At 42.9% G+C, this 72,089-nt stretch overlaps 2 protein-coding genes across 7 annotated transcripts; both read right to left on the reverse strand.

Annotated features, from left to right (window-relative positions):
* Positions 1-32,452: 32,452 nt before the first annotated feature.
* Positions 32,453-42,894, reverse strand: LOC144607011 (cold-inducible RNA-binding protein-like). 5 transcript variants are annotated; one of them, XR_013549046.1, is made up of 8 exons: positions 42,625-42,893; positions 41,820-41,926; positions 39,591-39,732; positions 39,206-39,284; positions 39,036-39,082; positions 35,756-35,837; positions 34,142-34,355; positions 32,453-32,865 (listed from the first exon to the last, which is right to left on the reverse strand). XR_013549046.1 is itself a non-coding variant. In XM_078423547.1 (6 exons), exons 1-5 carry the CDS (start codon positions 42,722-42,724, stop codon positions 39,037-39,039), a joined length of 474 nt encoding a protein of 157 aa, XP_078279673.1. In that variant the 5' UTR covers positions 42,725-42,890; the 3' UTR covers positions 37,275-38,188; position 39,036. The 5 variants fall into 5 exon arrangements, 2 of the variants coding, with proteins under 2 accessions (XP_078279673.1, XP_078279672.1); XR_013549045.1 differs by having other exon boundaries at positions 39,036-39,085; XR_013549047.1 differs by lacking the exon at positions 39,036-39,082 and having other exon boundaries at positions 42,625-42,894.
* A 6,806-nt stretch (positions 42,895-49,700) lies between these two features.
* LOC144607380 (cold-inducible RNA-binding protein-like) lies at positions 49,701-65,541 on the reverse strand. 2 transcript variants are annotated; one of them, XR_013549097.1, is made up of 8 exons: positions 65,384-65,541; positions 61,302-61,409; positions 59,715-59,818; positions 59,257-59,389; positions 58,209-58,254; positions 58,060-58,139; positions 53,221-53,290; positions 49,701-50,188 (listed from the first exon to the last, which is right to left on the reverse strand). XR_013549097.1 is itself a non-coding variant. In XM_078424185.1 (7 exons), exons 2-7 carry the CDS (start codon positions 61,399-61,401, stop codon positions 56,038-56,040), a joined length of 477 nt encoding a protein of 158 aa, XP_078280311.1. In that variant the 5' UTR covers positions 61,402-61,409; positions 65,384-65,541; the 3' UTR covers positions 54,424-56,037. The 2 variants fall into 2 exon arrangements, 1 of the variants encoding a protein (XP_078280311.1); XM_078424185.1 differs by lacking the exons at positions 49,701-50,188; positions 53,221-53,290 and adding an exon at positions 54,424-56,051.
* Positions 65,542-72,089: the final 6,548 nt, after the last annotated feature.

Here is a 72,089-nt window from a genome sequence, read left to right on the forward strand (position 1 = left end):
CGGTAGAGTTGCTGCTTTACAGCGAATGCAGCGCCGGAGACTCAGGTTCGATCCTGACTACGGGTGCTGCACTGTAAGGAGTTTGTACGTTCTCCCCGTGACCTGCGTGGGTTTTCTCCGAGATCTTCGGTTTCCTCCCACACTCCAAAGACGTACAGGTATGTAGGTTAATTGGCTGGGTAAATGTAAAAATTGTCCCTAGTGGGGTGTAGGATAGTGTTAATGTACGGGGATCGCTGGGCGGCACGGACTTGGAGGGCCGAAAAGGCCTGATTCCGGCTGTATATATATGATATGATATGATATGATATGATACATGATCCTCTATATCTCTCGTTTCCCTTATCCCTAACTGGTCTGAAGAAGGGTCTCGACACAAAATGTCACCCATTCCTTCTCTCCAGAGATGCTACCTGTCCCGCTGAGTTACTCCAGCTTTTTGTGTCTATCTTCGGTTTAAACCAGCATCTGCAGTTCCTTCCTACACATTCCCAATGAAGTCAAGCATGCATGCCAAATGCCTTCTTCACCACACTGTCCACCTGACTTAGCACTTTTAGGGAACCATGCACCCGCACTCCCAGATCTTTCTGTTCCTTAACAGAGAAAGTCCAGCATATGCAATGGGGTAGGTTGGAAAATCGGGACAACACCCTAGCTTATCGGAGGAGCACAGAGATCCAGTAACAGCGGCAAATAAGCTGTTTCTGAGACTGGTTCTCCTACGCCTTCCACCTCCGCCATCTTGGGTGAGAGAGAATCGTCACATGAATCTCTTGAAGTAATGAAAAGCAAGTGAAAAGATGAAACATTAAATTCAGCCCAGATATAATGATTTAGAAATCAACCTTATTGCCTGACACAGCTTTGGCAACGACCGCAGAAGAGCAGTGATTCAGACTCTGTCAAAGACTTTGAGAAGTGAGGAAAAAAAAGTTGGAACATGGTAGTTCCAGGTTTGTGATTTGGTACATTACAAGCCTTTTGAAGGTTTCGACCAGAATAAACCTTTCGTTCATTCCTGTGAAATGCTGCAATTTCTTTTTAACAAGTTCTCGGCCAAAAATTGAATTCGGCTTCACAGCTGTTAATTTTCACCTGAATTTACTTCTTACCCTTCAAATGTCATATGGATGATGATATATTAGTTGCACTGAGAACCGAATCCAGACTCAACACAAAATGGCTGGAAATTCTACTGTCAACAGAAGAAATCCATGCCGACAAGCATATGTTTCAGTAAATAATGAGCCTTATCCAGGACTGTTTTTATCCTCTGCATTGTAGCTTTTCAAACTGGGATCCTGTGCCGACTGGACTCATAATCAGATTGCACTAAAGCTTGCAAGTGCAACCCACCAGATTCAGGAACAGCTTCTTCCCCACTGTCAACATTCTACTGAGCAGTCATCCCATAAGCTGGGGTGTAGTCCCAATCTTCCAACCTACCTCATTGTGAACTTTGACTTTTTCTTTGTAACTGTATTTCTATGACGCCGTAAGACTATATTCTGCACTATATTTTTCTCTTTGCATGACTTGTGGTACCTGTGTATGGCTTGATTGTACTCATGTAGAGTATGACTTGATTTGTCTGGATAGCACACAAACAAAAACTCTTCACTGCATCTTGGAACACGTGACAACAATAAACAAATTCTAATACCAAACGTTTGTCCATTTGTCACCAGCTTCCTCTTTACCTTCATCTTTGTTAACTTATTTATACATTACGTACTGAATAGAGATAATTTCTACTATTTTTTTTGTTTAATAGCTTGAACAAAAATCACCTGATACTACTATATCTCATAATGTGAACTTGTAAATGGTTAAGCAAGTGACACTTTAATGCAAGGTTAATTGTTTATGCAAAGTGTGAAAACACACTCCTCCAGATTCGCAGACAGATTCTTCCCAGCTGTTGTAGGAAGGCACTGCAGATGCTGGTTTCAACCGAAGATAGACACAAAATGCTGGAGTAACTCAGCGGGACAGGCAGCATCTCTGAATAGAAGGAATGGGTGACATTTCGGGTCGAGACCCTTCCCAGCTGTTATCAGGCAACTGAATCATCCTACCACAACCAGAGAGCAGCGCTGAACTACTGTCTACCTCTTTGTTGACCCTTGGACTATCCTTGATCGGACTTTGCTGGCTTGACCTTGCACTAAACGGTATTCCCTTATCATGTACCTATACTCTGTAAATGGCTCAATTGTAATCATGTATTGTCTTTCTGCCGACTGGAAATCACGCAACAAAAGCTTTTAACTGGATCTTGGTACACGTGACAATGAACTGAACTGAAAGTATTAACAAATTTATTATGCTTCAAGCGGACAATGGCAAAACCCAGATCATGGAATGAAAGAATGATTAATTGGATTGCAAATGCAATATTCTCCTCTGCGTGCTTTCAGAGTCATTTTGCTGAGGTGCCTGAGTAAAGGATTCAGCATGTAGGAAGGAATTGCAGATGTTGGTTTATAGACAATAGACAATAGGTGCAGGAGGAGGCCATTCAGCCCTTCGAGCCAGCACCGCCATTCAATGTGATCATGGCTGATCATTCTCAATCAGTACCCCGTTCCTGCCTTCTCCCCATACCCTCTGACTCCGCTATCCTTAAGAGCTCTATCTAGCTCTCTCTTGAATGCATTCAGAGAATTGGCCTCCTTGATAGACACAAAATGCTGGAGTAACTCAGTGGATCAGGCAGCATCTCTGAGGAAAAGGAATAGGTGATGATTCAGGTCGAGACCCTTCTTCAGAGTGAGATTCAGGGGAGAGGGAAACTAGAGGTATGAAAAGGTACTGAACAAATCAGAGCCGGCAGCAATGATCCAAGATCCCACAATGGTCCATTGTTGGCTATGGAAGAGGTGACAACAAAGAGGTACGAACAGTGAAACTAGTAGGGTGTCTAGGGTGGGGGAGGGACAAAGAGAGAGAGAGAGAGAGGGAATGCAAGGGTTACTTGAAATTAATGCAGGAACAGCAGCTCATATTTCACTTGGGTAGGTTACAACAGTACCCCTTGTATTTCCTTGTGGCAAAATTTACTTGTAGATGTAAGTTTTCATTAAACACTGTTCATTGTCTTGTGTAGTTAAATCTTTAATTGGTTCATGAAAAGACCACTAAATCATTGATTTATTTACATGTTTAACTTTATCAGTCTCCTGGTGGTAACTTGGATCCACTTATAACTTAGATAATTTATAATATTTAGGTTCCTTAGTTTAAACTTCAATCAGTACATATAATTGGATCAAATCGTACTCAGCGCAGTACTGTGGCTGCATAAGATATCACTCTCCTGCTAAAATGGATGTTAAATGCACACTGCAATATTCACCAAGGTGAATTTATAAGGTCTTAAGGTCATAAGTGATAGAAGCAGAATTAGGCCATTCAGTCCATCAAGTCTACTCCGCCATTCAATCATGGCCGATCTATCTCTCTCCACTAACCCCATTCTCCCGCCTTCTCCCCATAACCCCTGACACCCATACTAATCAAGAAATTACCTATATCTGCCTTAAAAATATCCATTGACTCGGCCTCCTCAGCCTTCCGTGACAAAGAATTCCACAGATTCACCACCCTCTGACTAAAGAAATTCTGCCTCATTTTCTGAAGAGTAGAATTTAACACAACTGTCCTCAGAAATTGTATTAGTCCAGTGACTTAAACATGCTGGTAGTCTCTGTAACAAAAATACATGTTCTCCAATGAGCCTATTTTGGATTCACACAAATTTAAGAGGGAAATCCTGCATCAATATTGAACTGCTGTATCGCAATGTGTTTTTACTTGTCTGATAGTGTAGACACCATATAGAGACTTGCATTTCATAAGGATCTATTTCCTTTTACCACAATTCAATATGTGGGTTGTATCAAATGTCTGTTTTCAGTAACACAAGTGATCTGTGCTTCCAATTTACCTACCACAGTTTCACATTCTAAAAAGAGAGGTTAATCCTTTTGATATGGGGAACTGTTCTAAAACATAAACACACAAAGCTCCAGTGTATTTTTTTTTTTGTTACGTTGAACAAAGGACACAAGGCACATGCCTGTTTATAGTCGCTCAGAGCCTTGGCACATGGTCTAACCATCGTCAACCATGTGTGCTTCTACAAGAAGAAACATTCCTCAATTCTTACACAAAATAGCGGGGTTGCCAAAAGTAACTGAGGCAAGGAACGGGTCTGCTAGCCCTCAGTTCATAAACTTAGACTTCAAACCAATCTGTGAAATGCATAATCACAGCAACATGCATTTGGTTTTAGAATTATTCAACAGCTCAAACAATTAAAAATAAAAGCTATTCCTTGACTCCATTTACCCGACACGAGCTTTTGGTGAGTTTCTGGGTGGTCAGAATGTTTGGTTGCGTTCTCCTGCAGCATGGAAATAAAACGTAACGATTCCAACATAACTTTGAAGATCATTGCAAATAAACAGTGTACATCTTGAGACCCTGCCAACTGCCTTGTAGGCCATTATAATCAAACCAATTCATAGTCAAACAGTAACTTGTTTATCGCGAATCAATTGCTTATCTGAAAACCATCGTCAAAACAATAAAGTATTTTTTGGCCGACAGAATAAATTGCAGACAAAATGTGTAGGAAGGAACTGCAGATGCTGGTTTACACCGAAGATAGACACAAAATGCTGGAGTAACTCAGTGGGACAGGCGGCATCTCTGGATAGAAGGAATGGGTGATGTTTCGGGTCGAAACCTTTCTTCAGACTGATGATACACAGACAGACTCAGTCTGAAGAAGGGTCTCAACCCGAAACGTCACCCATTCCTTCTATCCAGAGATGCTGCCTGTCCCACTGAGTTACTCTGGCATTTTGTGAATAAACTGCAGATGCTGGGATCTTGATCAAAACACAAAATGCTGGAGAAACTCAGCGGGTCAGGCAGCATTTGTGAAGAGAAATGGACACGACGTTTCAGGTCGGGCCCCTTCATCAGGTTAATGGAACTGATTGCCCCTCCATCAGACTGAAGAAGGGTCCGACCCAAAACATTTTCATCCATTTCCTTCACAGATGCTGCCTGACCGGCTGAGTTCCCCCAACATTTTTGTGTTTTCAAAATATTTTTGTGTCGAGCGTACAATTGATCACTGATCATACATAGTAAACTCTAATATTTAGATTGGAATACGTTAGAGTTTCTAATTTCCTGATGCACAGCCTCGCATCCAGTAATACTTTCCACCAGTGGGAGAGTCTGAGAGCAGAGCGCACAACCACAGAATTAAAGGACGTACCTTTAAAATGGAGATGAGGAGGCATTTCCTTAGCCAGAGGGTGGTGAAACTGTGGAATCCATTGGCACAGATGACGGTGGAGGCCAAATCATTAGGTATTCTTAAAGAAAAGATTGATAGGTTGTTGATTAGTAAGGGTGTCAAAGGTTATGGGAGAAGGCAGGAGAATTGGGTTGAGTGGGTAAACTAGAATGACTGAATGGTGGAGCAGACTCGATGGGCCCAATGGACTCATTCTGCTCCCATGTCTCATCCAAACCTGTGAGTTTTCCACCCGTCACGTCTGGCTATAATTTCTCTTTCTGCAAGAGACTGAGAGGACTTGCTACTGCGACACCCTTTGTGCATCTGTTATGGGCACTGGGCTATGTCTGCATCTGCAAGAGGGTCTTGGGACTGTGCGGGGACTCTCCAAGCACAGAGCCATTTGCAAAGGCTTGCATTCACTGGAGTTTAGAAGGATAGACAATAGACGATAGACAATAGGTGCAGGAGGAGGCCATTCAGCCCTTCGAGCCAGCACCACCATTCAATGTGATCATGGCTGATCATTCTCAATCAGTACCCCGTTCCTGCCCTCTTCCCATAACCCCTGACTCCGCTATCCTTAAGAGCTCTATCCAGCTCTCTCTTGAATGCATTCAGAGAATTGGCCTCCACTGCCTTCTGAGGCAGAGAATTCCACAGAGAGGATGAAAGGGGATCTTATAGAGATCTATAAAATTATAAAAGGACTGGACAAGCAGTAAAAAATGTTCCCAATGTTGGGGGAGTCCAGAACCAGGGGCCACAGTCTTATGATAAAGGTGAGGCCATTTAAAACTGAGGTGAGAAGGAACTTTTTCACCCAGAGTTGTGAATTTGTGGAATTCTCTGCCACAGAGGGCAGTGGAAGCCAAATCACTGGATGAATTTAAGAGAGAGTTAGATAGAGCTCGGGGCTAGTGGAATCACGGGATATGGGGAGAAGTTGGGCACAGGCTACTGATTGTGGATGATCAGCCATGATCACAATGAATGGCAGTGCTGGCTCGAAGGGCTGAATGGCCTCCTCCTACACCTATTTTCTATGTTTCTATGCTTCTAAACCTCTCCCCAGTATCATGCGTTGTTACTGCAAGGATTGCTTGGTCAGATTAGGCGGGAGCAAAATGTTTCTATAAAGCTCTGCTCAAAGAGGCAGAGAAGCTTAACCATTGTCTTAACCTTTGTCTTAACCTTTGTCTTAACCTTTGATTCAATACTATCTCCCTCCAATGTTAGGTTACTGACCATTAGATCACCCCGCTTGCATTCCACAGACTATACAAAGTACAGATAGCAGGCAGACTTTGCCTTCACTTCAGTTTATGTCTCGTACTTTGCTAAAATTCCTCCGGAAAATATTTCTTTCAGAATTTGTCTCCTCCGGTGTGAGCAAACCTCTAGGCCTTTCCCGGAGTTAGTATTTCCACAGGTATGCAGCGCACACACAGAGAATTAGCAGACTGTCATCACACCCAAATGCCTCTTCATTAATATGTTTAGTTAGCGTAACCGGATTATTCAGTTATGTGGAGAATGTATTGAAGTCAAGAGTGTTTCATTGTCATATGTAGCGACAACAGAACATTTGAAATGATTACTTGCTGGGCAGCTTATCAGGCCCATAAACGCAATAATCACCCAGATAAATATATAATAACAAAAATAATATAAATTAATAACCTTATTACCAGATGACCATAATAGGGCAAAATATGAAGTCTGTCGTGCCACCAATCGGATGTGGTGGCGCTGCCCAAGCCTGCGGTCCATTTGTCTTTTCCTTCTTGTTTTGTTTTTAATGTTAGATTTTTTTCAAGATTTTTTAGATTTAGAGATGCAGCACAGAAACAGGCCCTTCGGCCCACCGGGTCCGTGCCGCCCAGCGATTCCCGCACACTAACACTATCCTACACCCACTAGGGACAATTTTTACATTTGCCCAGCCAATTAACCTACAAACCTGTACGTCTTTGGAGTGTGGGAGGAAACGGGGAGATCTCGGAGAAAACCCACGCAGGTCACGGGGAGAACGTACAAACTCCGTACAGTGCAGCACCCATAGTCAGGATCGGACCCGAGTCTCCGGCGCTGCATTCGCTGTAAGGCAGCAACTCAACCGCTGCGCCACCGTGCCACAGATATATGTTATAGTTTACTTTTAGTTGTGTATTATGTTGGGGGGGGGGGGGGGGGGGTGGGGGAAACTTTTTTTAATATCCTTCTTCAACGGAGATGCGACCTTTTTCCGGGTCGCATCTCCGTTCGTGCTGCAGCCTAGCAACAGGGAGCTGGTGGCCTCCAGACTCACCATCGCGGAGCTGGCTGGCTTCGGAGGCTTTGGCCGCGGGCCCTGTGGAGAGCGGCGTCGGGAGCTCGCGGGTCCCTGGTTGGCGACCGAGTTTCGGGGGCTCCAGCGGCAGTGTCTTCGTCCGCCCAGAATCGTGGGCCTTGGGTCGGCCCGTTCGGGGGACTTTTCGTTGTCCGGCGCGGCTTGGAATCGGCCGCGGGATCTTCCATCGCTCGGCGGGGTCTTCAGGGTCGGGAGCCTCGATCACCTCGACGCAACAGTTTTGACTGCCCGACCACGGGTGAAGAAGCAAGAAGGAGATAAGACTTTCTTTTTTACCTGCCATCACAGTGTGAGGGGTGCCTGGAGGAGAGTCACTGGGATGGATGTTTGTGTTGAATTATGTAGTTGTGTGTTTTTGTTGCTTTTTTAGTATTGTGACTGCATGGTAACTAAATTTCGTTCAAACTTGTTTTGAATGACAAATAAATTCAATTCAATTCAATGACACAGTCTATAGAAGATCATAGTTGCTGAGGTTAGTGTTGTCCAGTGTTCAAGAGCCTGATGGTTGCTGAGAAGAAGTTGGCCTTGAACCTGGAGGCCAGGGTTTTTAAGCACCTCTACCTTCTTCCCAATGGTAGTAGTGAAATAAAAACATGGCTAGGGTGGTGTGGGTTTTTGATGATATTAGCTGCCTTTTTTGGACAATGCCTCCAACAGATCCCTTTGATATTGGGAGGTCAGTACCTTGGATGGACCGTGCAGTGTTTGCCTGACACAATTGGCAACGAGTACTGTTGGAGAGGCATCCATCATATCCCAGCTAGGGTGAAATCACTTACCGCTGCTTATGGCTCAAACTTGAAACTTTTTTAGTTTAGTTTAGTTTATAGATATAGCACACAAACAGGCCCTTCAGCCCACCGAGTCCGCACCAACCAGTGATCCCCGCACACTTACACTATCCACACACACTAGGGGACAATTTACAATTATACCACATCAATTAACCTACAAATCTGTACGTCTTTGGAGTGTGGGAGGAAACCGGAGATCCTGGAGAAAACCCACGCAGGTCACGGGGAGAACGTACAAACTCCGTGCAGAGAGCACCCGTAGTCAGATTTGAACCCGGGTCTCTGGCGCTGTGAGGTAGCAACTCTACTGCTGTGCCACCATGCCACCCAATGATCCTTCTTGAATATAATGCACCCAAATGCCCATTTATCATTGTTTTGCTGATTTCCACTATCCCAGAAATTATTCGGCAATCATTAACACATAATCACCAACTTCAAAATCCCGATTTACAAAGGAGATAGAAATGATGGCCTGGTGGAGATACAGCAAAATACAAAGTGCTGCAGAAACTCAGCGGATCAGGCAGCATCTGTGGAGAGAATGGACAGATGACTTTGCGGGTCTGGAGTTTGATGGAGTAAGGGGGAGAGATAGCTGGAAAAGAGAGGGGCAATACCTGGGAAGTGATAGGTGGATACAGGTGAGGGAGGTGTGATTGGGAGATGGGTGACAAAGTGAAAAGGAGACAAGAGGGAGTCTTGGGGAGGAATGAAACGTAAAGCTGGAGGGTGGGATATGGGTGGAGGGGATAAGGGGAATGGGAAAGGGGGGCAAAAGGAAATTACCAGGCTGTAAAAGGCCCATGATAATGCTGCCTGCTTTACTGAGGCAGCAGGAAGCATCGATGAAGTCAATGGTAAACATAGAAAATAAGTGCAGGAGTAGACCATTCATCCCTTGAAGCCAGCACCGCCATTCAATATAATCATGGCTGATCATCCAAAATCAGTACCCTGTTCCTGCCTTCTCTGCATATCCCTTGATTCCGTTAGCCTGAAGATGCGGCCTGACCTGATGGTAAGAAGACAGGTCTATGTGATGGACTGGGCTACATCCACAACTCTCTGCCCTTTTTTCACGGAAATAAGATGAAATTTCATTATTCTCCTCTCACATTTTGCAGATCAATGGTACGGATGATCAGGGCATTAGGCTAAAGCGGCTAACTTTGGAGAATGCATTGCTGAGCAGTTAAGTCATGTATAAACAATATAAATGCTGCAATCACCATAGGAATTGGAGTAAGTGACAGCAACTGTGGTCGAGGATGTGGTTGAGGAATTGGAAGTCACCAGGCTTGCTTTTATCGTTGGTGGTTTGGATAAGCTTTGAGTAGATTCTAAACCAGATCCACCACAGAATTGGAATCATTACTGGCTCATCTTGGCTTCAGACCAGTGTGAACATTAGATGCAAGCAAAAGATCCCTTTAGGCAAGGGGAAAGGATTTTACATTTGCTACCCTACAATCTTCAGCAAAGAACATTTCAGTCTTTGCTTTGGATATTTATGTTAATAGATGAGTATCACTGGAACTCTGTTGTCCTAAGTATGATGGGTTCTTTTGTACTAACAGAATATACACTCCAGCCCTCTAACAATTAAAATTTGTCATGAGTAAGAATGTGGGAGGAAACCGGAGCGCTCGGTGAAAACCCATGTTGTCACAGGGAGAAAGTGCAAACTTTGTACAGACAGCACCAGAGGTCAGGATCGAACCTGGGTCTCTGGCGCTGTGAGGCAGCATCTCTAAAGCCACGCCACTGAGCCATCCTGAGACCTTTTGAGATATTGTGAGACCATTTTATCCCACTTTGTAGATACTACTGTAATACATCGGGACAGGCAGCATCTCTGGAGAGAAGGAATGGGTGATGTTTCGAGTCTGAAGAAGAGTCTCGACCCAAAATGTCACCCATTCCCTCTATCGAGAGATGCTGCCTATCCCGCTGAGTTACTCTAACATTTTGTGTCTATCTTCGGTTTAAGCCAGGATTTGCAGCTCCCTACACTACTGTAATACATAACAGGGGGAAAACAAATCTTCATTACTGACAGTTGCATCACATCCTTCTCCATCTATGTGGTTCCAGCAGACATTCCAGAAAAGACATAATTTCGGTCTTGCTTTTAAGATGCAATCAAGCTGCCTGTTTTTACTGAGGAATATCTGATAGTAATCAACATTTAACAATCTTTCCTTGTTTTTACAACCCAGATCACACAACCAGATCATTTTCAGATGTTGGAATGCCCTCACACTACACGGACACTAAAATCCTCAGGAAAACTGATGGAAATCAGAAACGTTACAAGAAGCATGTCCTGGTATGCCACGATTTATCCTTAAATGTGATCATCACAGGCTAATGTTCTAATCGGACATTTTGTTGCCAGTGAGTGATCTCCACAAATCTCTGTGCTTCACATATACAATTAAAAGCGGGATTATGGCGAGAATTGGCGATCTAGATACAAATGAATAGGAATGATCGAAGAACCAAAAAAAAGGCATTCTGAACTAGTTCTGAAAACTGAGAACTAGCATAAAATCGTGTTAATGGAAGGCCTCAGGAGAACAGAGTAAAAGTGCCAGTAAATATAAGCTTTCCAAAACAAAAGATAAAGTATTGGACAAAAATGATTTGTTCTTCAGCCTGGCTCACCATTTTATCTCCCTCACCTCCATTATCTGCTCAAAGGGTCTTGACCCAAAACATCACCCATTCCTTCTCTCCAGAGATGCTGCCTGTCCCGCTGAGTTACTCCAGCATTTAATGTCTATCCCTTATCTGCTCGTTGCATTTCCTTCTAGTATATTTGGAATGTGATCCTATTGTACTGCAGAGTTGTGTGTGGTGTCTCTGTTTCTCAAACAATGTAAACCTTTATATAGATTTTTTAAAAGCTTGAGTAACTCAGCGGGTCAGGCAGCATCTCTGGAGAAAAGGAAAAGGGGCATTTCGGGTCTAAATCCTTTTTCAGACTGAGAATCAGGGGAAAGAAAAATGAGAGATATCGACGGTCATATGGATATAGAACAAAGGAATGAAAGATATGTAAAAAAAGAATGTAGCAATCTCTGTGTGCTGTTGCAGAGGAGATTCTATTTTACCCATGGATAGTATAATTTGTTTAGATTAGTTTAAGAAAATAGCTGCAGATGCTGGTACAAATCGAAGGTGTTTATTCACAAAATGCTGGAGTAACTCAGCAGGTCAGGCAGCATCTCGGGAGAGAAGGAATGGGTGACATTTCGGGTCGAGACCCTTCTTCAGACTGATGTCAGGGGGGCTGGACAAAGGAAGGATATAGGTGGAGACAGGAAGATAGAGGGAGATCTGGGAAGGAGGAGGGGAAGAGAGGGACAGAGGAACTATCTAAAGTTGGAGAAGTCGATGTTCATACCACTGGGCTGCAGACTGCCCAGGCGAAATATGAGGTGCTGTTCCTCCAATTTCCGGTGGGCCTCACTATGGCACTGGAGGAGGCCCATGACAGAAAGGCCAGACTGGGAATGGGAGTGGGAGTTGAAGTGCTCGGCCACCGGGAGATCAGTTTGGTCAATGCGGACCGAGCGCAGGTGTTGAGCGAAGCAATCGCCGAGCCTGCGCTTGTTTAGATTAGTTGTACAGCACGGAAATAGGCCACGCCAACCAGCGATCCCCGCGCACTTACACTATCCTACACACAATAGGAACAATTTACAATTATGCCAAGCCAATTAGCTTACGTCTTTGGGAGTGTGGGAAGGAAACCGGTGATCCCGGAGAAAACCCACGGAGGTCATGGGGAGAACGTACAAACCCCGCACAGACAAGCACCCGTGGTCAGGATCGAACCCGGGTCTCTGGCGCGATAAGGCGGCAACTCTACCGCTGTGCCACCACGTCACCCCTCAATTTGACTGGATAGCAGGCAGAACAAGCTTTTCACTGTATCTCTGTACATTAAAAAACTATCGAAGGTAGACAAAAAACTGCTGGAGTAATTCAGCGGATCGGGCAGCATCTCTGGAGAGGAATGGGTGACATTTCGGGTCTAGACCCTTCTTCAGACCCTACTTCAAACTATCAATAAGCCTGTACCATTCTCCACCTCTTTCAACGTATTCACATCTACAGCCCCACCCCCCCCCCCCCCCCCCTCTGTCACCCTGAGAGAATGAATGAGTAGAATGATGTCAAGATTGAAGATCAAAGGGGAGGATTTGTTTGTGCCCTGTGGGCCACCCATCGTCTCTTGCAGATCACAGATCAGAAGTGCATTGCTTGTGATTCAATTGATTGTCAAAAAGTACTTCAAAAAACCGGAAAAGCATTTTTACCCTCATTTGCAACATGCAGAACCATTTACACCAGTCACCACACAAAAAAAAAGTCTGCCTGAAGATAAGTAACTCACTATGTTGGTAATGGATGGAAACTATTTCCCATTCTTCCAAATAAGAAGGTTAAGGAATTGATCTGAAATGTGATATGTTCACTGCACAATTGGCTTCGTGGTGTTAGGATTTCTAGTCCTGGGTAACTCCTGCAAATCAGTAGTCAAGTCAAGAGTCTTTTATTATCATATGTCCCAGACAGAACAATAACATTTTTACTTGCAGCAGCACAACAGAATATGTAAACATACAGTATGCTCTGTAAACAATGCAATAGACAAGAAAAATGTTCTGTATATGTGCGCGTTATAGTGCAAAAAGACAGAACCAAAGTCCCCAACTCGATGAAATTCAGAGCTTATTTGGAGGTTGTAGTGTTTAATATCCTGATAGCTGTGTAGAAGAAGTTGTTCCTGAAACTGGATGTCACAGTTTTCAGGCTCCTATATCTTCTTCCCGATGGCAGGAGTGAAATGAGTGTGTGGCCAGGGTGGTGTGGGTCTCTGATGATGCTGGCTGCCTTTTTGAGGCAGTGACTCCAGTAGATCCCTTTGATGGTGGGGAGGTCTGAATCCGTGATGGACTGGGCAGTGTTCAGCACTTATAGTGAGAAACTATCACTAACTAATACTTTCGATGATACATGTTGAGAGTTTTAACCAATGGCCATTAGTCCAGAAATCCTTGTTGACTGATTGGAGCATATGAGTTTTTAATATCTTTTAATGATACCAGTTTACTCACTTTTCCAATAAAGGGTCTAAGAATTGCATATCTCTGCAGGCAAAGACTGAAATTTTCCAAGACGTGGAAGTTGCAGGATGGCAACTCTGTGTGCTGTTCCAGAAGATTGTACTCCAGTCTGAAGAAAGGTCCCCATCTGAAAAGCAGAAACAAGGAACTTCAGATTCTGATCCATACCAAAGGTAGACACAAAGTGCTGGAGTAACTCAGCGGGTCAGGCGGCAGTGCTGGAGAAAAAGGATGGGTGACGTTTCGGGTCGGGTGCCTGAAGAAGGGTCCCGACCTGAAACGTCACCCATCCTTTTTCTCCAGAAGGAGAAAAGCTTAACACGCACAGTTACTCCAGCACTTTGTGTCTATCTCCCGACCTGTAACGCCAACTATCCAGCCCTTCCGCAGATGCTGCCTGACGAGTTACTCCAGCACTTTGCGTTTTGCTTAAGACTCCGTCATGTGCACTTCCTTGTATCCCTATTGTATTCGTGTATAATGTGATTGACGGAATCGCATGCAGAAGCAGCATTTTTCTTTGAGCACATGACAATAAAGAAAAACCACTGAATTCAAACAACTTAAAGTGATTAAGTCAACAGCAGACCTCAACCAATACTCAAGTCCCACAAAACACCCACTGAAGCTACGATGGGAATCTACAGACAATTTTCACTATTTGTTTGTTTTGTTTTATTAAGGCAAATTTACTTTCTTCATAAATCAAGTTCTAAATGATGAGAAAAAACTTGGCAATTGTCATTCAAATTTTTTCGGGTGGGGGGGAGGGAGGGGAAATGATTTCAACGAAGGGTTGAGCCAGTATAGACACCGTATATATTGGTGGGAGTAAGAAATTCTACGTTATGTGATTTAAAACAATACGGCAATTAAAAAGAAATGATAGACGAAACAAAAATCATTCTTACATAGATTCGTAGAACCATACAGCATGGGAACAGGCCCATCGGCCCAACTTATCCATGCCGATCAAATGCTCCATCTAAGCAACTCCCAGTTGCTCATGTTTGGTCGGAAATAGCGGGGGACCGGGGGTCTAATGAGATGGAGGAACTGAGGGAAATCCAGGTTAGTCGGGAAGTGGTGTTAGGTAAATTAAATGGATTAAAGGCAGATAAATCCCCAGGGCCAGATAGGCTGCATCCCAGAGTGCTTAAGGAAGTAGCCTCAGAAATAGTGGATGCATTAGTGATAATTTTTCAAAACTCTTTAGATTCTGGAGTAGTTCCTGAGGACTGGAGGGTAGCTAATGTAACCCCACTTTTTAAAAAGGGAGGGAGAGAGAAAACGGGGAATTATAGACCAGTTAGGCTAACATCGGTAGTGGGGAAAATGCTAGAGTCAGTTATTAAAGATGTGATAGCATCACATTTGGAAAGTGGTGAAATCATCAGACAAAGTCAGCATGGATTTACCAAAGGCAAATCTTATAGAATTTTTCGAGGATGTAGAGTGGATAAGGGAGAACCAGTCGATGTGTTATATCTGGACTTTCAGAAGGCCTTCGACAAGGTCCCACATAGGAGATTGGGGTACAAACTTAAAGCACACGGTATTGAGGGTTCAGTGTTGAGGTGGATAGAAAATTGGTTGGCGGACAGGAAGCAAAGAGTGGGAATAAACGGGTCCTTTTCGGAATGGCAGGCAGTGACTAGTGGGGTACCGCAAGGCTCAGTGCTGGGACCCCAGTTATTTACAGTGTATATTAATGATTTGGATTAGGGAATTGAATGCAACATCTCTAAGTTTGCAGATGACACGAAGCTGGGTGGCAATGTTAGCTGCGAGGAGGATGCTAGGAGGCTGCAGAATGACTTGGATAGATTAGGCGAGTGGGCAAATGCATGGCAGATGCAATATAATGTGGATAAATGTGAGGTTATCCACTTTGGCGGCAAGAACAGGAAAGCAGAGTATTACCTGAATGGTGACCGATTGGGAGAAGGGAAGATGCAACGTGACCTGGGTGTCATGGTGCACCAGTCATTGAAAGCAAGCATGCAGGTGCAGCAGGCAGTGAAGAAAGCGAATGGTATGTTGGCATTCATAGCGAGGGGATTTGAGTATAGGAGCAGGGAGGTTCTGCTGCAGTTGTACAGGGCATTGGTGAGACCACACCTGGAGTATTGCGTAAAGTTTTGGTCTCCTAACCTGAGGAAAGACGTTCTTGCCTTAGAGGGAGTACAGAGAAGGTTCACCAGATTGATCCCTGGGATGGCAGGACTTTCATATGAGGAAAGACTGGATAGACTGGGCTTGTACTCGCTGGAATTTAGAAGACTGAGGGGAGATCTTATAGAAACATATAAAATTCTTAAGGGGTTGGAGAGGCTAGATGCGGGAAGATTGTTCCCGATGTTGAGGGAGTCCAGAACCAGGGGTCACAGCTTAAGGATAAGGGGGAAGTCTTTTAGGACCGAGATGAGAAAACATTTCTTCACACAGAGAGTGGTGAGTCTGTGGAATTCTCTGCCACAGAAGGTAGTTGAGGCCAGTTCATTGGCTATATTTAAGAGGGAGTTAGATGTGGCCCTTTTTGCTAAAGGGATCAGTGGGTATGGAGAGAAGGCAGGTACAGGTTACTGAGCTGGATGATCAGCCATGATCATATTGAATGGCGGTGCAGACTCGAAGGGCCGAATGGCCTACTCCTGCACCTATTTTCTATGTTTCTATGTCTATGTTTCTATGGTCCATATCCCTCTCAACCTTTCCTAGTTATGTAACTGTTCTAATGTCCTTACAAATTTTTAAGGAAGTCCAAAACGCCTATCAGTACACAGGCTGGGTTGGCTGTGGCTAACAGAGATGCAAGATTAAAGAATTAAATATAAAGATTGTTGGACTAGCACATCATAGAAAGACATCATTCAGGCGCAGAGAAAGAAATATGAGATCGCACAGAGTTAATTAGTTTAGTTTAGAGACACAACAAGGAAAAAGGTCCTTCGACCCATCAAGACCACACCGACCATCCATCACCCATTTGTACTCGTCCTATGTATCCCACTTTCGCATCTAGTCCCGACACACCAGGAGCATGTTTTTTACAGAGGTATTGCAAAATGCTGGAGTAACTCAGCAGGTCAGGCAGCATCTTGGAGAGAAGGAATGGGTGATGTTTCGGGTCGAGATCCTTCTTCAGTCTGAAGAGAGGTCTCAACCCGAAACGTGATCAGTCTGAAGAAGGGTCTCGACCCGAAACATCACCCATTCCTTCTCTCCAAGATGCTGCCTGACCTGCTGAGTTACTCCAGCATTTTGTGATACCTTCCATTTGTACCAGCATCTGCAGTTATTTTTCTACACATGTTTTTTTACAGAGGTCAATTAACCTACAAACCGCCACGTCTCTGGGGCGTTGGAGGAAACCAGAGCAACAGTGTCACAGGGAGGGCAAACTCCACACAGACAGCACCCGAGGTCAGGATGAAACCTGTATCTCTGGCGACATAAGGCAACAAAGCCTTACTAATTCTTCCGACACCTTAAATACAACAAAAAATGTGGTTTTCGTCTGGTTAAAGGCAATTTTGGCACAAGCTCAAGGATGATACATTAACAAATAATCTAGATCAAAGAGACACTCTGTGGCAATTTTGTAGTGGTGACGCACAAAACGTATTCATTAACTGATAAGCAATCTTTTCAGCCCCATGCTCCCACCTGCCTTCTCTGGATGAATGTGTTGGCAGCCACAACCAGATACTCTTAATCAGTTAAACCATAGATGAGAAGCATTCAGACACCAACACCCTTTCCTGAAGCATTTTTAACTTTCCGGTATTTCTGTTTAATCACTGACCTTGGTGGGCTCTGATGGAACAGCAGGTCAGGCGATGGAATCTGTCGCAGGGTGTGGGAGCTTCCTGTGGCTTTCATCCTCGATAGTTGTATTAGAAAGTAGGTGCAGGAGTAGGCCTTTCGGCCCTTCGAGCCGGAACCGCCATTCAATATGATCATGGCTGATCATCCAGAATCAGTACCCTGTTCCTGCTTTTTCCCCATATTCCTTGATTCCGTTAGCCCGTAGAGCTATATTTAACTCTCTCTTGAATACATCCAGTGAATTGGCCTCCACTGTCTTCTGCGGCAGAGAAATCCACTGATTCACAACTATCTGGGTGAAAAAGTTTTTCCTCAGCTGTACAAAAAGCTGTATTCCAAGGGCATCAGTCACTGTATATACATAAGGAAGCTTATTTTTCAGCAGTCTATTCTGTGTAAAATTGGAGGAACAGCACCTCATATTTGGCTTGGGCAGCTTGCAACCCAGTGGTTTGAATATTGATTTCTTTAACTTCAAGTAACCCTTGCGTTCCCTCTCCCTCCATCCCTTCTCCACCCTAGTTCTGACTAGTTTCACTGTCCTCCTGATTAACTTTACTGATTGTATGCCTCTTTGCCACCTTTCCCTCAGCTAACACTGAACCATTCTACACTTCCTTGATCATCATCTGCTTTGATCTGTCATTTTCACATTTTACCCTTCCATATCTTTAGTCTCCCTCTCCCCTGACTCTCAGTCTGAAGAAGGGCCTTGACCCAAAACGTCACCCATTCCTTCTCTCCAGGGATGCTGCCTGTCCCGCCGAGCTACTACAGCATTTTGTGTCTATATTCTGTGTTAAAGTTCTGTGTGAATGATCAGCGTCTTTTCTCCCTTATCGTGTTCAGTCTTTAGTCCATTAGTTACAACTTCATAGTTTATTGGTTTTGTTAATTGTGATATGTTCAGTTTTTAGTTGTCTGCGAATGTTTTAATGCTTTGCTCTGATGCCGTATAACCATTGTGCTTGAATAAAGGTTTGAAAATGCTACTGGACTCGGCAAATCATTGAGAATTCAGTGATCCTACACAGGGCACGGCCAGACCTACTCTGACCTACCGCATGCTCGCACAATACGCAGAGCAGCCTCTCCATTTGTTGCTATTCATTTACAAATGAATCCCGTAAATGGTGCAGCTGCCTGGAGCAATTCCCTGCATTCCAGCACTGGACAGCACTTCGATAATACATCACTGGTTGCAAAAAGCTGGAGTAACTCAGCGGGTCAGGCAGCATCTCTGGAGAAAAGGAATAGACGATGTTTTGGGTCGCATCTCTGTCTGGAGAAGGGTCTCGGCCCGAAACATCACCTATTCCTTTTCTCCAGAGATGCTCCTTGACCCATTGAGTTACTCCAGCTTTTTGAGTCTATCTTCGGTTTAAACCAGCATCTGTTCCTTCCTGCACATTGGTTGCAAAGCTCTGGGTCGTGATATAAAAACATGAGGAATAGAAGCAGGCATAGGCAAGTTGGCTCCTGGTGATTGCTTTGCAATTTAATAAGATCATGGGTGAAATTTTACCTCAGCACCACTTATATCCACTAATTTCCTTTCCCTTGATTCTATTAATTGCCAAAATTCAACTATTCTCTTTTTGATGTGGACTCTTATACAGTACATCAGCCAGACCAAATGTAGACTGGGCGATCGTTTTGCTGAACACTTTCACTCAGTCCACCTGAACCTACCTGAGCTCCCGGTTGCTAAACCCGGTTAGTTCTCCTTCCCATTCCCACACTGACCTTTCTGTCCTACGTCTCCTCCATTGTCAGCGTGAGGCTAATCGCAAATTGGAGGAACAGCATCTCATATTTCGCTTGGGCAGTGGTATGAATTTGAATTCTCTAACTTCAAGTAACCCCGGCATTCCCTCTCTCTCTATCCCTACCCCACCCAAGTCGCACCAGCTTCTCATTTTCAGCCAACAAACAGCTAACAATGTCCTGTTTCCTTTATCATCGTTACTTTTTTGTATATCTTTCATCCATTGTTCTTTATCTCTCTACATTATCATCTACTGTATATCTCGTGTTTCCCTTTTCCCTAACTAGTCTGAAGAAGGGTCTTGACCTGAAATGTCACCCATTCCTTCTCTCCAGAGATGCTGCCTGACCTGCTGAGTTACTCCAGCATTTTGTGTCTGTCCTTTTTTTAAAGCTGTAGCCACACAATGGAGCTACATTGAAATACGCTAAAAGAAGTCAATGTTAGAATCACTCTGCCATTGACGGCATGATCACGGAATGTTTAGGCTTAGAGGATGGCACAATCAGCAATAACTTTTTTTGAGCAAAGTAGTGGAAAGGAACTCGGAATTACAATGTAAACAGAAAAAAGGGTGAACATGTGGAAGTTAAGTTTGCAGTACTAGCAGTTGTTGCCAGGACTAGACGGTGTGAGCTGTAGGCAGTGGTTGAGTAGGCTGGGACTCTATTCCTTGGAGCACAGGAGGAGGATTTTATGGAGGTATATTATAGGGACATACGGATTGGCGGGGGGGGTCTCGAACCCTCGGTTGGGCTAACGGGTCACGTGGTGCGGGAGCGCGAGGTATAGGTGTGTCTGGCGCCAAACTGGAGGGATGAGATTAGATTATATTAGCTAGTTAAGTAGTGTGTGTCCAAAGTAAGTGCGTTGCGTCTTGTCACGGTTTTTACCAAGAATAAAGTCTTTTGATAACATCGCTCGATTTGGACTCACTACATTGGTGACCCCGAACGTAAGATCTGAAGCGAACACGCAGAATGTCACAGGTGGGATCGAGCGCGGGCGAGGTTCACCTACCGCCGTTCTGGGCCCATCAGCCGCACCTGTGATTTGTGCAGGCGGAATCCCAGTTCCATCTTAAGAAGGTGGAGAAAGACCAGGAGAAGTTCCACCACCTGGTGAGCTGTCTGCAGGTGGAGGTGGCTGCGCGGGTCAGTCAATACCTGACCAGTCCACCCCAAATGGAGCAGTACGTGGGGCTCAAGAGGCTCCTACTGAGGACTTTCGGCTGGAGCCAGAACCAGCGGGCTCTGAAGCTCCTCCATTTACCAGAGCTGGTGCAGCGGCTACCATCGGAGTTGATGACCGAGATGCTGACCTTGGTGGGCGACCATCAGCCGTGTATGGTTTTTGAAGCGGCTTTTCGGGAGAAACTACTCTGGGACGTCAGGCTAGTGTTGGCCGACGTCTCGCTTGAAGATCCGGTAGCTTTCGCCGAGAAAGCCGATGCGCTCGTCAGGGAGCGGCACACCCGAGACGACTCGGTTAATCGGGTCTCGAGGCCCAGCGGCAGTCGGTGGAGCGGCCGAGAGAGCGACGCATCGGCCGCTATTTCGCAGTCAGCCCGCCAAGAAGGGGCTGCGGAACATGTTTATTGGTCGCGGGCTCAAGCAACACGGCCGAATAGGCGTGGCTGGTGTTTCTTCCATCGGCGGTGGGGCAGTGAGGCCCGAAGCTGCAGAGCCTCGTGCGCGTTTCCGGGAAATGCCTGGGCCGCCTCTATGCGACGGACCAAGGTATTGGGATCATTTTTCTGGTGGATACGGGAGCGGTTGTGAGTATTGTGCCCCCCTACGACTGTGAAGTTCAAGCGGGGGGGAAGGGGCTGCCCCTCTTTGCAGTGAACGGTAGCCCCATCCGCACTTACGGTAAAAGGGCTATGTCCCTGTCCTTCGAGTCCAGGACCTACCGTTGGGATTTCATCGTGGCGGATGTGGGCCAGGCCATTTTGGGTGCGGATTTTCTATGGGCGTTTTCGTTGGTCGTAGACGTCCGCGGGAGGGGCCTGCAGCCCTCGGCTGGCGTACGGCCCCGAGGTGCGGGGCCTGCGGCCCCTCCAAGCGCCGCCCCGCCCAGTTTAGTGATCCAGGCCATCACCACGGCCCCCGGTCAGTTCGATGCGGTCCTAGCGGACTTCCCGCAGCTCCTCGTTCAGCGGTTCGATGCACCTTCCGAGAAGCATGGGGTGGTGCATTTCATTCCGACCGAGGGGCCGCCGGTTTTTGCCCGGGCACGGCGCCTCCCACCCGAAAAGCTGGTCATGGCTCGAGTGGAGTTCCTGAACTTGGAGGGGCTGGGAATTGTGCGGCCTTCGAGTAGTCCGTGGGCCTCCCCCTTGCATATGGTTTCCAAAGCATCTGGGGGGTGGAGACCATGTGGGGATTTCCAACGACTTAACGCGGCAACACGGCCAGACCGCTACCCGATTCCGCACATACAGGACTTCTCAGCCAGCCTGGAGGGGGCTACAATTTTTTCTAAGATCGATTTAGTGCGGGGATATAATCAGATCCCGGTCCACCCGCCGGACATTCCAAAGATGGCTACCATTACTCCGTTCGGGTTGTTTGAGTGGTTGCGCATGCCTTTCGGCCTTAAAAACGCAGCTCAGGCATTCCAGCGTCTGATGGACCGTGTGGGTCGAGGTTTGCCGTTCGTGTTTATTTACCTCGATGATATTTTGATTGCCAGCCGTTCGGTCCAGGAGCACTTAGTCCACCTCCGCACTGTATTCCAGAGGCCTGATTCTGCACCCGGCCAAATGCCAATTCGACCTGTCGGCGGTAGATTTTTTTGGTCACCGGGTTACACCGGCCGGTGCCACTCCTTTGCCAGCTAAGGTGGACGCGGTCCGCTCTTTTCCACGCCCTACGACCATCAAGGGTTTGCAGGAATTCGTGGGCATGGTGAACTTTTATCACCGGTTCGTGCCTGCAGCAGCTCGGGTCATGCGCCCCCTTTTTCAATGCCTCGCGAGTAACCCCGCTGAGTTGGTATGGTCCGCAGCTGCAGAGACGGCTTTTGTCGCGGACAAACAGGCCCTCGCCAACGCCACCATGCTGGTGCACCCGCGCTCCTCCGCCCCCACGGCGCTGACGGTGGACGCCTCAGACGTGGCGGTGGGTGGGGTTTTGGAGCAGCAGGTCGCAGGTCAATGGCAGCCCCTGGCGTTTTTCAGTCGGCAGCTCTCGCGAGCCGAGCTCAAATATAGTGCGTTTGATAGGGAGCTCCTGGCCCTCTATTTAGCAGTCCGCCACTTCCGTTATTTTTTGGAAGGCCGTTCTTTTGTGGCCTACACGGATCACAAACCTCTGACATTCGCTTTTGCTAAGGTTTCTGACCCGTGGTCGGCTCGCCAGCAGCGGCACCTCACCCTGATTTTACCACCGATGTCCATCATATCACGGGTAGGCTTAATGCTGTTGCTGATGCCCTGTCCCGGCCGGCCATTCCCTCCGTAGCCGTGGTAGGCGGACAGGTGGATTTCCAGGAGCTAGCGGAGGCTCAGCACCTGGAAGGAACTGCCGGGGTGTACGCCTCCACAGCCTCGGGACTGCGTTTGGAACAGGTGGCGTGTGGCCCCACAGGTACCAAATTGTGGTGTGACGTTTCTCTTCCACGCCCACGCCCGGTGGTGCCTGCCGCCCTGCGGCGTAAGGTTTTTGAGGCCATTCATGGCCTGGCACATCCGTCCATCAGGGCGACTTTAGCCATGGTGGCCGCCCGGTTTGTCTGGCACGGCCTGCGGAAGCAGGTGGCGGCCTGGGCACGTGCCTGCATTCCGTGCCAGACCTCCAAAGTTCATCCCAACCTTTAACAAAGATACATGGATAGGACAGGTTTAGACAGATATGGGCCAAATGCTGGCAGGAGGGATTATTGTAGCAGGGACATATTGGCCGGTGTGGGCAAGTTGGGACGAAGGACCTGTTTCCACACTGTATCACTCTATGACTATCTATGACACTATGTCGAAGTTGAGTTAGCATCAGTTGGAATACTGTTTGGGTTAATCGGAAGCATTCTATCTTTTCAGCCAGCATATCGGGAGCCTAAATCAAAGGAGTTTGGTGCAAGATCGATCCAAAGATATCAATATTACGCTAGTGATGTGTTGCATCGTCTGAGGAATCATTGAGTCATACTGCTCGGAAACAGGGCCTTCAGTCCCAACTCATCCATACCGACCGAAATGCAGAGATAGATTCTTGATTAGTATGGGTGTTAGGGGTTATGGGGAGAAGGCAGGAGAATGGGATTAGGAGGGAGAGATAGATCAGCCATGATTGAATGGACTAGATGGGCCGAATGGCCTAATTCTTCCCCTATCCCTTCTGACATGACCCACAGAAATTAGGCGTTGTTGCCTGCATTTGGTCCATTTTCTTCCATATCATTGCTGTCCATGTATCAGTGAATGAGGACCCACAATCCTGTTTATATCAACGAGACGATGGTGGAGAGTCAAAAACTTCAAATTCCTGGGCGTGCATATCTCCGAAGATCTTTCCTGGACCCAGCACACTGATGCAATTATAAATAAAGCACATCAACGCCTCTACTTCCTGAGAAGATTAAGGAGATTCAGTATGTCAAAGAGGATTCTCTTGAACTTCTACAGGTATCCGGTAGAGAGCATATTGACTGGTTCCATCATGGCCTAGTTCGGCAACTTCAAGGTGAGTTTGTTGTCACATGTACCAATTAAGGTGCAGTGAAATTCAGATTGCCATACAGTCATACCAATAAAGAGCAACAAGACAGCCAAATACGTTTTTAACATGAACATCCACCACAGCGACTCCCACATTCCTCACTGTGATGGAAGCCAACAAAAAGTTCAATCTTCTTCCCTTCTTTGTTCTCCTGCAGTCGGGGCACTCGAACCTTCTGTTTTTGGGGCGATCTTGGCTTCCGCAACCGGCGGTGGAGCCATCCACATGGTGATCAAGCTCCCGCATCGGGGGGATTTCAGCTCCACGCACCGGCCGGGTGATCGGACTCCCGAGTCGGGGCTGGTCGAACCTCCTGCAACTTGGAGCTTCCCGATATCAGTCTCTACTCGAGACTGCGAGTCCCTCGATGTTGGAATCCACAGGCTGTGGTTGGAGCGTCGATCCCAGGCAAGGTAAGTCCACGGCCCAGCGGTGGGGCTCAAAGTCAGTCTCGAGCAAGGCCGCCAGCTCCATGATGTTAGGCCGCAGAACGACCGGAGATACAATCCGGAAAAGGAAAAAACGAACAAAAAAAAAAAGCATCTCTGGCAAGGTAACAGAGAAAAAAAAGTTTCCCCCGACACCCCCCCCCCCCCACATAAAACAACCCAAAGAACATTAACACATCCTTTTTAAAACACATTAAAAATAACAAAAAAGAGACTGTAGGCGAGGCTGCCATCACTGACGGCGCCACCCGGCAATACTTGAACGCCCAGGAGCGGAAAAGACTGCAAAAAGTTGTGAACACTGCCCAGTCCATCACCACCTCTGACCTCCCCACCAACGAAGGGATTTATTGGAGTCGCTGCCTCAAAAAGGCAGCCAGCATCATCAGAGACTCACACCATCCTGGCCACACACTCATTTCACCACTGTCATCAGGAAGAAAGTACAGGAGCCTGAAAACTGTAACGTTCGGGAACAGCTTCTTCCCTACAGCCATCAGGCTATTAAACACCACAACCTCAAATAAGCTCTGAACTACAATAGACTATTATTATTATTGCACTACTATCGTTTGTTTTTAATATATATAACATATATATATATATATATATATATATACACACACATATATATACATATATATGTGTGCGTGTGTACTTGTATGTGTGTATATATACACAGAACGTTTTTTCTCTCTCTCGTTTATCATATTGTTAACAGTGTCCTATGTTTACATATTCTGTTGTGCTGCAGCAAATAAGAATTTCATTGTTCTATCTGGGACATATGACAATAAAACACTTGACACATCTTTTAAATGTTGTTATTGTACCTCAACTAATTCCTCTGGCAAAGATATACACAAAGTGCTGGAGGAGACCCAGTCTGAAGAAGGGTCCTGACCCGAAGCGCCGCCCATCCTTTTTCTCCATAGATGCTGCCCGACATGCTGAGTTACTCTAGAACTTTGTGTCTATCTTCAGTATAAATCGGCATCTGCAGTTCCTTTCTACACGTAACTCCCCTAGCAACTCATTCCATACACTCACCCTCTCGGGAAAAGTTACTCCTTAATGTTCACAAGTTAGAGTAGAATTAGACCATTCGGCCCATCCACGCCGTCCTTCGATCATGGCTGACCTCTGCCTCCTAATCCCATTTTCCTGCCTTCTCCCCGGAATCCTTGACACCTGTTCTAATCAAGACCACTGACTTGGCCTCCCAAGCTCTCTGTGGCAATGAGTTCTACAGATCAACTACCCCCTGACTAAAGAAGTTCATCCTCATCTCTTTTCTAAAAGTGCACCCTTTAATTCTGAGGCTATGACCTCTAGTCCCAGACTCTCCCACCAGAGGAAACATCCTTTCCACATCCACTCGATCTATGCCTTTCATTATGCTGCAAGATGATTTTATGCATACATCTTTTTGTGTACATACATTTGGCATATTTTGCCAAACCTATTTAAGCAGAAAGACATATTTTCAGATCATGAACCCCTTTGTCAAATAATCAATGTTGGCTGCCGTCTTTCTCTTAATTGTTCAGGGAAGACGCGTTGGTCTCACATTTTCCTGTTTAAAATGTGGTCATTTGGTGGTGGCTAGTGGAGAAGTTAGGTACTGCTACTTGATTTCAAAACCATTGAAATAAAACAAAATTAGCCCAATTCTAACTCAACTCACTTCATACACTGCTGGAAATAGAACATTTGCTGCTTCGTTTTTGTAGTCCATTAATATAGGAAATAAGATGTTCCTATGTTAGTTTATCGGGGGGGGGGGGGGGGGGCAGGATCTGGGATAATATGGAACTTCTGACCACTCAATATGTACTGTAAGAAAATAACTGCAGATGCTGGTACAAATCGAAGGTATTTATTCACAAAATGCTGGAGTAACTCAGCAGGCCAGGCAGCATCTCAGGAGAGAAGGAATGGGTGACGTTTCGGGTCGAGACCCTTCTTCAGACTGATGTACTGCTTGCTCCACCTCAAGATGGGTTTTTTTTTCTCTTGTCCATCCAAAATCAGGAATCCTTCAAATAGTAGGCAAAGAGTAATAAAGACATACGGCACAGAAAAAGGCCCTTCGGCCCAAATTGTTCATGCTGACCAGGACGCCCCATCCAAGCTAGGTGCATTTGCCGAAGCCTGGTCCATATCCCTCTAAACATTCCGTATCCTTGTACCTATCCAAATGTATTTAAAAATATTGTTAATGTACCTGCCTCAACTACTTCCTCTGCGGCAGCATTTTCCATACACTCACCACACTGCCCCTCAGGTTCATATTAAATATTTCCCACTCTCACCTTAAACCTATGCCCTTTAGTTCTTGATCTCCCTCTTCTGGGGAAAGGGGCACGATGGATGCTACATGGTAAATCAACACCCATAAAAGCTTCCAGGGCTATAGTAAGGAGACTCTTGACAAGGCTTGTGTATGAAGGAACTGCAGATGCTGGCTTAAACCAAAGAGACACAAAAAGACACCAAAGATAGACTTTTGTAGGCTTTTGAAGAGATCCCCCTCCCTTCCCCCCACTCACCATCAACAACACCATAGTCACATCTGTGGAGTCATTTAAGTTCCTTGGAACCATCATCTCCAGGGACCTTAAATGGGGGGCCACCATCGACTCCACAGTCAAGAAGGTCCGACAGAAGATGTACTTCCTACGGCAACTGAAGAAACATAATCTGCCACAGGCAATGATGGTCCAATTCTATACTATCATTGAGTCCATCCTCACCTTCTCCATCATGGTCTGGTTTGGTTCAGCCACCAAGCACGACATCCGGAGGCTGCAACGGATCGTTCGCACAGCTGAGAAGGTTGTTGTCTGCAACCTTCCCCCAATTGACGAACTGTGCACTGCAAGGGCCAGGAAGCGAGCGGGCAAGATCATCTCTGACCCCTCTCACCCTGGCCACAAACTCTTCGAAGCACTTCCCTCTGGAAGGCGACTCCGGACTGTCAAAGCAGCCACAGCCAGACATAAAAACAGCTTTTTTTCCCACGAGTGATGGTTCTACTCAAAGTCTGTAGTCTCTTTTTTGCTCTGGTTTATTTTCACCCACATGTTTAGACCATAATGTTGTATCCTTATTGTTTTGATGTGGTTATGCTTTATTCTTAATTGTTAACTGTATGTTTGTGTTGTCATTTGTGAGCGGAGCACCAAGGCACATTCCTTGTATATGCATACTTGGCCAATAAACTCACTCATTCATTCATTCATAAAGCTGGAATACTAGGTAACCATAATGGTACAAAAGTCAAAATCTGTAGTGCAACTAAAGATAGTCAAAACCAAAAATGAAGTTCACAGTTGCTGAGGTTAAGACCATCATGCACTGTTCAAGAGCCTGATGGTTGCTGGGAAGAAGCTGCTGTTGAAGTGATTTTCATGGTAGGAACAAAATGAGAGCATGGCCAGGGTGGTGCGGGTCTCTGATGATATTGGCTGCTTTTTCAAGGAAACACCTCTGATAGATCCTTTTGACAATAGACAATAGGTGCAGGAGTAGGCCATTCAGCTCTTCAAGCCAGCACCGCCATTCAATGCGATCATGGCTGATCACTCTCAATCAGTACCCCGTTCCTGCCTTCTCCCCATACCCCCTCACTCCGCTATCCTTAAGAGCTCTATCCAGCTCTCTCTTGAAAGCATCCAACGAACTGGCCTCCACTGCCTTCTGAGGCAGAGAATTCCACACCTTCACCACTCTCTGACTGCTGATGGAGAAGGCAATATCTGTGATGAACCAGGCAACGTCTACCTGTTTCTGCAGCCTCCTTCATTCCATGGGTGTTCGAGTTGCCAAGACAGGATGTGGGGAGAATCTGTATGCTCTCTACCATATATCTGTAAAGTTCAATTGTGTATTCGTCATCATACTAAATCTCCTCAATCTTCTGAGGAAGTCGAGGCATTGATGAGGTTTCTTTGTGATTGCATCAAAGTGCTGGGCCCAGGACAGATCTTCAGAGATATGTATGCCCAGGAACTTGAAATTGTTGACTCTCTCCACCACACTGATCCTCGACTTACCCCTCCTAAAGTCAACATCAGCTTCTTGGTCTTGAGAAAGATTATAGTTCTGGCACCGTTCGATCAGATTTTCAATCTTCCTGTAATCTGACTCATTATTACTCACTATTTGTCCAACAATTGTGGTATTGGTGGCAAATTTAAAGGTGTTGTTGGAGTTGTGCCTGGTTAGTCTGGACCGAATGGCCCAATTTAACTCCTATAACTTGAAGAGATAGACAAACTCTTGATTAGAACAGGTGTCAAGGGTTTTGGGGAGAAGGCAGGAAAATGGGATTAGGAGGCAGACATCAGCCACGATTGAATGGCAGAGTAGACTCAATCAGCTGAATGGCCTAATTCTACTCCTATAAGTTGTGAACTTGTTAGTCATGGATATAGAAAGATTAGAGCAGGGGATTACAGCACAAACCTTGAAGTACTCCTGTGCTGATGGTTATGTTGTCATTGTGTTATATTCATTTGCTCTGAGATGAAGGTGGGTTGCGGAGTTATGCATTGCTGGAGCACTTAAGACACAGCACAGGCTAAGAGTTATAAGAAAATGTTAAATTTCAAAATGTGCCATTTTGCAGGATATGGCAGAATGGCAAGTTTCCAGCCAAGTATTGCCTGGATTCTTGTGCAGCGACATGAAATGGAGTCTCACAATGACACCTGGGGAGATTAAAATTTTGTTCGTTAAATCAATCTTTAATTAAATACTTGTATCAGTGGCAGGGATCATGAAACTACTGGATTGTCATACAAATTCAAGTGGCTCAGTGCTGTCCTATGGGAAAGAAAGTAGTCCGTCCTATAGTGTATAATGTTTAGTGCACGAACAATCATAGTCCGAGGGTCACCAAAGAGGTAGATAGTAGTTCAGCATTGCTCTCTGGTTGTGGTAGGATGATTCAGTTGCCTGTTAACAGCTGAGAAGAAATTGTCCCCAAATCTGGAGGTGTGCGTTTTCACACTTCTATACCTTTTGCCCGATGGGAGGGGAGAAGAGGGAGTGGCCAGGGCGTGACTCGTCCTTGATTATGCTGCTGGCCTTGCTGAGGCAACGTGAAGTATAAATGGAGTCAATAGAAGGGACATTGGTTTGTGTGATGGTCTGGGCCGTGTCCACAATTCGCTGCAATTTCTTGTAGTCTTGGATGGAGCTGTTCCCAAACCAAGCTGTGATGCATCCTGATAAAATGCTTTCCATGGTGCATTTGTAGAAGTTGGTGAGAGTTGCAGGGAACATGCCAAACTTCTAAGGAAGTAGAGGCGTTGGTGTGCTTTCTTGGTCTTTGGTTCAATGTTGATGGTCTAGGAGAAATTGTTGGTGATATTGACTCCTTGGAATTTGAAGTTTTCAACCATCTCTACTTCAGCACCGTCAATGCAACTTCCTGAAGTTGATCACTATCGCCTTTGTCTTGCTGACATTGAGAGAAAAGTCGTCTCGACACCAGGTTCTCAATCTCCTTCCTATATACCATCTCATCATTATAGTATTAGTTCAAGTATTTGTTGACATACTAAATCTCTTCAATCTTTTACATAGAGGTGTAAATGGACTTTCTTTGATTGTATCAATGTGTTGAGTCCAGGACAAACCTTCAGATATACACACACTCAGAAATTTACTTCATTAACTATTGTCTATGTACAGTGTTATTAGTTGCACTTGGGATTTGTGTTGTTACTTAGTATTAGTTATTCATTTATTGTATTATTGATTATTATGTATCTATCTATATGCTAGGCTTTAACGGGTCCGTTAAGTTACAGCAAGTAAAAATGTAATTGTTCCGTTAATGACACTTAAACACTCTTGACGTCCTTGCACAATCCTAGTTAACTGCGACAGGACAAAGTGCAGAGCCAAAGGAGAGTGGGTAACATCAGGAGCGCGAGCACCCACCAGAATGCTCAAGCATTACGGTTTCCTCCAAAGCCCACATAAATAAGGGTAAAGGCGTAAAACACATTACAAATTTCGGGGAATTTTTATGACACAAAATGAAGAGGCAGGGATCCAATGTAACTCATTATCGTTCCACATCCCATGCCAACTCACCAGGTGCAAAGGAATTTATGAGATTGAGTATTTGCAAAGCTTCAGACAGGACAGAAACTGGATATTCGATGAGTAAAAAGAGCTGGCAAAATGGAAGAGTCATAAAGCTGTACAGCACAGAAATAAGCTCTTTGGCCCATATTGATCAAACTAGGATATTGAACTAGTCCCCATTTACCTGCATTTAGCCCATAGCCTTCCTATCTATAGGAAGGGGGGATCTTATTGAAACATATAAGATAATTAGGGGATTGGACACATTAGAGGCAGTAAACATGTTCCCAATGTTGGGGGAGTCCAGAACAAGGGGCCACAGTTTAAGAATAAGGGGTAGGCCATTTAGAACGGAGATGAGGAAGAACTTTTTCAGTCAGAGAGTGGTGAAGGTGTGGAATTCTCTGCCTCAGAAGGCAGTGGAGGCCAGTTCGTTGGATGCTTTCAAGAGAGCTGGATAGAGCTCTTAAGGATAGCGGAGTGAGGGGGTATGGGGAGAAGGCAGGAACGGGGTACTGATTGAGAGTGATCAGCCATGATCGCATTGAATGGCGGTGCTGGCTCAAAGGGCTGAATGGCCTCCTCCTGCACCTATTGTCTATTGTCTATACAACCTGGTGGCACAGCTGGTAGAGCTGCTGACTCTGTGTCAAAGACCCAGGTGCTGTGCATGTGGAGTTTGCACATTCTCCCTGTGATCCCGTGGACTTTCCCGGGTGCTCTAGTTTCCTTCCACATCCCAAATCCATGAGCGTCTAGGTTAATTGGCCTCTAAATTTCCCCTAGTGTGCAGGGAATGGGTGAGAAAGTGGGATAACATAGAACTAGTGTAAACTGGTGGTCGATGGCCAGTGTGAACTTTGTCCTTCGGACCAAATGGTCAAATGCAAGGATTTCCTTCAAGTTTTAAATGAACAATGAGTAATGGAGTTTAAACTTTATCATGAATGTTAGGTCAATGGATGATCCTTTTGAGGCATACAAGAAAGACACAAGAAAGACGTGTGCTACTTAACCACTGTAGCAGTTGCGTGAAACTAAGGGCACAATGTGAAACTAACGAACATTATATTCACAGGCTGACTGTGGCTGTATCAATAGTCGGCAGTCGTCCTTTTAACAATTTGAGAGAGATATCTAAAATCATGAGAACAATTTAACTCTCCTGTTAAAACCATCAACATAAAATCATCATATAACCAATATATATTTGTTATCAGTACTACAACTAACAATCATTTTTAAAATTGGTGTTAATCCAAGTTTGGCTGGGGGAAGAGTTTGTGCTCCATGCTTTTTTGTGCTGCATATTTTCACAACATATTTAGTACTCCAAGTGTAGTGTTACTAACTAGGCTATATCTTTAAATTTGATACTTCAAATTTTTCATGATGATTCATTCTTCATACCCATAAACTTTCCATTAGAGTACTTTTTAATTCATTAAGCACTATTTCTGTCCAAAAATCCAGTTCATCATTGTCAATAATTATTTCAAGCACTTACTATTTTTACACAGGCAAATGTGCTAACCCATTTGTACGCATCAAGGTCTCAGAGATGAACAAATTCACCTGGTATGGGGGTCATGCAGTAGACCATTTTGGCTGGATACGAAATTAGTTAGAGCACTTCCACTAGGCCAATTTGATTACATTAGACGCTCCTACAAGATTTTATTTTAATTTATGTTAAGTATTTGGTTTATACGCATGAACATTTCATTCTCACCAATACAATGTGAAGAAATATTCACTATTGCAATGCCCCGTGATCTCAATGTTTAGTTGTTCTTTAACGAGTTTAGAAGCATTTCTCCATCAATAAGCTCACTAAGCTCCATTCACAAAGCTGGCTGGCAAGTCTATCAAAGCAGATTTGCAAGACTATAAAGTGTCACTACTCATCTTGCATTGAGTGAATTGGCTCTAGTTCAAAATCCAAGACAATTCACTGATCGAAAGGAATAATTTATTTATTGATTCAGTTTGAAGGTATTTATTCACAAAATGCTGGAGTAACTCAGCAGGTCAGGCAGCGTCTCAGGAGAGAAGTTTGACGTTTGGGGTCGAGACCCTTCTTCAGACTTATTGATTCAGTTGGACACCAAGTTAAGAGGATAAACATAAATAAAATGCAAAACCCCAAAACATTTCCCATTATTAACACATGCAGCTGCATCATACAGCATTTAGTTACGTGCAGAGAACCACACAATTCTCTCCGTCCTCTGCCTCCCACCTCAACGTTTTGACTGAATCTTCTCGATTCAGCTTATATGGCTGGAAATCCTTGTGCTAACTTCAGTTGCCTGACCGTCACAATCTCTCCACCGGCAACCTTAACCTATTTACACTTCAGTGGCCTAGCAGAATCTCCCTGTAAAATACAAACATTCAACATTGAAAAAGTACTTTTACGATTAAAAGACATCTGATAAATGATCACAATTATTATTTTTTTGCTTAAATCTCCATTACAAATTTGTATTCAATTCAATGTATGAAACAAAAAGTTTCCATAAAAATAAATACATTTAAAAGTTTTTTAAGTTGTGTGGATAAGGCAGGTACAAAAGTGAAATAGAAAACTGCTTTAGAACAGTTTCTTAGCTGGAAACCTGCTTTTTCACTTTTCTGGCCAGTTGAAATTAGCTCTAATCAAAAACACATGTTTCATTTTAGATATAAAGATGAAGGATAAAACAAAAAAACTCAGTCATGGGGTCTTTATATAAAATAATGAAAATTCTTCTGCATACGACTTTATGCTAATTATAGTTATTTAATGCAGTATGCAAGTTCTATTTTGTTGATATTCAGTCTGATATACGTGTGCCAAATTAAAACAATAAATTTTCTACAAATGCAGAAACAAGGAATTACAGATGCTGGTTTAAAAATGACACAAAGTGCTTGAGTAACTCAGCGGGCAGGGCAACATCTCTGGACAGCATGGATAGGGGACATTTTGGGTTGGGACTCTTCTTTCGATTGATTGTATAGTGGTTGGGGAGGGAGGGTTAGAAAGCGGGAGAGAGGGGTAGGATAAAGCGTGGCAGGTAACAGGTGGGCACAGGCTTGCCTGCATCTACCTATTACTTGCCACTTTGCCTGGCTCCTCCTCTCTCACAGCTTTCTTTCACCCCCCTCCCACAGTAGCGCAGCGGTAGAGTTGCTGCTTTACAGCGAATGCAGCGCCGGAGACTCAGGTTCGATCCTGACTACGGGTGCTGCACTGTAAGGAGTTTGTACGTTCTCCCCGTGACCTGCGTGGGTTTTCTCCGAGATCTTCGGTTTCCTCCCACACTCCAAAGACGTACAGGTATGTAGGTTAATTGGCTGGGGAAATGTAAAAATTGTCCCTAGTGGGTGTAGGATAGTGTTAATGTGCGGGGATCGCTGGGCGGCACGGACTTGGAGGGCCGAAAAGGCCTGTTTCCGGCTGTATATATATGATATGATATGATATGAAGGGCCCCGACTCAAAATATCACCTATTGATGTTATCCAGAGAAGTTGCCTGACCCGCTGAGGTACTTCAGCATTTTGTCTTTTTACTAGATTTATTATTTAGGTTTATAGAAAAACTTATTTCGAAAAGATGTACAGGTGAAAATTAATATTTTAGAAAACAAAGTATGGGAAATGCTTACCCACTCTTCTCCGCAAAGTCAAAAATGTTCCCTTGTTTACTTCCCCGGTGGATAAAACAAAGGCAATTCATTACATTCCAGACTGCGCACAAAGCTTATGTATTTTCTTCTTGCAATTTCTAAGATATTTTCCTTTATATCCCCTCAGCTGCACACAAAGCTTTTTTCTTCAAGATGTTAGATTTCAGAAATCGCTTGTCCCTTTCGTATTAAGCTGCAAATGAACAAATTACAAAACAAAATTTTAAAAGTTTGCATTTCATAATCTTATCTCATCCCAAGTAACATGCTAAGAGGAGCACCAAATGCAAAAATCACAAAGGGTAGCCAAATTTACTATTGTTGATTGGGGTGGTACACTGGCCAGGGCAGAAGTGTTCAAAAAATACATCATCTTTTGGTATGTTCAAACCAAACAAAGGTTGATTGAACAGCTTAGCTGCTGGCTACATTATTTAAAAACATTTTTAGACTCCTGATAATTCCAAGTCTTCACAGAACAAAGGAAGTTACCATTCAGTCCAGTGTTCCAAGCTGGCTATATTTATATGTACCAGCTATTCCTACTGCCCCAAACCCTTTCTCAATCCCACAAACCCTTTCCTTTCCATTAGATGATGCAGAATTGCTAATTTAGCGGTACAAAAAAAACAACCCAATAATTAATATCACCACCTTCGGAATCATAATTCTGGTTACTTTTCTGCATTAATCAACATGATAGCAATAATGTTCTTTTTAAAGTCAAAATATTTTATCATATTCAAAAACAACCACAGTCCGTTGCCAAATGGCTCTGCAATGGAAAGAAAAAGCAGAACATTTAGCAGTTCTGCAAGCAGATCATCAGTGAAATTCATACTCCAAATCCACAAGAGCTAAATGGATGGCTTCATCTTAATTTAGTCTAAAAAACCTCCTCAGACCTGCTCCCAACACACTGACATCCGTCCCTAAACAAGGAAACCAATACTGCCGGTTTGACTCTCATCAATGCCCTGCATAAAATGAAGTACGACCTCCCCATCTTGAAATTAAATCCCCCAAGCTATAAATTATATTTTTTATTTTTCTCCATTTGAAGTATCTTTTGTGAATCATGTATACGGTACACCCAAATGTCTATGTCTCATCATTTAGATTTGTTTCCATTTTTTTTCCTGATTAAGTGGGTAATTTTACATTTTCCCCAACAATAATCAGTTGTCAACACCATGCCCATTTATTTAGGCTATTTATTTTGTAGGCTCTGTATGTCCTCTTCAAATCTTATTTTTCTGCCCATCTTTATTGCTGGCAAATTTAGCAAACATCACGTGGCCACACGTCAGTACCTCTTGCATACCATTCATTTTTTCGTACCCACCTGATAAAGGCCTCTTTATTCTCACTTTCCTTTTCCCATTGATCAGCCAAATTTCTATCCATGCCAATGTTACTGTTAACATTGTTAGCTTTCATTTTTTACAATGACCTAAAACGAAAACTGTCCCTATACAAGTACCCAAATTTCAGAATGATAAATGGCCTGCTGCAGCACAAGCACGCACACATTGATATTTCAAGCTAACTACCCGGAACTGCAGACTAGTGCAAATATGAATTCAAACATACCGTATTAAGCACACCACACAGGTTTCTGCATTCTGTCACTGGTCCATTATCAACATTATTCATGTGGAGTCAACGTTTCACTCTGTAATATGAAAAAAATAAAATTATATTTGGACATATGCAGCAATTTGACAAAACAAACTTTAAGAGCAAGGATGTGATTACATTAACAGAGTATTATAATTTTCAATAAACCGTTTTCTGAGTCACTAGCAAATCAAATCCTATTTAAAGAAATATCTAACAGTATAAAATTCTATTTCCCCGCCCCACGAGAGCAATATTTTAGATGCTCCCTTTGTTACAGAAGAATATAGCAAGCAGCATAACTAACAAAAGATCAAGATATGAGGCATTATGACAAGGTTTGCTGTGGTGTTCAATTTTAAGAGTTGGGTTCTTTTAGAGAACTAATCCAATAAATAAATGAAATCTTGTACGCATATCATTTCAGAATTGTTTTGAATGAGTCAATGTAAACTGCCCATGAGAGTAAAATGAGTTACCTCAAATCTAGGGCTATATCCACATTTGCACTGAGCCATGTACTGTTTTCATCTCAGGTTTCATTGTAGGTGGCACAGCACTTCGTTCTCCAAGGCCATTTCTTTCCAAATGCTAGCATCCTTAGAAGTTGCGAATTGTTATAAAGAACTTTAATGGACTTGGAACACCATCCTGAACAGATGACTGCACAAAATTTAGATATGCCCAAATTTAATTTATAATAGCAGCAGATAATCTTTTTGAACTATTAGAATACTTATCCCAGTATTTATCATAAACTGATCTTATTCTAGACCATTCAGCTCTTAGTACTGGTTTTACCACTTTATATTTAAGTTTAAAGATAGAAATTTTCCATTTTGATATCAATTACTCCTTAAGTTTCAACATTATTGCAAAGCCACCAGCCTTTGAGGAACACAAGATTGAATGATTTCAAAAAGGGATGTTTCTTTCTGAAATGTCTGCCATGGTTTTAAAAATTATTATTCATTTTACTCCAATTTGGCAATGGCACACAAGAAGTCTCCACTTCAAAATTTACCCTTTTCCAAAAATGAAGTAATAGAGAGGGCAGCACCACAAAACTGGTAATGACCTCATGCATGCCAAGCATGGGAGAAAATGAGCAGTACTGATTAATTTCTATTCTTTCAACTGTTGCAAAGGGACAGTTGAGATTTTAGTGCAGGCTTAATTATTTAACACTGCACTGTGGCACTTTATACAGTAATGGCAAGACAGCTTAGCGGGAAATTTGTTCCTTTATTTTAGTTGTCAAGGTTAAGTGGGGCATCAACTGCATGGCTCTACATTGACAACTGAACAGTGATACTTAAATTCACTGCTAACTCCAGGGTCATTCCCTACACCTCCCCCCGCCACCATTTATTTCTAAAATTACCCTTTTCCCACTGCTTTTCCAACTAAGGAGTGCAGTACAGTTAATCCCTTCCTATACTCTTTCCACTATATAACATCCCACAAGAATCCAACTACAGGAAGATCAGCGTTATAAGTCAGGTATTTCTTTTAATGAGGCTTCGTGAAGCCTGTTTCCAGTACAAAAAGGTCAACTCTAAACCACTTGAACATACAACACAAAAAGCCATTTCCAAATATTTCTCATCCAGTACATGTCCATCTTATAAAGATACATTGCTCAGAACTTCATATGTTAATTTTGAAGAATCTGGAACATGATTAACTTTGTTTACAGTGTACAGAACTCTTGAAACTACTGAAAGATGCACACATGTCCAATTACGTTAAAAAACATTTATGTTCAGCAGTATCAAGGCGGTTTGAGAGGCAGGCAATATCTTCCGTTCCCATGTTGTTTTCCTACCTTGCTACACTAAAGGAACGTTTCAAATGACAACTTTTTACAAGAATAAGTGGCGATATGAGCCTTTATTTTGAAATAAAACACCACAGCTTGTTCAGCTTCCATAAAACATCAGTTTGCTTACCATAAAAATAGACTGAGAACTCACTGTTAACCCTTTTTTGCATTTTCCCCCACCAAAATTCCAGTCACCTCCACAACTTCCAATTCAGAAATAGCTAAACTTTCTGGAAAACTTTTGAGCAATGTTAACATTAAAATAAAGAAACTGATCTAAACTAAAATGAAAACCTTGCAATATTGTAATATTAACACAAAATAACGAGGGCTTTGTCAAGTGCCTGAGAATGCTAAAGTTTGTTAGCTCATTTATTCCAAAATTACTGAGACAACACTTAAGTGTGCACCCTCATGTCAGAAGCTGTCAGGCTGTGATTAACAAGGCCAAACTGAAATACTACAAGGTATGAGAATACAAGTACACAATGCGATTCCACGAAGCTCCGAAAATCTTTATAAATACAGCCATAGGAAGGACGATCTTGAGTCAAGAAGATTTATTTATTCGTTGTGTGTAGCTGAGAACAAGAAGCAGGTACAATTTAAAGACTGCAACAGTAATCATAGTTTCCTCTTCCTACTGTTAGATCCGTGGCATGGACTGACAATCATAGTTTAGCACCATTGGTATATAGATTATCTGAAGCACAATGCAACAGCAAATATTAAAACATTTGCATTCCCATGTCAGTGTAAATGCAACGGCATACGGAACATATCATGGGAAGACAGCAGGGAGATGGTTATTAAGAGTTGTGATGAATTTAGTCCAATAATGAACTTGCCTAAGACACCCTTCATCTTTCAAAAATTTAGGGTACACTGCTGCTTCTTTGGGTTTGGTTCAATGTAATTGAACACCAAGACTTAATTCAGTTTCCAACTCCTTTTGGCTATCCAAATGACAGCTAAAGTAGTTCACATGCAGAACAAGTGTAAAGATAAACTAGCACAAGATTTCAATGCACCAAAATGCATTAGGCCATGGCACTATGTTTGATATCAAACTTTGCAATCATTTTTTTAAATTGTGCACTGTTGCAGTTTACCTATAAAACTTGGTAATAAGGATGTAGTACTGACCAAGAACTGCTTCTTCCCTCCCAGGACCCAACAGAACTTCAAGGACAGAACCTACCATCAGTAGATCTTTCTGCCTCCAAAGATGCAGTGAGCTTTTATGACTTTCAGTACGGAGGTTAAGGTTAAATAACCCATATTATTTTGGGCTAATATTGACATGCAGGTAAATTGTCATTCCACATTACATTTTCCCCCAAAATATCAAGTTAACTAGATTATTACAGAAAACTATAGTGAGAACCCCAGCCTGGCCAGTTTCTTTCTATTTTTAATAGCACCTACCTTAACTGTCATAACTGTCCCGGTAAGAGCCACCATAGCTCCCTTGACTCCTGGGAACAAACAAACATCCCTGTAGTGTTTCGCAGATCACTTCACAGTACATAATTGTTAATAAAAATATATCTAAAAAATAGAATATAACATAACAAGTGATAAAGAAATATTTTTACCTATCTTTGTTGTAGTAATCCCTCGATCCCGAGTAACTGCTTCTCGAATCATAGCGTGCAACTCTGTCTCCACCACTGCCTGATGAAGAATTCAACTAAAGGTGTGAATACATTCACCCAACAAGGGTGCTTCAACAACTGAAGCAAACAAAAAATAGTGCCCAGAGTCATACAGCACGGATACAGACCCTTCGGCCCAACCTGCCCACATTTGATCCATATCCCTTGAAAGCTTTCCTATCCATGTACTTGTCCAATGTCTTTTAAATGTTGTTATAGAACGTGTCCATACCGGTTTTCTCCAGGGCAACCATTTAAAAGAAACTAATGGTAATCATAACTGTGAACTATGAAATACTTTTAAGCTGTCAAAAAAGTTACATACCTCTAGAAAACCCACGTGCTCGACGCCCAGACCCACCACGGAATAACCCGCGGCTGCTTGCATTTCCACCTCTGTAACCCCGGGAACGGTCTCCAGAGGATTTTCCAGCTTGATCCACTCTAATCTGACGCCCATCAATAGACTGCAGTTGGAGAAAAATGGCATACGGTCATTGTTTTATGAAAAGGCGTCATTGTTAAATATGAGGATATGAATTTATATACTGTTTTTCTCACAGTATTCTATATGCCTGAAAAGAGTTAAGCATAGCACTTCTACACAATGCGCTTATCAATTCAATTGTGCCTAATCTTGAAATTCTATTGAACTGTGGATTTTATTAATCATGAAGCAACTAACTTGAATTTAGGTTGCACTGACCATATAAACCAATAAAATGTCCAAGTTGCTTCATGGAATGAACAAGAAAAAAAATTCATTCAATCAAAGGGTGGAGAAACAAAGAGACGCCTCAAGGTTTGGCCAAAGGTGATGGCGAGGATGGAATTCCAGAATTTGAGGATCAAAGATCTAAAGATGCAGTAGTCAAATGATGGAGTGGAGACATGAACAATGGCAGAGCTATGCATTTCAAAACTATTCAATTAGAGGCGGTAACTAAGACAGTGCCATTGATGCGGAGGAACTTAAGCACAAGAACATTAAATTAAGAGCTTGCTGCACAGGAAATTAATGCAAAAGAAAGAAATGAGACTTGGGTTAACATAAAATCATGATAAGATACAAAGTGCTGGAGTGACTCAGCGGGACCCTTCTTCCCGACCCAAAACGTAACCTATCCATGTTCTCAAGACATACTGCCTGACCTGCTGAGTTACTCCAGCGCTGTTTCTTTGTTCTAAACCAGCATGTGCAGTTCCTTGTATACACACTAACTCATGCCGATTGGAAGACTAGGTTCAGGCTAGGAGACTTCTGGAAAAACTGTCCAAAAATATTTGAACCCTGTATTAAGATTTTAGAGGGCAGAAGCAGCACAGGTAAAAGGCACATTAGAAATCAAAGACTGCTATGCTACAATGCAGACAATGATTCTGCACTTTGGTATCTTTCTCTTCACTCTACCTTTTGTACTTATGTTTGGCTTGATTTGATTGGGCAGCATGCATACAAAAGCATTCACAATACTTTGTTACACGTGACAATAATAAAACTAAATCTAAACAAAGCAGGCAATATTAATGGTAAATGTGGGCTTGGGAACTTTGTCACAAGGTCAGTGCAATCCTGATTCTGAGTTGCCAGGAAGATCGCTACAATAGATCGAGGATTTTCCATGTGATTGAAGCCAAAAAAATAAATAGTCCCAATGATTATTAAATAAATTAAATTTCACCTCACCCATTTCAGATAGAGCAAGCAACCATAAATGACAGAATAATTAATCCTGAAAATAGTTGAGTGGCAATCAATGGCCAGAATACCAACGAAACAGGCCTGGTTTCGTTCAAACTACATTGCCCAAGAGATAAACATAGCCTAGTTTATCATCTTATCCAAACAACAGCACGACTCCACAATCTTCAGCACTGAGTCATGCTGGATTGCATGCTCACAATTTTGGTGAATTTTTGAATTTCTTGAGCATAAAGGGCCTGTCCCACTTAGGTGATTTTAAGGCGACTGCTGGCGACTAGGCTGTCGCCGAACGTTCGCCGAGGTGTCGCGGGCATGATCGTGAGGAGTCTTCAATGAATCGTAGCGGATCTCGGCGCGTCGCGGAAAAAATTTCCAGATAGAAATTTCTCGGCCACAGCTGGCTTGTCGCCAGGTATCGTAGTTTATTGCGGGCGCTGTCGCATGCTGTCCCCAGGTTTACTAGGTTGTTGCAGATGCATTTAGAAGCATGTAATATTAAATTAAGAAAAGGCATTTGAAGATACCCGAAGATAGTTTTGTTTAATCAATTTATTTACTGTCAGGACTTTTGACAGGTAGATTGGAGGCGACAGTTTGACGGTCAGGTAAGCGTGGGAATTTTGCGATGTTTCCAAAGACGGTGTAATATCTTAGCCAGGTGCTAGTTTCACAAAAAAGTAACATGACTCGGCATTGTCGTGGTCATTGTCGCAGGGTAAAAGAAAATTTTGCCGATCTGCTACGACTTTGACAGTCGCCTTAAAAATCGCGTAACTGGGACAGGCCCTTAAAGCTCATTAACCAGAACATACTCTCAAACTCAACCAATTTACAAAGTATAAAACATACCTTCCCATTCATAGCCAACATTGCATCCTTTGCATCATCGGGATTTTCAAACGTGACAAAACCAAAACCCCTTGATCTTTGTGTCTCCCGGTCTTTAATGACAATAACTAAAGCAGATAAGCAAAAAATGATTCAAGTTACCAGATGCCGCCTCACGACCAAGAAGATAAAAAACCTTTTACAACCTGTTATAAAACTCATTCAATAGTTTTAAGTGCAATGGGAAATTTCCGCCCAATTATTCCTGTGTAAAACATTATGTTAACTCTGAGCCTTTATGGGCAACTGAATTACATAGAAGTTTAGACTGCCTTTCTAACATTGTCAACATTTGCAACGCCATCACATCCGAGAAAAATCCATTACATTACAATAATTTGGAATAGTGTCCTGAGTTTCAAGGTTAAGATATGGTATTTATTCACAAAATGCTGGAGTAACTCAGGTCAGGCAGCATCTCAGGAGAGAAGGAATGGGTGACGTTTCGAATCGAGACCCTTCTTCAGACTGACCCGAAACGTCACCCATTCCTTCTCTCCTGAGATCCTGCCTGACCTGCTGAGTTACTCCAGCATTTTGTGAATAAAAACCGTCGATTTGTACCAGCATCTGCAGTTATTTTCTTACACTAGGTTAAGATATGGAATACAAAGTACCATGGACAATCGAATAAATACCCAAATGCTTGATCACTATCCTGCCAACCGAACACCAGTAATCCAGCCAGAAAAAAAACCGGGTAGTGTCTAAATCCTTACATTGTTAGCGCGGCTGATTATATTTAGCGGTGACTGAACATACAAACCTTCGGAGATCTGCCCATATTTGGAGAAGACGGATTCCAGCGACTGCTCGTTCGTGTCGAAGTTGAGTCCACCGACAAAGAGCTTGCCTTCGTCCGACATTCTGCTTCACCTGCTGGGAGGGGGGGGGGGAGAAGAGGATGGGGTTTGGATAAGTCTGCAGAACAAAGGGGGCTTCGGTTGTCTGCGAGGGGACCTCCCTTCAGTCACCCCCACCCCCCCACCCCCCCCAAAACAGCAACATCCACCACCCCGCCAGGCGCTCGCCGCACTGCGGCAGGATCCGGGTCCCCGCCGCCGGTCGCCTCTTGCTCGTCCGGCTTTGTTCACACCCCCTCCAGAAGGGCCAGCTCTAACCCCCCCCCCCCCCCCCGACAAGTCGGAGTTGTAGTCTCTCCCCCCCAAGACAGGGCGGGGGTGATGGGTTTCTGCGACCAGAGTGGAGGAGAGTTCTGGGCCCTACAGACGGGGGGGGGGGGGGGGGGGGGGTTGTACCCCTCCTCCCCTAGTTCCAGACCGTGGGTGGTTCCCTCTCCCCCCCACCCCCAATACGGGAGTTCTAGTTCCCCCGACAGGGTGTGGATGGCGTTTTACCCTCTGCTCTCCCATAACCCCAGACAGTGAGTGGTTCTAACACCTCTCCCCCACCCTCGGGAGTTCTGCTCCCCTCTCCACCCGATAGGGCGCGGGGTGGGTCTACTCAACCCCACCTTCAGACGAGGGGGCACTAATACTCCCCCCCCATCCCAAACCCCAGATAGTGGGGGGGGGGGGGGTTCTAACCCTCTGCCCCTCCCTCCTCTCGCCCCCCTGGATGAAGCTGAAGGAGGATGGGCACTAATCCCCCATTCCCCAGCCGGGAGAGGGACCTTTCTCCCCCCCCCCCCCCCCCCCCCCGGGTGGGTCTCCCCACAGCCTTCTGCCCCCCTCCTCCTCACAAGGGGGCGGGGAGGATGTTCTAACGGACTCTAATGGAGGCCCCCTCGGGGAAGAGGTCTAACTCACGCCCAATGCTCCCGCGGTAATTAAAACGAGTGGGTGTTAATAGTCTGCGTCCCTCCGGCGGGCCGGCGTCGAGGGAAGGGGCCCGCCCACCCTAACGGGCCGAGCCGAGACCTGCCCACCCCCGAGGTTAAAGGGAGCCGACGACAAACAAAAACGCAAAACCTCCCGCCCGACGAGAGGGAGGGGGAAGGAGCCTCTCGGGAGAGGGGGGGTTCAGCGCCGCGCCGCCGACACTCACCGACCTCCCACTCCGATTGCCAGCTCGGAAAAGGCGACGACCCCCAACGCCAACCGATATTTGTATGCGCGCCCCTTGGCGATCTGCGCATGCACTGCCGGCGCTGGGTAACTCCCCCTCGCTCTGCGCATGCACTGCCGGCGCTGGGCAACTCGCCATCGCTCTGCGCATGCACTGCCCCTCAGTTCTCCTTCCCATTCTGCGCACACTCCAACATCCACCACTGAATCTGCAGCCGCTGCCGGCGTCAACAGCAGCACCATTGCAAAGCAGCGGGGGCATTTAACCAGGATCGAAAGGGTTGAATGCACCAGTGGTCGGGTATACTGCTTACACCGCAGCGGTATGACTATCGACTTCTCTAACTTCAAGTAACCCTTGCTTTCCGTCTCTCCATCTCCATCGGGCCAGTCTGTTCCTGATTACATTGTATCTCTGTCTGCTTTGTTGTCACCTTCTCCTTGCTAACAATGGTCTTTTCCACTTCCTTGATCTGTATCTCTTTTGATCTCTTACACGTCCATATCTCTGTAACTCCATCTCCACTGACGCTTAGTCTCGACCCGAAACGTCACCGCTGAGTTACTCCAGCATTTTGTCTATCAGCAGTGCTTGTAACCTGACCTTTATCCAACAGCGTCATGTCAAGTGCGTAGGGAGGAACTGCAGACTGAAGTACATTTTAACTTGAGTGAATTGAATTAATGTATCCTAAAACAAATGGCATTCCAGCAATGTCCCTCATCATAAGTATCATCATCATACTTTATTAGCCAAGCTTTGCAACATACGAGGAACGAGTATAGGTACTAAAGAATGCAAACTCAATGCCAGCATTTATTTTAAGAGGGCTTGTATACAAAAACAGGGATGTAATGTTGAGGCTCTCTCTGTAAGGTGCTGGTAAGGCCGCATTTGGAATGTTGTGAGCAATTTTGGGCACCATGATGTGATGGCTCTGGAGAGGGTCTAGTTGTTTCACGAATGATCCCAGGAATGAGTAGGTTAACTTATGATGAGCATTTGTCGGTACTGGGCTTGTACTCGCTAGAGTTTAGAAGAATGAGGGGGGAACATTGAAACATACAGAATAGTGAAAGGTTTGGATAGAGTGGATCTGGAGAGGATGTTTCCACTAGTGGGAGAATCTAGGACATAGTCTCAGCCTCAGAATTAAAGGACATTCTTTTAGGAAGGAGATTATGAGGGATTTCTTTAGTCAGATGGTGGTGAATCTGTAGAATTATTTGCCACAGAAGGCTATGGAGGCCGTCAGTGGATACTTTTAGGGCAGAGATGGATAAGATTCTTGATTAGTACGTGTTTCAGAGGTTATGGGGAAAAGGCAGGAGAATGGGGTTAGGAGGGAGAGATAGATCAGCCATGATCGAATGGCAGACTAGACCTAATGGGCCGAATGGCCTAATTCTTCTTATTCCTTATACCTTAGTTTCTGAGCCACAAAGGACAAGCACAAGAGTATTGAGACCAAGACTTCTCAAATTCTGCATTAAACGACGCACCATCCCAAATAACACTAAACTTCCGACTGAAGAGTCTCGACCTGAAATGTCACCCATTTCTTTTCTCCAGGGATGTTGCCTGGCCCGCTGAGTTACTTCAGCATTTTGTCTATCTTCAGCGTCATGTTAAATGTTCAATTCGTTCTGGAGCACAACACCGAAGGGAAATATACGATAGGTATTAAAAAAGAAACAGCAGGTTATGGATTGGGGAAAACACTTAATCATAAGGCATGCAGTAAGGAAATAGGCCCTTTGGCCAACTCATCACGAATCTCACACAAGCTATATTTGCTCACGTTTGGCCTATATTCTTCTAACCCTTTCTTAGCCCTGTATGAATACGTTTTAAATGTAATCACACCTGTATCAATATAACCACCACCCTCAGAGTGAAAAAGTCCACCAGGTTCCTATTAATTTTTTCCCTCCCACCTGAACCTATGCTCTCTAGTTATTGAAAAATACTATTTATTCTATGTAAGCCTCAATTTATACACATCTGTAAGATCAGTTTGTCTCCTATGCTCCATTTAACGAGATTCAAAATCCCAGTCTTTTCCTCACAACCTTGAATTTCCCTTTACCTTAACAGTGGCATCTATAGTTTCTTAAATATACATTTTTAACGAGCAAATTGAATTCCTGTACCTCAAAACAAATGGCATTTTAGCAATATCCTTCATCTAAATAGATTTTGACCCACAAACGACAAACCACAAGGGTATTGAGACCAATACTTTCCTCAAATTCTGTATTAAATGACACACCACCCCAAATAACACTCAAAAATCCTGGTCCATAACATTAAGGGTAAAAATCAACCTCACTTATAAAGTGCACACAATGCCTGCAAACAACAGGCTGACCATCACTTAAAAAAACTACCAAACCTAGTTACATACCTCCTGATCACCTGTGCAAGAGCATTTAGATGCGTCTTCAGTTTCCTCATTTGATTCAGCCATCTTGTAGAATCTAAGCCAGAAAGATCTCGAGGGACTGCCGTGAGATTGGAAACATATGCCCCAATTACAAAAGGATCACAACTGTAGCTCGTTTGTTTTGTCCTGGGCATTAGTTGTTCACTGAAATAAAACCCGGAGTTCAGTTCATGAAAACTGGCAGTGGAGTAAGAGCACCACCACAACCCCATTTACAGATTGTAGTACAGTAGCATTTAACTTCAAAAATGGAATGCAAATGCATCCTGAGCCAATAAGAGAGTTCAGTATCTCGACTGCACATGCCCAGGTCATAGGTCATTTATGATAAACATTCTCGCCTGCTGAGCTGCTGTGTGTATACAGTATTTCCGTATTTTCTGGTTTTGCTTCTTCGAGGTAAGAAAATACTGCTTTCAAAACTAGTAACTAGGTGAATTAATGGCTCATTTGTACAAAACTATGATGATTTTGTTGGTTTTACTGCTTTATGCGTCGGTGAATAAGCGAGATCGTGACGATGAATAACAAGCATTTTTTTAATCGTTTTTGTTTTGGGGGGGGGGGGGGGTGGAAATGAAATGAAAGATCAAACTATCTATAGTTAGTTATCTGGAGAATAAGCAAGTTCAGTATCTCGCTTCTTCAGACTTCTGAAGAAGGGTCTCGACCCAAAACGTCACCCATTCCTTCTCTCACGAGATGCTGCCTGACCCGCTGAGTTACTCCAGCATTTTGTATCAACCTTCGATTTAAACCAGCATCTGCAGTTTTTCTTCCTAGAGTTTGAAGGGAGGTGGGCAGAAACAGTTTCCTGTTGCAAATTTATAGTTGTGGCTGTCACACACATTCTGCATCAACTTATTCAGGTGATACGTGCTACTCCCACAGCCCAAAATTGACACAAATGCGCATGGCTTTGCCCAGTAACATACAAACAAAATCAATCATATGTTAATTCAAATAGGGTCCTGTAAGCATGTCGTTTTGCAAGCAAGTTACAATGCAAAAGAAAATGGTGCAAGTATATTGAACTAATTTATACAATACAAGATTATAACAGAAAATTTGAATGTCAAACACTGATTAAAATTATCAGGCATGTGAGTGAGGTTAAAAAAGAGGGAAAGGGCCGAGCGCTTGCGCGGGTCAAAAAATTGGATTAAAAAATTTTTTTTAACACAAAATTACCAGTTTCAAGCCTCTTTTAGTGCATTTCAAAGTAAAAATGGAAATTACAAAATAATGTTAATATGTCATTGAATACTAATAACATTTAAGTAAATTCGCACATTAATTGATAATCAGCCCAAAAAGGTGATAATTGGCTTTTCTGCTGCATTTTATATTTTAACCCCATCTTAATTAATTTAGTTATATAATCTTGCACTTAAATTTAATATTTACTCATTACAGTTCCACCACTCATTTTCTGGCACTCTTGGTTCCAGTGCTCTGCTGGTTTATCCAGCCGCCCAAGAAAGTCGGCTATTGGGATAGATGTGATGGCTCCAGCTGGGCTGGAGTTCCAGAGCCCCGGCCGCAAGTTTGCAAATTCAACCCACCGATTGGCCGTGGAAGTCCCGATTAGGTCAAGATTGGCTGCCTTGCCCACCCTAGGTGCCACATTTTCGGGGAGACTTCCAGGGCTCAGGGGATTTCTCGCGGCATCCTTAGCGACCTCTAGCGGAACCCCAGTGTTCATTACAAGTCTATATATACAGCGTTTATTTTCGTTTTTTTGATCCGATTTCTCCATTGGTAAACGCGATTTTGGCACAGTGAAAAACGCGGAAATCATGCAAAAAGCGTGGAAAATGGATTTAAAAAACAACGAAATCCACGGAAAATTCACATGCCTGAATTATCCAATGTTATGGGAACCAGAAGAGACATGATTAGTAAGGAGACTCGTGATTAAGTTTTGATACTACACAACTTTACTTACACATGTATGTACACGAAGAACTCATTCAGATGTCTATTGATAGTTATAGAAATCATACATTTCATTCTCCCCCCCCAAAACAAAAACAATAAAAAATGCTTGTTATTCATTGTCACGATCTCGCTCACTCACCGAAGCGTAAAGCAATGAAACCAACAAAATCATTGTAGTTTTGTACAAATGAACCATAAATACACCAATAGTTTTAAAGTAGTATTTTCTTACCTCGAAGAAGCAAAACTGGAAAATACCGATGAAATGCAGGTCTGTAAACACGCAGCAGCTCAGCCAACGAGAATGTTTATCCCGAATGACCTAGGCATGCGCAGTAAGATACCGAACTCGCTTATGATTTTGATGCCTCTAAACCCAATCCACAAACAATTAAGCAACCGATTGAATGAGCATCTATCAAACATATCACCCTCAATGCCATAGCTCAGCAGCAAATGCAAGACAGAAATATTTGCAGCCAGAACGGATGGTCAATCAATTCCAGGGTTTCTTTACATACAAAACTGCGTTGCTGAAGGCATTTTCAATTAGTTCCAAGTCAAGCTACTCCAGTATAACTCACTGACAGTAGTTAGAAAAATAGCCATAAGAAATAGTGAATTGTGACTACATTTAGTCCTTTTGATCTTGCACGCTAAACTTAAAAAATGTTGTCCTCCTATGTCTGAACACACCACAATAGTACAGGTTACTGTTGCAGCTACATCAATACCAGATTCAGTCCCAATTTGAATGCCATCTGTGAAATTTGCAGTCTCTGGGAGATTTTCCAGCATGGATTTCTTCACATATTCCGATTCGCCATCACACTTCAAAGACAAGTGGCTGGCTAATTGGTCACTTGTGTACGTGGGTCACAGGAGAATCAGGGAGTTAGCTGGCATGGTTTATGGAGAAACAGGACCCATAAGAATACAAAATATAGGGTTACATTAGCAATCAAAAAATGGCAAAACAATTATTCAAGTAAAACACAATAGATAAAAAGCACAACCAAAAATGGTGACCAATGAGGCAATTTAACAGAATGTGTTTTTTCCACCTGGTACAGGAATGCCTGTGAATGTTCAAGGAATGGTGCTTTCCATAACCCTAACTATAATCAGTTTTATTTATCTGGAGATAATGTTCAATTGAAACTATCACAAGATATTTCACTATAAAATGCACACTTCTGCAAATCCCCTCAATAGCTGCTTTTTTTCTAGATTGGCCAAAAATTAACTTTTTTTTAAACAAGCAGATGTTTAGCAATTGCTTATTCCTTCACATTTTGTACCAACATTTTAAGTTTTGCTTGGAAGAAAAACACTGCAGGTAATCTCATCAATATAAAAACTTTATATGCAAGACTCCAATAATAATCCACCATCCGTTCATTTTTTCACAAAGTTATTCACGCATAGAGTTTCAATCATTTTTAATTGTTAAAGTAAAAAACATTAACCATAGAACTAAAACATTTAATTGAAATACATTTTAACAATAAGGAAAGCCTTCATTTACAGTACAACTTTGCTTTCTTTTCCAAACTAATCAGTGATATTGAATTAGAATCTGTTTTAGTAATACTCAGCTAAATGGAACGTTTTTGGGATGGGGAGGAATCGATGCAAAAGTATGAAGGAAAAATTCACATCCAAAGTGTGCACAAACTTGGTTCATTGGGAAAGTACATGAGACAATGGGTTTCTCTTGCCAGGCAAGGGAGTGCTTTCATAGTTTAGTGCAATCAATAGTTTTGTAGTCTCCCCAATTTCAGTTTAAAACAGGAGAAAAAACTAAGCTGGACAATTTTATTGAAATGGTCTCCAGTTACTTAAAAACATTAACTGCAACTACATTAATTTTTTTTCAATTTTTCTTCTTTTTCTTCCCAACAGAAGGATCAGTCTGAAATAAGTAAATAGACCATTAAAAGACTATTCAATTAAACACTCACTTAGAGCTAGATCAACTCACGGACTCGGATACACACAGAAAACAGGAAAAAAAATCCACATTTCAGAATCACAGAAACAGACCCTTTGATCCACAAAACATTTTTTTTCCATCCTTTCCCTCATAACCAAATTGTATCACTCATACACATTGGGGTAATTTACATTGCCTCATTAACCTACCAGCCTGTATATATTTAGAATCAGGGTGATGGGGAGGGCGGTGGAGAGAGAAAAGGAACTGAAGAAATCAACACGGTTGTGGAATGGGCAAACTTCACAGACAATAACAAGGCGGGGTTTGAACACGGATTGCTGGGGCCCAGACAGCAGTTCAAGTAGCTGCGCTATTGTGCTACCTCAGTTAGAACCTTTAAGTAAACCTGCAATAAACTCAAGCTAAACAAACAAAACCAAATTATATAATAGCAACCAATGTTTCATAACTTAGGAAATGTTTCCTTGATAGCAAAATTCACATCTCCCCCCATCCCAGTACAATGGAATGAATAAAGCAATTTCAAAATTTGAGTTGCCATATTAAAGTAATTCCTGCAAATTTGGCCGTTTGATGTAATTAGATCTGCACCGAAAAGCATTGACTCCCTAGCCTTGTGACAACAGTGCCACTTAAGAGTGTGGAAACAGGCCCTTCGGCCCAGAATTGTCCATGCCGCCCCACATGTCCCAGCTACACTAGTCCCACCTGCCTGCGCTTGGTCCATATCCGTCCAAAACTGTCCTGTCCATTAACCTGTCCGTTTCTTAAACGTTGGGATAATCCCAGCCTCAACTACCTCCTCAGACAACTTGTTCCATACACCCACCACCCTTTGTGTGGAAAAAGTTACCCCTCAGATTCCTATTAAATCTTTTATCCTTCACCTTGAACCTCTGTCCTCTGGTCTTAGATTCCCCCACTCTGAGCAAGATACTCTGTGCATCTACCCAATCTACTCCTCTCATGATTTTGCACACCCCTATAAGATGTGTATAAGATGTTCCAGAACCAGGAGTCATGGTTTAAGAATAAGAGGTAGGCCATTTAGGACTGAGATGAGGAAAAACTTTTTCACCCAGAGTGTTGTGAATCTGTGTGCCAAATCACTGGATGTTTTCAAGAAAGAGTTCGATTTAGCTCTTGGGGCTAAAGGAATCAAGGGATATGGGGGAAAAGCCAGAACAGGGTATTGATTTTGGATGATCAGCCATGATCGTATTGAATGGCGGTGTTGGCTCAAAGGGCCGAATGGCCTACTCCTGAACCTATTTTCTATGTTTCCAAGATCACCCCTCATCCTCCTGTGCTCCAACAAACCCAGCCTACTCAACCTCTCCCCATAGCTCACACCCTCGAGTCCTGGCAACATCCTCGTAAATCATCTCTGAATCCTTTCAAGCTTGACAATATCATTCCTATAACATGGTGCCCAGAACTGAACACAATATTCTAAGTGCAGTCTCACCAACGTCTTATACAACTGCAACATGACCTCCCAACTTCTCTACTCTGACTGATGAAGGCCAATGTGCCAAAAGCCTTTTTGACCACCTTATCTACCTGCGACAACCTTCAAGGAACTATGCACCTGCACTCCTAGATCCTTCTGCTCTACAACATTGCCCAGAGGCCTACCATTCACTGTGTAGGTCCTGCCTTTGATAGGCAACCCAAAATTCAATACCTCACTTCTCCGTATTAAATAAGCGAGTTCGGTATCTTGACTGAGCAGGCTCGTCATAGGTCGCAGGTGCAAAACATTCTCGACAGTCCAGTTTTGCTTCGTAGTGGTAAGAAAATACTGCTTAAAAAAATATTAGGTGTATTTATGGTTAATTTGTACAAGACTATGATGATTTTGTAGGTTTTGTTGCTTTATGCTTCGGTGAGTGGGCAAGATCGTTACGATTTTCTTTTGCATTGTAACTTGTACCAGTGTTTTCCGGATCGCCAGCGAAAAAGAAAAACAAACATTTGAGTGAATAAATTGCTGCTTTGTGCGGGCTGTGCCTAGTCAATGGATGACCACTGTAAACTTGAAGCTGCTGTTCGTGCAGCGATTATACAGCTGCAGAGGTCAGCATCCAGCGTAGCGGTTTGTCTGATCAATAATATCACCCTCACTATGTCACCCGGTAGACACAAAATGTTGGGAGACACAAAAGGCAGCATCGCTGGAGAGAAGAAATGGCTGATGTTTCAGGTCGACACCCGACAGGAAGGGTTATCCATTGACATTCCGGACTGTAGGCACCGCCCGCACAAAGCAGCAATTCATTCACTCAAACGCTTGTTTTTATTTTGCATCGCCAACAATCCAGAAAACCAGTAAGTCATGGTTTGGGAAGTGCAACATTTTCCCGCTTGAGGAGCAGCTCTAGTGGTACAAGTTACAATGCAAAAGAAAATCGTAACGATCTTGCTCATTCACCGAAGCATAAAGCAATAAAACCTACAAAATCATCGCAGTCTTGTACAAATTAACCATAAACACACCCAATTAATATTTTAAAAGCAGTATTTTCTTACCTCTACGAAGCAAAACTGGAAAATACGAATGAAACGCAGGTCTGTACACAAGCATATCTGCTGGCGAGAATGTTTTGCTCCTGCAACCTATGACTGGCGGGTGCATGCTGTCGAGATACCAAACTCACTTATTCCATCAACCATTCCTCAGCCCACCTGGCTATTCGATCCAGATCCTGCTGCAATCTTTCACAACCATCTTCATTATCTGCAAAACCATCCATTTTTGTATCATCAGCTGGCCTGTTCATTTGTACATGAATATCTTGATGGATGGCATGGGAAAGATTGAAGTTCTGATACTTTACATATATTCTAATACAAAACAAGTTGTGCAAGAAATATTAGTCAGGGCCTTCAATTATACAGTTAATCCTAGTTTTGTAATTAACCAAATTATCTTTTTAAATTTGAACTGCTGTGAAAATGACTACAATAAATAAACAGAAGCTTACATTCATTTACTGTGACGTCATCTCTTCCAAAAATTAAACCACGAGTGCTTTCTCTTCACCTTTCTTTATTCTAAAAATAGAATAAATTGGTATTAATTTCTTAAATTTTCAATACTAATATATCAATATTCTATATTAGAAGACTTCTGCACAATTAAGTTGTACTATAAAACCTAAAATGATTAGACCCCACTTGAAAAACAGTTTAAAATCTAAAGTATTACAAATTCATGAGATGTGTACAGCTTTGTAAGTTACATAACATTTACCTCCATTTAAAAAAAAAAAAATATTTACACAGCGCATGTCATAACCTTATCATGTCCCAAAACACGAGGACTTGTTTTAATTAGAGCAATATTATAGTGTGGGAAATAGCTGCACACAGCAAGCTTGCGCAGACATGATTACAATATTTAATTCTGATTAAGAGGCAATGCTGACCTGGTACAAAGGACAGGTCTAATGCACTTCTTGAAAGTGCCATGGAGCGACATGTCCATTTGAGGGCCAGAATGGAACCTACTGTTCTCAGATATCAGTTTTAGTCGTGAGACTGGAGGAAGGCAAGGAGAAACTCTAAGATGGAAACATAAAAATGGCCAGTTGTCCAAACCTATAGTTGTTTTTTTCCGATACGAAGTCACTTTGTAAGTGTTCAACAACCCAAAAGACCCTATATTCCAACTTCCTGAAGTTAACACTGGCAAGTCTACAAATGATACACTTAAATGAATCTATCCAATTACAAAACATAATATGATCCATTGCTCATGGGATGCAGGGCCCAGACTGAAATCTGAGGACCGTGAACCACAATCTGGAAAATTTGCTGTGTAAAATTGGCAATAATATACATGAAATTGGGATTTGATAAAAATCGCGTAAGAAAATTCTTCTCTTTATTTTGCTCAACTGTACTACTGTTGACCTCCACATCCATATTGTTGCGTTTAACCACAAGCCCAGGATATTATGTAGACAATGTAATTTTCACATTCATACTGCATTGAATGGAAACAGGTCATCTGTTGTATACAGAAGGGAAAGTTTTGTCTGTTGGAACTGATGGCGATGCACCCAAATAAAAAGACCCAAGGAGAAAAAACACTGGTTTATTCCGAGAACACCACCATAACATTGAAAATGGATCAGCTTAACAAAATGGGATAGTGGACATTGCACAAGAGCAAAAGGAGTTACCTCGAGGCTATGATTATATCCATTGGTGCATTAGTCATAACCAGCTGAAGTTTCTTTGCAGAAGGAATACGTCATTCTTCAATGCCACTATTTTCATCAGAGCCAGCAAAAATCTTGACTTTGTAAAAGTATATGAAAAATCTTTGACAGGAAATATGGGTTGATATCTTAATGTTATTATTGCACAGGGTTAAAAGGTCAATGCAAGCAGGAAGTACTCTCAGGTGAGATTCCAAAATACTTGGGGAAGGGGAGAAAGGTGGAAGAGTTTAAGTTCTACATAACTAGAACCATTTAAAAAATCTTCAGCATTTTGATCAAACAGTGATTTACATCTCCACCCCAAAGTGTAAGATGCCCAAATGTCAATTGGCTACTTTTCCACAATGGTGTTGGGAATTCCCTGAACAGCTATGCAAAATTAATTAATTTTAATTAATCACACTAACATGGTTGTTTAATCTATAAAATTAGTCACGTCACAATTTGTTAATCTTCTAGTGGGCTAAGTGGTCCTTATATTCAAACTAAAATGCTTTTCTGAAAACTAAATTTGATGCTAGTTTTTAGTTTAATAAAAGTTTAATAAAGATGAGCTAGGCTAGAGAGTGGAGAACAAGGGCAAGTTCTGGGGAAAGGAAGAAATAATTTGTAAAAAGACCATGATTTCATTTTCCTTGCATATCACTTCCAAAATGTCAGTCCCAAATATCTTCACTGTTCATAGGGTACTCAGTGGTTTCTAATCTTGTCAAATCTGAATTTCTACCACTATAGAAAGTTTTTTTTTATCATAGAGCTAATATACAAACTAATTGCTTTTTAGGAATGTCTTTAATTTCCTAGTACTTTTTGGTAAATCTTCATGCACTAAATAAAAAATATTGAGTTCAGTGCACATAGTGATAAGGTAACCAATTAATGGATTACATGTTCTTCATCCAGATATCCCCAACTTCTGTTACCAGGATTCACTTAACACTTACGGTTGATTAAAAGCCACAAGATCTTTGGGCAAGTTCTTTAATCAGTTTCCAAAAAGCCAAGTGTATACAAAAAAAAGGTTTCATCCTCAGCACGAAATACAGCACGAATAAATGACCAACTTATCAGTATATAATTTTCCAAAAACAAGCCCATCAGAAATGAATGCAGTTTTGTAAGTTGTTTCTAAACAGGCTCTATTTAAAGTACGCAAGATCCAGCAGATTTGAACATTCTACTGCAATTTTCAATGACAGGCAGAACGACTGAATGTTGATTTACCATCAGGAAAGTCCATGTATAAATTTATTCCAAAAAAAGTCAAATTCTCTGCAGTTCCGGAAAAAAAGTCTACTGATTATAGATACCAAATGGGAAAGGCTAAGCATCAAAAATGCAAAGGAAAAAAATGGATAAAAAGGGCATAAAGAAGAGTGATCAGGTCTATAGGCCTGAACGTGAAAATTTTGTAATAATCAGTGTAAACCTAAAAGTAAATGCACATTCAAGTCAGAAGTTACTGTCAATAATTTTGATAATGTTGAACAGACAAGTTCAGAAGACAACTGCTTTCTGCTGTTCCAAAACTCAAGAGCCAAAAGGATGATGATCTTGATTCAAGGAGATTGATTATTCATTTGTAGCTGGAGGAGGAGAAGCATGGACAAGGTAAAGAATTCATAATACATTTTTAATTCAGCTTCCCCAAATTCTATCAGACTAAAAACAGTAATGGACAGGCATTAATTTTCCATGTCAATTGCATTAATTAACTACATGCTAAGTTATGTGTCAGAACCGTAAAGGCTCCAACGCAAATATATTTAAAACAATTGGGGTAGCTAGCACAAGATTCCATTGGAAGTCTATTGTCAGAGCTTTTCAGCTAAATTTGCCCATCTTTTTTGTTTGAAGCCAAAAGGGAAAGTGTAAGAATGCAGTTAGCAGATGAAACACCTTCTCTCAAAGGCAACATCAAATGCCAGTGAAGACCTCATGGCAACACCCACATAACAAGTTATGATAAAGTTGATGTAGGTAGAAGAGATAAAGAAAAGCTTAAAAAAACCCATCATTGGTCAAAGAAAACCAGTAGAAAGCAAATGTCCTTGAGAAAGCTTTGTTATTGCTGAAGAAAACAGTTTGGAAACTTGGAGAAGAGTTTAACTATGGAACTACAACACGGAAATAACATGTTAATTAGATGTGCTGTTCACTGTGAAATAAGATTTTTGATGCTCAACTCTTGGAACTCTCTGGCTAACAAAATTTGAGTTGTTCAATACCATGGAGCACAATTTCAGCTTTAATCTGCCTTAATCACTCCAATGTTGTTATCTAACACATTTTAATAAACAAAAGCCATTCCGCTAGATAGTAGGCAAGGCAAAAAATAATGGTGCAGAAATAACATGTTAAAATTCTAGAATTTATTGGCCCAAAAGACAAATACATATTGGACAGAACATTATTCCAGTCTTCGAGGATATAACAAATGTTTCCATTTGTGAATTTTGTTGTCTGGATATGATTTTCCATGTTATGGAATTTGGTTTAGAAATATTTGCAGAAAAATAGACTCGAGTGATCAATACTGGAGGATATCAAGTGTTTTCTGTAAGAATGCATAACAAATAGTAACAGTCATTTATTCAACTCTCAAAATTGAACTTTGAGAATAAAGAGAAAAAAATTGGGAGTGAAAAATACCAGCAATCTGGATTCTGCATTTTGAGTTGAACTAATTTGCAAAACTGAGTCTTAAAACATATTCTATTAAAAAGTATAAATTGAACAAAGATATTTTTTCAAAATACTCTTCCACAGTATTTCCTCCCACAAAAATGCAGCTCCATACTTGTGTAATAATTCCAGATTTTAAAAATACCCCAAATATAGTTTGACTATCAATTAAGAAATCATTACTCTAGTTTAATTTCATTCAAACCATTATAGCCCTTCAGAAATGTATTAATCTTTCTCCTAGCTTCCAATTCTTGTCTAGAGGAAAGGATGCATTTCAAGAAAACAAGTGCATTTGCAGATAAGTTGAATCGCAAATGTTAATGAGAATTATGACCACTAAAGCTTCATTAAATTAACAGTGAAATCTTGCGCCTTAACTCTTACCACAAAAGTTACTATTAGCAATGTCACAGTTCAATATTGATGGCTCCAAATGCCTACAATTGTACAAGTTCAGATGTACAGGAAATAAACTTGTTGCTTTTGCAACTTGATGCCCAAGCACTTTTGAGAAAAGGCAAAAGATCCCCGAAATAAAAACATTATTTCCCGAAAGATGATGAGGCAGGTATTTTTTCCATAAAATGGAATCCCATTTGTTCATCGGCACTGAACAGAATGGAACATGCATGCTAACAAAGTTCTTGGATTTCCAAAACAATCGTTGTGAAATGAAAAATATTGATTGATATTCTTAAACCCAATAATTTAATAGTTAAGATACATCACTGTTAATACACTTTTCTAACTGTAATTGTTTTCAGTTAAATTCCAATGCATTGGAGGCTACCCTATCTGCCTATTTTAAACCAATCTCAAACATTAGAATATTTGATAAGACATCCTAATATCTGTGGCGGACAATATTGAAATCACTCCTTTTTCATCTATCATAGATGTACTTACCATAACTATCGTAGTCATCCCGGTAGGACCTTCCAGATGAATTATTATAGCCGTACATGTTAGAGCTTTGGCTCCTAGAACTAAAAAAAAAAGTGATTTAGCATTTGCAGAACTAATGAGACTTAATTTACATTATTGTAAATATTTACCTGTAATTGTCATTTCTGTAATTGTTTCGTCCACTTCTGTCACCATCTGCAGGGAAATTGATCAAGTTAGTTTGGTTGTCGTTGGAGTGAGAGGAATTTTACATCTCATGGATTAAATAATAATTTATTAGACTAGCATAGGTAATATTAGAGTAATAAGTTGTATTGTGCATTGATCTATCCACAACACCATGTCTTGACAATCTAATAATCAAATCCACAAACCTCTTCGGCATTTTGTACAGTATAGTGCTCAATACCGAGTTCATAAGCTCAGAAGTGATAGAAGCAGAATTAGGCCATTTGACCCATCATCTACACCGCCATTCAATCAGGACTAATCTACCTTTCCCTCTCAACCACGTTCTCTTGCCTTCTCCCCATAACCCCCAACACCCATACTAATCAAGAATCTATCTATCTCAGCCTTAAAAATATCCATTGATGGCCCCACAGCCTTCTGTGGCGATGAATTCCACAGATCCACCACCCTCAGACTAAATAAATTCGTCCTCATCTCCTTCCTAAAGGGACGTCCTTTTATTCTGAGGCTATGTCCTCTGGTCCTAGACTCTCCCACTAGTGGAAACATCCTGTCCACATCCACTCTATCCAAGCCTTTCACTATTCGGTAAGTTTCAGTGGTCCACCCTCATCCTACTAAACTCCAGCACGTAGAGGCCCAGCACTGTCAAACGCTCATCATATGCTGACCCACTCATTCATGGGATCATTCTCGCAAACATCCTTCCATACTAGCATCCACGTTTTATCTAAGGAAACAGGTTTTACATAGGCAACGTGATTACTTATTACCCAGTGCTGGATGATCACAGAACATTGAGATGATAATGTGGCACAGAACTGAGTTACACTCAGCCAGACAGGCATGTTTGGCTTTATAATAGCCATATATTTATGATATAAGCCAATGTTAGAAGTTCGAACGATTTCAATTTCAAACTGCAATGGCAGGACTCGAATTTCTGCCTTCTAGATAACAGGACCAGTGACACAGACCAGCAGTCTACATCATATTATAGATTACCTCTGTAAGATCCACGGCTACTTCTTCCTCCACGGAATCCGTAACTTCGTGACTGACCGCCTTGGTAATTCCGAGATCGTCCACTAGAGCCTTTTCCTGCCTGGTCTACACGAATTTGCCGGCCATCAACTGACTGAAAAATAAGAAATTAGTTAACTTCATAATGCAGCAATTTCAAAAGCACCCAGAACAAAGTGTTTGGAATCCAAAACAAACTTCCCTATTTTGCATTATCTACTAATAGATACAAGTATGTTGGATAAAAAATAACTAAAATATAAACATCACACAAAATGATTAATTAGATGGGTTGATGTACTATTTTACAAGACTCTGTTTTACAATGGTGTCTTACAATCCTATCACATCAATTTGATTATGTCTAGATCAAATTTTAAATTGAAGTACCCTGCATCTGTTACCTATCCTTTAAAAGAACGTTAGGTAGAAATGTATACCTTTCCATTCATGGCCATGGCGTCCCTTGCATCATCAGGATTTTCAAAAGTAATAAAACCAAACCCTTTGGATTTGTGCGTCTCTTTATCTTTGATCACAAGTACTGCACATGCACCAGGAGAAAAGAAAACAAGATTAGAATTTACCTTTTAAATCACAAGTCCATTTAAAATTTCTGAAGTAGACATCTGCATTTATTAACAGGAATTTTAGACCGGTTGTGCAATTCGTAAGGAGCATATATCTTGGACAAGGTTTATGGATCAAGGATTAATGAATCAATGCCAAAAAAAATCTTCAGTTGGAAGGTAAATTCTACTACCTTCAGTACAAGCACAATGTCTGGCAGCATTTCAGATTATTTTCATTCATTAATCTGGTAATTCTACTAAAGCTGAAAATTACATTACTTAGGTATTGATGAAACTATACTTAAAACCCAGATCAAAACTACTCAATTCTAATGTCAACCACCGGTATCCCTCAGGCACTTCTTTATAAGCATATCAACTTTCAACAAAAATTCAACTGCACGTTATCCCACAGAAAATCTTGCTCATCCATTGCCTTTATTCTTTAGTCTATACTTATTGGCTCTACACACAACATATTAAATATAAACTGCTGGAGTAACTCAGCAGGTCAGGCAGCATCTCGGGAGAGAAGGAATGGGTGACGTTTCGGGTCGAGACCCTTCTTCAAGGGTCTCGACCCGAAACATCACCCATTCCTTCTCTCCCGAGATGCTGCCTGACCTGCTGAGTTACTCCAGCATTTTGTGAATAAATACCTTCGATTTGTACCAGCATCTGCAGTTATTTTCTTATATTAAATATAAAACACCAATCCTTTCTGGGGCTTATCTTGAGCCATCTTACTCATCATATCACACTTTCCAACAGCATGATCTTTTGCATCGCTAGAAAAGTTGCTTCAACCTCCTTGGCTCAAATCATAGGTCTAGGCCCAAAATAATCGCCCTCTCCATTTTCACTATGTTCCAGCAATTGCTTCCAATTTCTGTTATGCATTTACATCTCTTAGCCCATCAACTATAAACATACCTAGAATCAATTTCAGAGCATAAATGCAGTATGAATAGCTAATCATGTCTAGCTTCACTGCATCCTTCTACAATGGATCTCATTGAAATGAGCAGTCCAAGTCCCAATGTTCATTATCGTGCACATATGTTCATTGATCATTCACAGAGCAACACATACCTTTTTTTCTGTAGGACACTACACTAGAAGGACTTGGACCTACAATCATTTTGGAGGTGGAGCTGTTAACTGAGGATTGACACATTGGGATATTAATCCAAAAATAAGTGCTGACACAAGATTGTTGGCTTGTGAGTTCATGTTTTCCAGGTTAAATAATGCTATTGGTATCCAACAAGCAACTATTTGAACAATTTGTTGCATTTCCAAATACCAAATTCAGAGAGAATCAATTTTCTTGGCAGCAAAGTCCTGGAGCTGCCATTAACAAAGTGTAAATGGCACAAACTGTCTTCTCCCACCCCTTCCCACCATATCCTAGTAATGGACATATGAAATTGCCCAAAATGAACAAGAACTTACCATCACGAACTTCGCCATACTTGGAAAACAGCTGCTCCAGTGATTGTTCATCTGTGTCAAAGTTCAGCCCACCAACAAAAAGCTTCCCATCATCAGACATCGTGTTTTCTGGAAGGGAACATAAAATTTTGGATCAAAATTTGTTTTAAAGATAAACTAGCTGTAGCAACTATTAAATTGTGTTTCAAAACAAAAGATACGGAGGCCATTGCTTCGTTGAACTTTTAGTTTCACCAAAGGAATTAAGCAAAATAGTAACACGGCATGAACAATAAGCAATTAGGTTGTGTTCTAAATTCCTGTAAATACTGAAGGAACGGCTTCAATCCATACAGTTAATAAACAATACAGCTGTGATAAAAAAAATACTTCATTTTACAGCTTGCCCAGTGAGAGTTTGGGATTTTAGAACATCTGTGCTTTCCAGTTATAAAACATTTAACAAATAAAAATGGAGAATTGAACATGACCGTTTAGGATGCACTAATGAAGAATATTGAGTAAAACCGGTTGCATACTTGATCTCTGTCCTTATTGTTAAACTGAATTCTCAAGAGCAATCTTTAAAAGATCAAAAATTCTTTTAAAAAGAACTAAATGCAAATCGTAGAATATACCATTAAGTTCCAGTGTTACTTTTAAAAATAGTTTAAAATTAAATAGAATTTAAAAAATCAAACCATCTACACTTATTAGTCAAGAATGTTTTGTCATATGTCCCAAAACAGAACAATGAAATTCTTACTTATCTTACACAACAGATATGTAAACAATACTCTGTAAACATAATAAACTCAGTTTATTGACATAAACAAGTTCAGTATATATAAAAAAGAAAGAAAACCAACAATAGTCTAAAGCATAAACAATGTCCCCAAAATGAGTTTGGAGCTTATTTAGAGGTTGTAGTGTTCAATAGCATGATGGTTGTAAGGAAGCTACCCCTGAACCTGGACCTTACGGTTCTCAATGAGTGTGGCCAGGGTGGTGTGGGTCACTGATGATGCTGGCTGCCTATGAGACAGCGACTCCTGTAGATAGATCCCTTCAAGGGTGGGGAGGTCAATAATCTTGATGGACACGGTAGTGTTCACACTTGTTGCAATCTTCTTCATTCCTGGGCTTTCGAATTGCCAAATCAGGCCATGACACAACGTCAATATGCTCTCCACTGTACTATAGAATTTCAAGAGTTTGACGACATAAATTAAACTTTTAAAAGGTTGTGTCTAGGACAGATCGTCAGAGATATAGATGCCCAGGAATTTGAAGTTTTTTTACTCTCCCCACTATTGTCCCGAGACGAAGACATGTTGGTGGATCCTTATCCTTCCTCTTCCAAAGTCAACAAACCATTCCTTAGTTGTACTGTCGTTGAGAGCAAGGTTGTTGTTCTAGGATCATTTGGTCAATCGATTCCCCCTCCTACACCCGGATTAGGCATCATCGGCAATTCGTCGAACAACGGTGGTATCAGTGGCGAATTTGAAGATGGTGTTGGAACTGTGTCCGGCTACACAGTCATGAGTATGGAGTGAGCAGAGCATGGTGCTGAGCACACGGTCTTGAGGTGCTTTTGTGCTGGTTATAGAGAAGAAAGTGTTGCTGTCAATTGGTACTGAATGTGGGATGTTGATGAGGAAGTTGAGGATTCAGTTACAGAGGGATGCGCAGGGACCCAGCTCCGTGCTACAAGCCCGAAGAAAGGTTCTGACCTGAAACTTCACCGATCCATGCCCTCCAGAGATGCCGCTTGACCCACGGAGCTACTACAGGACTTTGAGTCATTTCTAAAAACAGGACCAGTGCATGATCAGTGCAGACAAATTTGGATGAAGGCCCTGTTTCCATGCTGTATAACTCTATGGTTAATGAGTAGGAAAGAATTGCAGATGCTGGTTTAAACCAAAAATAGACATAAAAATCCAGAGTAACTCGGCAGACCAGGCAGCATCTCTGGAGAGAAGGAATGGGTGACATTTCGGGTCGAAATCCTTCTTCAGAAGTGACTCCAGCTTTTAGTGTCTATCTATGGTTAATGACCTTAGTTAAAAAAATATTGCAGATAATTAATTTACCATTATGTTTTTTAATTGTCATTAAGTTTAGATAATTTTCAGTTAAACCACTAAATCTCTCTCACACTAAGAGAAAGATCCAAGAACAAAGTTGTTAACAGCCATATACGCAAGTTATGCCAGGAAGCAGAATCAATCTCAAGGAAAGATACAAAGTAGCATAAACCACATTTCCCAATACTGTGCTGTAAAAAAACATCACGTTGTCTTTAGTGTTCTTCTGAATGTCCTCAAAATCTGCATCTCCCCCAGGCCCCCAGTGTGTGCCTCCAGAACTGGTCTTGTCAGCCACACTTGGGCTCACCAGCAATAACTGCACAACTACATAAATTGAACTCTATGGACGACCAACAATTACAGGACACCACAAAGCACTAAAACAATTTTTAAGTGTACTCATTTGAAGTAATTCAGGAAACATTACAGCCAATCTTAACACAGCAAACTACCACAAAGTACTGTAAGAACCGAGCAGGTCAGGCAACATGTGTGAAGGGAATGGCCAGACTACATTTCAGGTCAGGACCCTGCTTGAGAAGGAGAATTCTGAGGAAAGGTGCTGTTCTGAATCGTTTTCTGTCCATTCCCATTGCAGATGCTGCCTGACCTCTTAAGCTCCTTCATCGCCTGCAGATTCTTGCCTCCATTCCACAAACAGCAATCTGACCATTTACAAGTGCAAACATTGAATACAGCATACACAAGCTACAACATACAATGTAAACACGACATACAGTATACTCTCGAGCCCACTTGCAAATAACGATAATATTTGTGCAATACAAATAGTACTGTTTTCAAAATAAAACCATTTTGACCAAACCATTCCATGTGCGGGAGTGAACTGGGCTCAATTGATGGGATGTTATGACTTTGTGTATACAACAAAACAAAGTGCTGGAGTAACTCTGGGTCAGGCAGCATCCAGAGGGGATGCATAAGTGAACATTCAAGTTGGGGACCCTTCAATCTCATTGATTTCATCAACTTAACTACACACTAACTTCCACCCTGCCCTCAAATTCACTCAAACTATCCTCGACACCTTTCTTCCTTTTCTAGATCTCAGTGGCCACACCACCCACTTACAACCCTCAAGAAGCTCCCCAACCCGAACCATCACCTGTCCATTTCCCTCCACAATAATGCCTGACCCGCTGAGTGTTTTGCTCAAGATTCCAGCATTTGCAGTTTCTCATGTGCACATGTACACATATCAGTGTATTATATACACATGTGCACATGTATAAGAACACGTGTGTGTCTATACATACATGTAAACATATGCATGTATATATATATATATATATGCACACAAGTGTATATGTATGTCAATGCAAATGCATACGTGTGTACATGGGTGTGTGCATGCATACGTCAATGTATGTGTGCATATATGTAAGGGTGTATATCAAAGTATAGGTTTGGGTGCATACAAGTACGGGTGTGTGTATATGTCAATGTATACGTGCATTTACTTACGGGTGTATGTATATGTATATATATACACACATTATATACACACACATATATATATGTGTGTGTGTGTCGGGGAGAGGGGGTTAAAAATGTAAGAAAGAACGATAGATGAGCAGTTTTACCCACACCGGGCCAGGGAGGAGGGAGCAGGCGTGGAGCCGCCCAGGCCCCGGGGGGGGGCAGGCGGCTGCTCGGCCGCCATCTTAGCGCCCAGGCGCCATTTTATGAATGTCCGGTCCCCGGTGGGGGAGCAGGGAATCGCACCCCTCGCCCAACACCCGCTCCGAGCAGCGCCGGAGAGAAATAGTAACAGGACGAAGCCTCTTCAGAGAGGCCCGCGACGTGGCGAGCGGTAAGCTTCCCAGCCACAATAAAGTGTAGATTTATTCAGATTTCTTCCTACGCCACCAACTCAAGCCCCCCCTTTCGTCGCCCCCGAATAAAAACCGGCCTCGGCCTGACCTCACCGGGAAACCACGACTTAAATCGACAATTGAGTTAATCCCGAGGGCGGCTATCACTCACCGTGTTGTTTATGTTTCTGTGAGATTGAGAGCGACGCTGTTTTTCCTCTCAGTATCACCTCTTCTGCCGTGTGTCGAGCAACAGAATGCGAGCGAGGAGGAGAAAAAAAACTTCCTCCTGGCCGACCTTCTCAGCACTGCGCAGACGCGGCGAAGGGATCCCCCCCTATTTTCCTTGCGAGCAGGCGCCGGAGCTCAACAGTGCGCACGCGCGGCGAAGGGATCCGCGTTTTTAAATAAAACGGTCGCCAGCCCGTGGCGTCGGAACTACTTTCCCATCGCACTCGCAGCAGAACAACATCCCGCAGTGCGCAGGCGCAGACCCGAAACAGCATCAATGGGCCACCAGCAAAGATACTAGAGGAGCAAGATAGACCACTCGTCCCTAAAAACCATAGTAGGTCATGGGCAAAGATAATAGAGCGGAGTAAGTTGAACCACTCCGTCGAAATTTCCTATACTGAAATGTAAGCAAAGCCCGACGGTCGCTCAGCCTCTTGCAGTGTAATCAGTGTTGTGGGGGAACAGTATGTGTGATGATACCATTAAAATGCAGAAAACATCTCATCTATCAACTCACATTATTTTGTTATTTTTACTTTTTAATGATTTCCCCTGCTTCATTTCTCTGATTTTATTATTTCTTACTGTTTCTGCCCATTTCCCTCCCATCCTTCCTCCCCAGCCCCCTCTTTTGTGCAGTTTCCCTTGTATTGCACTAACACACACTGCACAAATTTAACTTATTTTATATATATATTTATATATATATAAGAATGTCAAGTCAAGTCAAGTCAATTTTATTCGTATAGCACATTTAAAAACAACCCACGTTGACCAAAGTGCTGTACATCTGATTAGGTACTAAGGAAAAAAAATGAAACATACAGTAGCACGCAAACAGTTCACAGCGCCTCCTCAATGAGCCTCAAACGCTAGGGAGTAGAAATAGGTTTTGAGCCTGGACTTAAAGGAGTCGATGGAGGGGGCAGTTCTGATGGGGAGAGGGATGCTGTTCCACAGTCTAGGAGCTGCAACCGCAAAAGCGCGGTCACCCCTGAGCTTAAGCCTAGACCGCGGGATAGTGAGTAGCCCCAAGTCGGCCGACCTGAGGGACCTGGAGTTAGAGAGGGGGGTTAGAAGATTTTTGATGTAGGGGGGGGAATGTCCATTTAGGGCTTTATACGTGAATAGGAGGAGCTTGAAGTTGATTCTGTACCATACAGGGAGCCAGTGGAGAGAGGCCAGAATCGGGGTGATGTGGTCCCTTTTACGGGTACCCGTCAGGAGTCTCGCTGCGGCGTTTTGGACCAGTTGAAAGAAGCTGGCTTTTACCACAGCGTTGACTTGCTTATCAAATTTTAATGCAGAGTCAAATATCATTCCGAGGTTTTTGACATGCGGTTTGACTAGGCAGGATGGACTTCCAAGACTGCCTGTTATCGATTTGATGGAGTCGGGGGGGGGGGGGGGGGGGGGGGGGGGGGGGGCGAATAGGATGACCTCAGACTTGCTCTCATTTAATTGGAGGAAGTTCTGTGCCATCCAACATTTTATGTCCTCAAGGCAGTGTAAGAGGCTGTTTAAATTTGACTGGTTGTTGGGTTTCAGGGGGAGGTAAAGCTGGGTGTCATCGGCATAGCAGTGGAAAGAAATGCCGTGCCTTTGAATGATTTGGCCAAGGGGGAGCATGTATAGAGAGAAGAGAATGGGGCCTAGGATGGAGCCTTGTGGAACTCCGCAGGAGAGGCTAGCTGGAGCAGAGGAATAACTGCCTATGTTGATGGCGAAACTCCTATCTTTGAGGTACGAAGCGAACCAGCTCAGGGCAGTGCCGTCAATGCCAACCGCGTACCGGAGACGGTCAATAAGGATGGTGTGGTCCACTGTATCGAACGCTGCGCTGAGGTCGAGAAGGAGCAGGATTGCACAGTCGCCGGTGTCGATGGCGAGAAGCAGGTCGTTGTGTACCTTCAACAAGGTAGACTCTGTGCTGTGGTGGGCTCTGAAACCTGACTGGAAACCTTCCAGGATGGTGTATTGGTGCAGGTAGGGCACTAATTGGTTTAGAATTGCCTTTTCAAGGACTTTTGACAGGAATGGCAGTTTGGAAATGGGTCTGTAGTTGCTAGGCAAGGTGGGGTCTAGGTTAGGTTTTTTCAGTAGGGGCTGGACCACCGCGTGCTTGAAACTGGTTGGAACAGTGCCAGTGGCCAGAGAACTGTTGATAATAGAGAGGATGCTGGGTCCGGCTATTGCAATGACATCCTTCAGAAGGGCAGTGGGGGCAGGGTCAAGGGGGCAGGTTGCAGGTTTCATAGCGGAGACAAGCTTTGCAAGGGAGGATAGAGTGACGGGTTGGAAGCAGTCCAATTTAGATGAACAGACAAGTGAGACAGCTAGGTCACGGGTGGGAGGGGAAATGTTCATTCTAATGTTCTCAACTTTGTTGGTGAAAAATTTAGCGAATTCTTCGCACTTAGCAGGGGACCCAACTAAGCTGGTACTGGTGTGTGTGTGTGTGTGTGTGTGTGTGTGTGTGTGTGTGTGTGTGTGTGTGTGTGTGAGAGGCAAGATAGAGATAAATAGATCTCAAAGTTCCTTCTCATGGATCAGAAACAACTTTGATTTAAAGCAATGAGCTATTTCTCTCTGCATCTTATTTTTCACATGACGTACATAAACCATGAAGGCGATTCGACCATTATGGTTTATGTACATGCATATATATATATACACACACACATATATATATATATAGTTTCTTTCTTGTGATTTCCTCCAATTATTTATTTTTCTTTCAATCTCTTTCTCTATATCTATCTCTCTCTATATATACCATGTGCCATACACTCAACAACTTCTCCTTTGACTCCTCCCACTTCCTCCAAACCAGAGGCGTAGCTATGGGCACTCGCATGGGCCCTAGCTACGCCTGCCTCTTTGTCGGGTACGTCGAACAATCCCTGTTCCGGGCGTACACTGGCCCCATCCCCGAACTCCACCTCCGCTACATCGACGACTGCATTGGTGCTACCTCTTGTACCCATGCAGAACTCACTAACTTCATACACTTCACCTCCAATTTCCATCCTGCCCTTAAATATACCTGGACTATCTCCGACATCTCCCTCCCGTTTCTGGACTTCACCATCTCCATCACAGGAGACAGACTAGTGACGGACATTTACTATAAACCCACTGACTCGCATAGCTATCTGGACTACACTTCTTCCCACCCGGTCCCCTGCAAAAAGTCTATCCCCTACTCCCAATTCCTCCGTCTACGCCGCATCTGCGCCCGGGATGAGGTGTTTCACACTAGGGCTTCAGAGATGTCCTCGTTCTTCAGGAAACGGGGCTTCCCCTCCTCCATTATAGATGAGGCTCTCACTAGGGTCTCTTCTACATCCCGCAGCTCTGCTCTTGCTCCCCCTCCCCCACTCGCAACAAGGACAGAATCCCCCTCGTTCTCACCTTCCACCCCACCAGCCAGCGGATCCAACATATCATCCACCAACATTTCCGTCACCTACAACGGGACCCCACCACTGGCCATATCTTCCCATCCCCTCCCCTCTCTGCATTCCGCAGAGACCGTTCCCTCCGTAACTCCCTGGTCCACTCGTCCCTTCCTACCCAAACCACCCCAGCCCCGGGCACTTTCCCCTGCAACCGCACGAGATGCAACACCTGTCCCTTTACCTCCCCCTTCAACTCCATCCAAGGACCCAAACAGTCTTTCCAGGTGAGACAAAGGTTCACCTGCACCTCCTCCAACCTCATCTATTGCATCCGCTGCTCTAGATGTCAACTTATTTACATCGGCGAAACCAAGCGCAGGCTCGGCGATCGCTCCGCTGAACACCTGCGCTCGGTCCGCATTAACCAAACTGATCACCCGGTGGCCGAGCACTTCAACTCCCCCTCCCATTCCCAGTCTGACCTTTCTGTCAGGGGCCTCCTCCAGTGCCATAGTGAGGCCCACCGGAAATTGGAGGAACAGCACCTCATATTTTGCCTGGGCAGTTTGCAGCTCAGTGATATGAACATCGACTTCTCCAACTTTAGATAGTTCCTCTGTCCCTCCCGTCCCCTCCTCCTTCCCAGATCTCCCTCTATCTTCCTGTCTCCACCTATATCCTTCCTTTGTCCCGCCCCCCTGACATCAGTCTGAAGAAGGGTCTCGACCCGAAACGTCACCCATTCCTTCTCTCCCGAGATGCTGCCTGACCTGCTGAGTTACTCCAGCACTTTGTGAATAAATACCTTCGATTTGTACCAGCATCTGCAGTTATCTCCTTATACTACCATGTGCTGAGAAGTGTGTGCATGACATATATATATATATATATATATATATATATATATATCAGTCGTACACACACTTCTCAGCACATGGTTCTCTCTATCATAATCACTGTTCTTTCACATACATTTCATTAGGGCCTACCCATACACATTCGCAATCAGTGACATCAAACTTATTTCCAGAAATCCTAATATTGTGAATAAAATAACTATGAACACATGTCAAGTTATGTTTTCATTCTAGCTTTAGACATGAATAATGTACATTGCTACCATAGTTTAGTTTTGAATGTAACATATAATTGAGGGGTTCGGTGCAATATAGTGCTAACTCTCACTTTTGTGAAAAATTAGTTACATGCATTAATTAACATGATCCTTATCCACTACCATCCAACCTGTAAAAAATTCATATTTAAATTCAACCAATAAGTTGGTCAAATAACATAGGCACCTTCTTGTTTTTTTTGTGATTTATGGATTTTTCAAATGTGAATATCTCATAACGACACATTTGTGGGTTAGCAGTATATTGCACCAACCCCCTTCAATTTTACATCATTCAAAAATGAACTTCATAAACAAGGATAACACTTTATATTTCTGTCATTCATGGTAAGTTTACTTCATTTTGTGTGCGAGATATACAGGGTTGCCCTGTTTCGCATATCAGCTAACCAATGAAAAGAACAGGTCCTGATTTATACCAGTTCTTCACCTTCCTTCCCTTGTCTGAAGCAGGGTCACAACCTGAAACATCACCCATCCTTTTTTCTCCATAGATGCTGCCTGACCCAGTCATTTACTCCACCATTGTGTCTATTTGAATTGGATTTATGCTTCTGTACCACGTCAGGCAGCATTGGTCATTTTAGTGGTTGTAGCAAGATACAGTATAAAGCTTTGTTTTGCATGCCGTCCAATCAAATCAACTAATACTATGCATAAATACAATCAAGCCAAACTCAGTACAATAGCCAGAGCAAAGGGGAAGATACATAGTGCAGAATATATTTCTGAGCATCATAGTGTAACAGTTCCAGAGCCAAAGTCCAATGAGGTAGAGGAGAATCGGACTGTACCCTGGCTTTTAGAAACATAGAAACATAGAAAATAGGTGCACGAGGAGGCCATTTGGCCCTTTGAGTCAGCAACGCCATTCATTGTGATCATGGCTGATCATCCACAATCAGTAACCTGTGCCTGCCTTCTCCCCATATCCCTTGATTCCACTAGCCCCTAGAGCTCTAACTAACTCTCTTTTAAATTCACCCAGTGAATTGGCCACCACTGCCTTCTGTGGCAGAGAATTCCACAAATTCACAACTCTGGGTGAAAAAGTTTCTTCTCACCTCAGTTTTAAATGGCCTCACCTTTATTCTTAGACTGTGGCCCCTGGTTCTGGACTCCCCCAACATTGGGAACATTTTTGCTGCATCTAGCTTGTCCAGTCCTTTTATAATTTTATACGTCTCTATAAGATCCCCTTTCATTCTTCTAAACTCCAGTGAATCCAAGCCCAGTCTTTCCAATCTTTCCTCATATGATAGTCCCTCCATCCCAGGGATTAACGTCGTGAACCTACGCTGCACTGCCTCAACAGCAAGGACGTCCTTCCTCAAATTAAGAGACCAAAACTGCACACAATATTCCAGATGTCTCACCAGGGCCCTATACAACTGCAGAAGGACCTCTTTGCTCCTATACTCAAAACCTCTCGTTATGAAGACCAACATGTCATTAGCTTTCTTCACTGCATGCTGTACCTGCACGCTTATTTTCAGTGACTGGTATACACCAAGGTCTCTTTGCACTTCCCCTTTACCTAATCTGACACCATTGAGATGTTTTTGCCGCCAAAGTGGATAACTTCATATTTATCTACATTATCATGCATCCGCCCACTCACACAACCTGTCCAAGTCATCCTGCAACTTCCGAACATCCTCTTCGCAGTTCACTCTGCCACCCAGCTTTGTGTCATCTGCAAACTTGCTAGTGTTACTTCTAATTCCATCATCCAAATCATTAATATATATTGTAAATAGTTGCGGCCCCATCACCGAGCCTTGCGGCACTCCGCTCGCCACTGCCTGCCATTCTGAAAAGGACCCGTTTATTCCTACTCTTTATCATATATCATATATATACAGCCGGAAACAGGCCTTTTCGGCCCTCCAAGTCCGTGCCGCCCAGCGATCCCCGTACATTAACACTATCCTACACCCACTAGGGACAATTTTTACATTTACCCAGCCAATTAACCTACATACCTGTACGTGTTTGGAGTGTGGGAGGAAACCGAAGATCTCGGAGAAAACCCACGCAGGTCACGGGGAGAACGTACAAACTCCTTACAGTGCAGCACCCGTAGTCAGGATCGAACCTGAGTCTCC

Source organism: Rhinoraja longicauda, chromosome 28 (assembly GCF_053455715.1).
Source record: "Rhinoraja longicauda isolate Sanriku21f chromosome 28, sRhiLon1.1, whole genome shotgun sequence".
In the NCBI taxonomy this organism is placed as follows: Eukaryota; Metazoa; Chordata; class Chondrichthyes; order Rajiformes; family Arhynchobatidae; genus Rhinoraja; species Rhinoraja longicauda.

Bases quoted from the DNA above. Each gene is read 5' to 3' on its own strand.
- LOC144607011 (XM_078423546.1), bottom strand. From the start codon at position 42,724: ATGTCGGACGAAGGCAAGCTCTTTGTCGGTGGACTCAACTTCGACACG. The intron at 41,927-42,624 runs GTTTGTATGTTC...TATCTGCTTTAG, and splicing joins ATATGGGCAGATCTCCGAAG to TTATTGTCATTAAAGACCGG. The intron at 39,086-39,205 runs GTAAAAATATTT...GTTTGTTCCCAG, and splicing joins GATTACTACAACAAAGATAG to GAGTCAAGGGAGCTATGGTG.
- LOC144607380 (XM_078424185.1), bottom strand. From the start codon at position 61,401: ATGTCTGATGATGGGAAGCTTTTTGTTGGTGGGCTGAACTTTGACACA. The intron at 59,819-61,301 runs GTAAGTTCTTGT...GTGCATGTGCAG, and splicing joins GTATGGCGAAGTTCGTGATG to TACTTGTGATCAAAGATAAA. The intron at 58,140-58,208 runs GTAAATATTTAC...TTTTTTTTTTAG, and splicing joins TACAGAAATGACAATTACAG to TTCTAGGAGCCAAAGCTCTA.